A 72,089-nucleotide genomic window follows, 5' to 3' on the forward strand; every position below is an offset into this window, starting at 1 on the left:
CAAACTAGTTTTTGGGAAGAAGCTGTTAACACTACATGCTATACTCAAAAAAAATATCTCATTAACGAGATTTTTGGAAAATCACCCTACTCAATCTTGTCTAAAAGAAAGCCTGCTGTAAAGCATCTTCATGTGTTTGGAAGCAAGTGATATGTATTGAAGGAAAACTATGAATATGTGGAAAAATTTGACTCCAAAGTCTTTGAGGCAATTTTTATAGCGATATTCATTGGAAAGAACTGCATACAAAGTCTATGTGATTGAACAAAGGAAGATCATGGAAAGCACATATGTTACTTTTGATGATGACAAATGTCCAGACTTGGAATGCCTTGATGAAAATGAAGCAGAAGCCCTTAAGTTTGAAAATCTCAACATTGATAGTGATTTTGATGATGAAGCTGAAGTCAACACAAATCACAGAATAGATGAAGATTCAACTGAACAAGTGAATCATAAGAATGGAAGTTCATCTCATGGACCTGAATTTGATAGCACAAACTCAGGGGGAGAAAGAGGAGAAAATTCTGGAAGTCATGTCAATGATGAAAAAGAAGAAGCAGAAAATACAAGTCAACAAACTCATACAAGGAAATGGGATATGAGTCACAATATAGATGTAATTATTGGTGATCCCAATACTGGAGTGGGGACTAGGAGTGCAACTGGTAGTGAATGTCTTCAGGCATATTTTCCGTCACAAGTTTAACCAAAGAAAACTGAAGAAGCCCTTTTTTATCCTGATTGGATATCTGTTATGTAAGAATAGCTAAATTAGTTTGAGAGAAACAAAGTATGGAAATTGGTTCATGCACCAAAGAATAAAAGTATAATTGGAACAAAGAGGGTGTTCAGGAACAAAATTGATGAAAATAGAATAGTCACCAGAAACAAAGCAAGGTTGGTGGCAAAAGGCTACTCATAGGAAGAAGGAATTGATTATGATAAAACTTTTACTCCAGTTGAAAGACTTGAAGCAATAAGGATTTTTCTTGCATTTGCTGCATATTCAAATTTCAAGGTATATCAAATGGATGTGAAGAGTGCATACCATAATGGTGAGTTGGAAGAAGAAATATGTGTGCAACAGCCACCTGGCTTTGAAAATCCAAAGTTTCCAAATTTTGTATATAAGCTACTCAAGGCTCTCTATGGACTTAAACAAGCACCACTAGAGCTTGGTATTATACACTTCCAGAATTTTTGATTAAGCATGGATTCACCAGAGGTACTATTGACAAGACTCTATTCTACAAGAAGCATGGTGATGACACGATCTTAGTTTAAATCTATGTGGATGATATCATCTTTGGTTCTACTAATAAAAAGCTTTGTCAAAGGTTCTCTAAGCTTATGCAGAGTGAATATGAAATGAGTATGATGGGGGAATTAAGTTACTTTCTTGAACTTCAAGTCAGCCAAAGAAGTGATGGAATCTTCATCAGCCAAACTAAGTATATGAAAGATTTATTGAAGAAGTTTGGCATGGTTGATTGTTCACCTGCATCTTCACCTATGTCTACAGGTACAAAGTTAGATGAAGATAAAAAGGGCAAGAGTGCAGACATTTCAAGCTATAGAGGAATGATTAGATCATTGCTTTACTTAACTGCAAGTAGACCAGACATCATATTTGCAACATGTCTGTGTGTAATATTTCAAGCCAATCCAAAAGAATCACATTTAATGGTTGTGAAGAGGATTTTCAGATACTTAAAGGGGACTCCAAACTTGGGATTATGATATCCTAAGGGAAATGGTTTTGAAGCTGTTGGATACACATATGCAGATTTTGCTGGATGCAGGGTTGACAGAAAGAGTACTAGTGGAAGCTGTTAGTTTCTTGGACAAAGACTTGTATCCCAGTATAGCAAGAAACAACAATATGTGTCAACTTCCACAACTGAGGCTAAATACATAGCTGCTGGAAGTTGTTGTGCTCAAGTGCTTTGGATTAGAAATCAACAAAGGGACTATGGCCTAGTGTTACACAAAATTCCAATTGTGTGTTATAATACTAGTGCTATATCTATTGTGGTTAATCCAGTTAATCACTCTAGAACAAAGCACATTGATGTAAGGTACCATTTTATTAGAGAACATGATGCAAATGGTACCATTGAGCTCATTTTTGTTCCAACAGAAAAACAATTAGCTAACATTTTTACTAAACCTTTGGATGAAGCAACTTTCACTAGACTTGTAGGTGAAATTGGAATGTTAAATTCTTCATCCTAAGGCAAGAACTCAGCTAATGTGTTGTAGTAGATTAATTTATAGTAAATCAAAATTAATTTGATTTAATTGGAAATTAACTGGAATATGAATTATAAATATTTCAGAAATATCTGCATATTTATTTTTCAAAAATTAAAATTTAGCTTGGAATTTTTCAATTCTAAGAAAACTGTCAAAATGTTGGTTTACATTTGCAATATGTAAAATAAACACAAGGCAGAATCAAAATGATCAGAATTATATAGAGAACTGAGTTCTCGATAAGTTTAACTATCTTATCGACAGGTCATTCTGAGACTTCTCGAGTGAGTTCTCGATAAGTCAATTTTCTGACTTCTCGAAGGACTTCTCGATAAGCTTCATTATGGCTTATCAATAAGTCATTGTGGAGTTCTCTATAAGTGTTAACTCACAGAGTTTTCTACAAGTATAATTTTAGACTTATAAATAACTCAGAACTGAAATAATTTTATCCAATAAATTATTTTGGTAAAATAATTTTGGCAAAATTATTCAGATTTTATTTGGATTTATTCAAATAGAAATTAGAAATAATTCAGTCCATTTTAGGACAAACTGAGTATTTATTTGACATATCGACAAGTTAATTTTAGTTCTCTAAAAGAGTAAATTAAAATGACTTCTCGATATGTAATTCTATTTTCAAAATGACTTTTCGATAAGCATACTCCAAACGTCTATTTTTGAGTTCTCGATAAGTCATTTGCTTTTACTATAAATATTCAGACATCTCGACATACACATACTTACGCCTTCGAGAATTCTAAGTGACCTTGCTTTTTCAATTTCAAACCGATTTCTCTCTCGTTTCAAATCCTTTCTATCTAATTTCTTTTACCCATTAATTTTCACATACACAACAATGGCATCAAATATTATTGTACCCTTCATCCCAAAGGAGACCAACTTCCTTGCATTCTTAGATGCCAATCATGCTTCTGAAGTTTTCAAAAGCTTTGTCAAGTTCTTATCTAAAACTTACTTTGTTGGAGCTCTTACAGCTAACCCAGTTCACTATCTGGATGTATTAGGGGATTTCTGGAACACGGCTGTAGCTAGGACAGTTGTGCATGAAGACCAATCTTCAACTCTAGTGGTTAACTGTCAAATCAAAGGACAACAGGTTGAGATAACTGAAGCTGACATGAACCTGGCCTTGAACATTCCAGCTGACAAGCTAGTAGAGATTCCAACTCATGAGGAGCTATATGAATTCCTGAATTTTATAAATTACTTTGAGAAAATCAACTTGGCTAGCTTGAACAAGAAAAATCTAAGGAGGGAGTGGTCCTTTCTGTTTGATTTTGTAGTGAGGGCTTTCACATGCAGAAAATCAGGATTTGATAACATTTCCAGTATTGTTCAAAAGCTGGTCTACTCAATGGCTTACAATTAACAGATTAATGTAGGATACTACATTCTGGAGGAATTGTGCACCGGGCTCATCATGCCATTAACTTCAAGAGGTAAAGAAATTTTCTTCCTAGATTCATTATGTCTGCTTTAAATCATAAAGTAATTGACATACATATGCTTGGAGGTGTAGATAGGTCATTAATAGGAAACTGTAAACAAGTGTCCAAAATCTTATTTGGATCACTTATTACTAAGAATAAGGTACAAGTGGGTCTTAGGTTAACACCTTTCATGATTAAAAGATTTAAGACCTATCCTTACCCTATGCCTGACATGAGAATCAATGAAGTTCAACCTAGTGCAACAATGGTTCCTGAGCCTGTGGAAGCACAAACATAGGAAAACCCACAGGGACCTTCCCATGTTGAGCCTACTTCTTTAAAACTAACAGCTGCTAGGAAACCAACCACTTCATTCTCTCAAAAGGGTGATGTTAGTAAAAAGAAGATAAAGGAGGTAACCCTTACTATATCTAATGAGAGTGGTGAGGAACAAACACAACCTGAGTCACCTTTGGTCAAAAGAACAAAGAAGCAAAAGAAAACTGAGTTGACCACTCAAGACACCTCTGCATCCTCTCAAAAGAATGTAGTTGTAAACAAGGGACTTGAACAGACTCTAGGGGAATCCTCTCAACAGGGTGTCTCTATTGAAAATAGCACTCTCCCAAATGCACCTTGTACAGAGTCTGCACCTGCACTTGACAAAGTTCAAGCGTATGAAAGGAGAAACAAGGATGGAACACACCATGATAGCACATTAATTGAAACTACCTCATCTATTCAGGGGGAGCTGCTAACACTCACTACCGAACAACAACTATTAATCTCTCAAATTTCTTCTTCAAACACTGCACTAGAATCCAATCCTCAAGTGAAAACTCACTCAAGTGACATGGTTCAAGAAACCCTGCTCACCACCCAGACACCAAATTTAGATGGTGAGAGGCTACTAGCTAGGGTAGACCTTGATGATACCATCACAAATATAGGGGATTCATCAGATTTTACTGAAGACCCCATTATGGTTGAAAATGCACCTTCATGTGCAAATCAGTCTTCACACACTGTAAGGCTTGAGGGTAGTACTCCTGAGGGGGAGCTATCTAAATCCTCTCCAATTCAATTGGAGGTTCCTGTGTCAAGAACAACTCCCCTCAAAACCCTAACTGATATTGAAAGGCATATGTCATAGCCTACTCGTTTATTCGAGTATTTAACTCAACTCAAATAAGAATGTAATAAGTAAATAGTGGATCAATCATCAGAGAGATCTCACAAAGTAACATCTGTCAAAGATCAAAGAAACATTGTTCATCTGCAGACTTGAAGATTCACTGGAAGAAGTTCAAGAATTTGATCATGCCTCAGTGATGTAAATCAAGATCGTGGATTTAATCAAGTGACAGAGATCTCGTCAAGGTATCAATTTATTACAAGGATTCAATCAGAATATCAAAGTCAAGACATGAAGAAACGTCACGGAAGTTAGTCACTCATGAACCAGACAGTACATCGAGTGTCAGCATTGAAGTGGCGGAATTGATTCATAAGTCTCAGTGACTTTCAGAAGATTGTCAGAAGAATGGATGCTGCTCAGCGTTAGTATTAATTCTCTATTAATTAATTAAGTCATATAATTTAATTAAGAAAATAAATTATATCTGCAAAGATTAATTTATTGATTAATTGAATTAAATTGATTAATTAAGTTAGAATTAATATTAAGGATTTACATAATTTTAATTGATTAAAATCTGTTTTAATTCTAAAAAGACAACTGATTGTACTAGTATGACAATCGGTATGACAATTGATAGTCATACCGAAAGTCATGCTAATTCAGTTGATTGTCTTGATAGAATTATTGTTTAGATTAAAATCACTTATTAATTCAGTAAGACAATTTCATTTGTACTACTATGACAATCGGTATGACAATCAATAGTCATACCGAAAGTCTTGCTAGTTCATTTTAATTGTCTTACTAGCTCTAAAGGATTGTCACACCAGTTCAACATTCTCGGCTGTGGTGATTAAAAACAAGCAGAGACCAATTCATTTACATAACACATACAGAGAGCAATCAAACAGAAGCCAAGAACAAAAAGAGAACAAGCAGCCAAAATATTTCATCTTATCTGCTAATTCAAGTTTACAATTTCTAGCTTGTAAAGTTAAATCCAATCAACTAGAAATCACTCTCTTGTTCTTGTGTATCAATCTAGCGGATTAAAATCCCTAGAACTTAATCTCAAATCGCTTTTAGCATTTGATCTTTTAATTACAAAAATAGAAAAAGTTCATGTCGAATTTATTCTAGATTTGTAATAATTGATTTGAGATTAATCCCTTGTAACCGATACCGTAGTTGTAACACCTTTCAAGTTTAATAAAAGTTTTATTTAACTTGAATTTTGTTTCACAATTTTATTCCGCATTTTATTCGACGAAACGGTATTGTTTGCATTCAACCCCCCCCTTCTACAAACAAATTGGGACCTAACAGATATTGCACTCATAATTGAAGCTAGGATTACAATTGCCAATGATCCTGGTATGGAAGAGGCAAGTATATCACATTCACGTGACAGTGCTTTGCAAGAAGCACAAGGGTTTGAGGCTGGTGTATATGACAGTAACCCAGTCAAATCCCCTCCAATTCAATTGAAGGTCTCCAATACAAGTAAAGGACAACACCCTGTCGTAAACACAGTGCAAGCTGTGAGTCAAACCGTGACTCCTGTCACAAGTGGTTTTGTTACATTGTCACCTTCTCACCCAAAAAATCAACCCTAAACTTCTCAACCTCAACATCCCCTATCTCATCTCCCAGTGGATCCAAGAAACTGCAGATCAACCTTCAACCATTGAAGACATTGTATTTGACCAGCTTGGAGGCCTTACATAAATTTCTCAATAGCTGCTCACATCCAACATGTCAAATCAGGACTATCATGCCATCATGCTTACCTACTAGATAGATTTTGAATCCAATTAATCCAAGATTGTTGATGAAGCTGGTCAGGATGCAAACTGTGATCTTTGGCTAGATAAAGTATTCTCTATTGAAATGGATGTTGTGCTAGCTAAGTTCAGGGAGGAGTATATCACTATTCTGGGAAGCAATACTAGATCTCTAACTCCTCAGGAAGTGTATCATGCCATCAATGATGTATACAAGGCTCAAATCAAGCCTTTCCACAACTTTGGAAAAGCACTTCAAATTACATTGTCTAGAAATCAAGACAAAATAATGAAAATGATGTCAAGGTATGATCTAAGTGGAGTGGAAACAAGTGTCAAGAATCTCAAGACCTCATTTGTGGCCCTGAATGACCAAGTTCAAAAACATATCACTCATTCTAACGATTCAAGACTGAAGCTGGATCAAATATACTCTAGAAGATACACTCCTTCAACCTTGCTCATGGATGAAATTAAGAAGGCTGTGCAGGACACTTTTGGGATCTCTACTTCCTCCACATCTCAATCCTCTTCAACAATGTAAGTACAAGAACTTCAACAACAAGTATATTCTCTCCAATCTTCCCATAACTCACTGAGTGCACAAGTACAAGCTCTTACATCTTTGGTGCAGAGTCAACAGATAGACATTAAAACCCTGATGGACTCTCACAAGCATCTCCAAATGCAGAATTTTGTTGCTTTGGGAGACATCATGGGGAAGCTCAACATACCATTTCCCTCACTACCTGAAGATGTAAGGCCATAATTACCAACTCCCCTACTCATACATGTCACCAAGACTAAGGGGGAGATTGAAGCTAGGATTCAACAATCCAAGGATGCTGGTAAATCTAAATCTAAAGAGTCTATCACATCAGTTCAACTTGGTCAAAGTTCTTCACAAACTCAACAATTTCAATATGTAGGAAAAGAAAGACTCATCAAGGCTGCAGAAGGATCAAATCAAGATCAAAAATTCAGTGAACTTCTTGCAGTCTCGGGGATGTCTCTTCAAAATAACTACATCACATACAAAAGAGCATTGACCAAGACTATCAACTCCATCAGGGCAGTATTTGTGAATGTTGAGAACTACTTACAGAAGAGGATTGTTTTCAACATCAATGATGGTGGTATGGATAGATGCCTTCAAGTATCTCTTTCAAATCTCAGAACTCTAAAGGGCATTTGAGCTAGATGTTTGTTAGGGCTAAACTCGCACTAATAATTCACGCAAGTATACGCGTTCGCAAGTAATATAAAATTCTTTCTAGTTCATTCCCACAGAGACTGGTTTAGGTTAACTTTGTGATTTATGCACTTATGCAACAATGGTGTGGCTATTATTCAATGCTAAGACGAATAACAATTGGGTTTTGATTATACTACGATTAACTATTGAGAATTATACTAAAGAACATTAACTAAGAGATTAAAAAGAGTATGACATAGACATGGGATTCTAACTTCATTAAATTCTTCATTCAATAGCCTTATTGATCTTAACCTTAGTATGTAATGGTGATGACACTAATCAGATAACACGAAACTGATAAACGCCAATGTTTGTTGCATGAATGACATACTACCAGTCATCCACAAAAGAGATAGAAGCTGAATAGTCACCAATTATATTGAGACCCTATATGTCCATAGAATTTAACAACATAACGGTTTAATGCACAAGTTATCTATCATGATTACATAGGGCAAATAAGATGGTTAAATTTACCTACGAATCATGCATAACAATAACACATGAACCTATGCTAGCATGGAAAGTTCTAAATCCTTAAATTCACTATCACTTCATTAAAGATTAACACCCTATCTTATTAGTTCGCAAAACTCATAAGACAAATAAGCACAGCCAATACTAGGTTATCATACAATCACCACACAGCAAGGCATCGAAATAATTTAACTAAAGAATTCCATAAATAAATCCGCTAGAACCCCACGATAACGTTAGCCCATAATCGGACTCATCATCAACGTGGGTTCCGATGAAAGCATGGTATATTAAACGTAGTCTTTATACTGAATAAATAATAAACCAAGTACGAAACAAGAGTATAAGTTCACGAATAAGAAAACTAGCATCCAATTTACAACTTAGAACAAAAAATCACAAGTATAACACTAGATCTTCTTCGCCTTTGTCGGATTGTGCTATACGGTCTTCTTACACCTTCTCCTTGATCTCATGTACGTCTCCTTATGAAAAACGACCTTTATTTATGTATATATAGCATCCCATGCATAGTAGAAGTCCATCCAATCAAAAGTCCACAAGAATCAGGATTTTAATTCTCGTCATGGCACGGCCGCGCGCTTGACCAGCGCGGGCGCGCTGTGTTTCCGCTCCTCGGGCGCGCCGGTCTTCTAAAAAAACTCATTTTATCCTCTTTTCTTACTGCAATGAGTTGGTCTTTCACGAGTCTTTATTCTTAGACACCATCCTAACACCATATTAGCATCAAATCAATGCTAAATCACCTGTATTCCTGATTAATGCCTGAAATGCAAAAACACTATAAAACACATTAAAACATCAACAACTTGAGTATAAAAACACCAATTCAAAGCTTAATGGAGCGTTATAAAGTGTCATAAATGCCACTCAACATACCCCCAAACTTGAATCGATGTTTGTCCTCAAGCATAAACAAACTCAAAGAACAAGAAATAAAAATGCATGAATGCAACTATATATGAATGCAACGATCCCCATAGAATAAATAAACCAAACAACAAGCAACATCTCAACAAATGCAGTTATTTGCATAATGATCAATCAAACACCACAAATCAACCTACAAACCAGAGATGTGCGTGTATGCAAATGCTTACAGATATACCATCACAACTAGATCAATAATCATGACTCACTACTCATCAAAGCAATCGCAAGGTTATAGATAAAATAAAAGCTAGAATCGAAATAACTTATAACACTTCAATTCGTATATTAGAGATTTATATGGATTCATGCTTTTATTCACAACAAAACAATACAAATATACTTATTTGACCATGCAATGAGTGAGGTCTACAAAAGAATTATACAATAGTACCCATGTAGCGAGCGTTAGGTTAGCGGATCCCAGATTATAAAAGCCTTAGGTCATTAGGCACAAAGTCCCCTAAGAACTTAATAACTCGATACTAAAGAGCCCACTCGTGATCAATTATACATAACACTTATTTTTTTTCTTTTTCTCTTTTTTTCTTTTTCTTTTCTCTTTTTTCACAAATTTCTGAACGAGTGCGTTTCGCTCTGTCTCAGTTAACCCTAGACTACTCATATAAATATGAGCCGGCTACTAGCCAATTGACACCTAGCCACAACAACTAGCAATGAAATCCAATTTTCTTCATTTTTTTAAAAATCCATGTTATTTTATTATTAAGAGAATATCCTAAATTTTAAATTTAAACAAGCAATTTAACCTCGATAAACACATAAACCATGACCATGATCTATCACTCAAGCAACCTATAAGACTTAGTGAAATACAGTTATCTCTAGCATGCAAATCAACTCGACAAGGCTTAACATCACTAAATACGACATCACTACACTAGCATCAATATCACAAATCAATCGGAAAAATCATCTACGGGATCATGTTATTATGCAAATGCATGAAACTATATGAAAAAACTATCATAAAACTACAAAAAAAACTACTACATAGAAAACATGGCCAACATGCAACTATATGCGCTAAACTATCATGAATGTGCAACTATATGCGACTCACATAAAACATATTCCTTCAACTACTACCCCCAAACTTAAAATTTTCACTGTCCTTAGTGAAGGTAATAGTAAGGAATCAGGCACACCTAATCCGAATCAGGATCCTCACCCGCAACGGATGGAGTGTCAGGCGTATCTAGAGGTGGATACACGGAGTCTTCACCAAATATTGACCACTGGATGTCAACACCTGTGGCTCTGAATGCAGTCCGTCATACCTGGGTGAGATCTCATGCAAACCGACTATGGTTGTCATGCATCCCATCCATCCTCCTCACTAAATGCCTATACTGCCATGTTCATACCAACTCCAACATCTGCTTCTGCTTCCTCCTGCTGTTGCGATGGCCCAGCCTCTTCACCCAACTGAGATTTCCAAGCTGTTCTGCTCATCTGATTCGCCCCAGCAGCTGGCCGTCCCCCTGAAAGATGGTCAAAAGAGTACCCAAGCCCTTTTAAATCAGTCTTACCTCCATCCCACTCTTACATCGTCAATAAAGTGTCTATCAATCGAACCACTCAGAATCTGGAGTTGCTCGTGTGCTGGCTAATGAACATCAATTACCATACACAACTTCGTCACAATGGATGTATAGGGTATAGAACCCCTAGTATTCCCTCGCAAAAATCTCAGAATCCCTTGGTGAATAACCATACCAAGGTCCACATAGTCCCCCTGCAGAATACCCCATAACAACCGTGCACGCTCTACAGTAACATCATGCACGTGAGAAGATGGCATGATGTTAGCACAAATAAAAGAATTCCATGCACGTGCAAACCTGTTCATGCACGAAGCAGAGAACGTGGAATAATCAGTTATGCCCCTCCTGAACTTCTAGTGAGTCTCAGGCACACACACAGTAGCAACTATCAAATCCAAATCAAACTCCTCCGGAGTCTTCTCGTTCCAAATATCCTGACCGGGTTTCCTCATGGGTTGATCAATCACCCTCCTTATCGCTTATGCACTGTACTCCACTGTCATTCCCCTAACCATAGTGAAACCATTCTTCTCCGCCTTTGCATTAGCATAAAACTCATGAACCACACTCATGGGCACAACAGCGCGTGCCTCACAAAAAGCAACCCAACCCATCTCCAAGATCATCTCCAATAACTTACCATATTTCCATGATGGCAGAAAATCATGCTCCTTGGCTATAGGCTTCGAGAAGCCTCGTATACTCCGCTTCATCCTCGGGTGTTGAAAACCTAGGCCTCACACCACCTGCACTCGAAGAATCAGTGGTGCTACTGCTTACTTGAGTTCGCTGTCTTTTGGGTGCGATTGGGATTGAATAAGAGAGAATAAAAGATAAGTGTTTGAGAGAGAATTATGTTTGAGAATTTGAGAAGTGATGGAGAAGTTTGTGTATAAGTGTGTGTGTATATAGGAGGTTGAAAGAGATTTAGATATGGAATAGAAGTGGGAATTGATTATGGGAATAGTGGGAATAATGGGTTTGATTTGGAGAGGGAAATTTGGGATGTGGAAGAGTAAAAATCGGGTAGAAATTGATTTTATAGTAAAGTCCCCGATTTTCTCTTCTTTTTCTGCTATTTTTATTTTTTTTCAGATTCAGAGGGCAGCGCGGCCGCGCGCTACCTCAGCGCGGCCGTGCCGTGCTTCTGCCTTTTCAGTGTGGCCGCCCCGTCAAGTAGCGCGGGTGCGCTCTGTTTCTGAAAAAGTGGTGTGGCCGCCCCGCTTCCTCAGCGCGGGTGCGCCATGCTACTGTAGTTGGCCCTGAAAATTTTTATTTTTTTGATTTTTTTGTGCTTTTCTCCTTTCTTTCTTCTTTCTCTATCTACTAATGTACAACAAACTTGGTTGCCTCCCAAGAAGCGCTTGCTTTACGTCGTTAACTTGACGTAGAAATACGAGATCAAATAGACAATAAAATGACACTAACCACCTCGCGGTTTGTCGAGTCACCATAGTAATGCTTCAACCTCTAACCATTTACCTTGAATGCTTGGCTTGGATCATTCTCAAAAATATCCATCGCTCCATGTGGAAACACAGTTTTGACAATAAACGACCCTGACCACCTTGACTTCAACTTTCCAGGAAAAAGACGGAGACGAGAGTTAAACAAAAGAATTGTTGCCCTGGCATAAATGATTTGAGCACTAGACCCCTATCATGCCACCTCTTGACTTTCTATTTATACATTTTGTTGTTTTCATATGCTTAAAGTTGAAACTCGTCGAGTTCATTCAATTGAAGCATCCTCTTCTTTCCAGCTGCATCCAAATCGAGGTTCAACTTCTTCAAAGCCCAATACGCTTTATGCTCTAGGTCCACTGGTAAATGACACCCCTTATCATAAACTAACTGATACGGTGACATACCCAATGGAGTCTTGTATCTTGTTCTATATGCCCAGACACCTTCATCAAGCTTCAAAGACCAATCTTTTCTCGATGGACGCATAACTTTCTCTAAAATTTGCTTGATCTCTCTGTTAGATACCTCAGCTTGACCATTCGTCTGAGGATGATAAGTTATAGCAATGCGATGATTCACATTATACCTTTGCATCATAGCAGTGAATTTGCGATTACAAAAATGGGACCCCTCATCACTGATTATGACTTTTGGAGTTCCAAATCTCGTGAATATCTGCTTTTGAAGAAAATTAAGCACTACCTTCGCATCGTTCGTTGGCAATGCCTTGACTTCAACCCATTTCGAGACATAATTAACCGCCAACAAGATATACTGATTGTTACTAGATAAGACAAATGGCCCCATAAAGTCAATTCCCTAAACATCGAAGACTTCAACCTCGAAAAGCACATTAAGAGGCATCTCATCCCTCTTGGACATATTACCCACACGTTGACATCGATCACATTTCAAAACAAACTGATGAGCATCTTTAAACAAAGTCGGCCAAAAAAAACCTGTTTGAAGAATACGAGTTGCTGTCTTTTTTCTACCATAATGTCCTCCATAAGCCGTTGAGTGTCAATCTCGCAAGACCCCCCCCCCCCGGTTTCCCTGTAAGGAATACATCTCCTGATGATTTGGTCAGCTCCTTGTCGAAAAAGAAATGGCTCATCCCATATATACAACTTCACTTCATGCAAAAACTTCTTCCTTTGAGCGTAAGTCAAATCTGGAGGCATAACGTTACTCACAAGGTAGTTCACAATGTCGGCAAACCACGGTTCTTCTGCTTGCACTCCAAATAATTGCTCATCGGAAAAGGATTTATTAATCAAAGACTTATCTTGTGAAGTTGCAATTGGATCCTCTAAACGCGAGAGATGATCGACGACTTGATTTTCAGTCCATTTTCTGTCCTTGATCTAAATTAAACTCCTGAAGTAAAAGAACCCATCGAATCAATCTAGGCTTCGAGTCCTTCTTCGAGACGAGATAGCGAATGGCAGCATGATCAGTGAAAACGGTCACCTTTGTCCCAAGTAGATAAGATCGAAATTTCTCAAAACCATAGACAATAGCCAAAAGTTCCTTCTCAGTAGTGGTGTAGTTCAGTTGAGCATCATTAAGAGTCTTACTAGCATAGTAGACTACATGAAATATGTTGTTCTTTCGTTGCCCAAGAACTGCTCCAACTGCATAGTCACTTGCATCACACATCATTTCAAACGGTTCAGACCAATCAGGTACAGTTATGACAGGTGCCGTAATTAAACTCTTCTTTAGTGTCTCAAAAGCAGCAAGGCACTCGTCATCAAACTTGAAAGGAACATATTTCTTTAGAAAATTGCACTACGGCTTCGAAATCTTAGAGAAGTCCTTGATGAAACGCCTATAGAAACCCGCATGACCAAGAAAACTATGAATTCCCTTAACAGATATTGGTGGAGGAAGATTTTCGATAACCCCCACCTTGGCTTTATCCACTTCAAGTCCCTTACTAGAAACCTTGTGACCAAGAATGATGCCTTGGCGCACCATAAAATGACATTTCTCCCAATTGAGAACTGTTGTGCATATGTTGTGTACTTGATGATTTTATAAACAAAACATCTAAGTAGATTTTACTTAGTGAAATTATGTAGCACTCGACGGATAAGAATTATAGTCCCGACGGATAACTCATTATAGTCTCAACAGATGTTAACTTATTATCCATCGAGTGAGTAACTTATGTAATAATAAGTCTGTAGCACAGTCTTGTATACATCTTTGTATAGATTCTGTAGTAGCCTATAAGTCATGTTGACTTTAACTAGATATGCAGAATAGGTTGATTAATTGTATATAAATGATATCTTGTAATTCTGCATAAGTGAAATGGAGTCAAGCGCCAAAATAGCTACCAACGGATGATTAACAAAGCCATCGACGGATGATCAAATGACTATCAACAGATGTTTAATATAGCAGTCGATGGATGATCAATGAAGCCATCAACGGATGTTCAGAAAGTTGACGGATGATCATATATCCAACGGATGTTCATAGAATCCAACGGATGATCATGTAAAGAATTCAAACAGCAGTTGAACAGTGAAAGTTGAGCACAGCCGTCGAGATGTATACAAATCTACTGTGGAAGCCCATTAACTGGGTAATAGAGGACTGAAAAGTAGCAAAGCTTAAGACTGATAGTTTTTATATTTGTTCAGTCTTTTTGACTTTGTAATCTTGGTGATATATAAACCAAGAATGTAGCAAATAGAAAAAGAGAGCTGAGAAACACAAAAATAGAGAAATCTTTGTAAGCAGAATTATTGGCATTTCCCTGTATTCTCAGTAGTTCAATTTGTAAGCAGCTGTGAGCATTCTTGCACACAGAGTCCTCTCGATATATAATATATATCTCTGGTGGAATTGTTTAAATCCACCAGAAAGTTTTTTAAAGACTCTTATTTTTAATTACTTATGTTTTGATTCAATTAAGTTTCTATTCCGCATTGTGCTAATCAAAACATGTATATCTATATTCCAGTTGAACACTTTTATTTTGTGAAAAAGGTTCAAGAATTCCATTCAACCCCCCTTATGTAATTCTTGCTATATTGTTAAGGGACTAACAATTGGTATCAGAGCAAGCTCTTAATCTAAAAGAGTTTAAAGATCAAAACAATTCAGCAAGATGAACAAGAAAGATGTTGGAGTCAAGATTCCTTTTCTTGATAAAGATAATTACTATCATTGGAAGGTAAAGATGCATCTTCATATGCTCTCTCAAGATGAGGCCTATGTGGACTGCATAGAAAGAGGCCCTCATGTTCCAATGAGAGCTGCAACAGGAAACGAGCCATCAGTTCCCAAGCCGAGGCACGAATGGTCTGATCCTGACATTGAACAAGTCAGGAAGGATAAAAAGGCCATGAACATTCTGTTCAATGGAGTTGATGCAGACATGTTTGACAACATTATCAACTGCAAAACTGCCAAGGAAGTTTGGGATACTATACAGATAATCTGTGATGGAACTGAGCAAGTTAGAGAAAACAAGATGCAGCTCTTGATTCAGCAATATGAGCATTTTCACAATGAGGAAAGTGAGTCACTCACTGACATTTTTAGTAGATTTCAAAAACTACTAAATGATCTTAAGTTGCATGGAAGAGTCTATCAGACTAAAGACTCCAATCTGAAATTTCTCAGATCTCTTCCAAAGGAATGGAAACCAATGACAGTCTCATTGAGAAACTCACAAGATTATAAGGAGTTTACTTTGGAGAGACTGTATGGCATCCTGAAGACCTATGAGCTTGAGATAGAGTAGGATGAAAGGATGGAGAGAGGAAAGAAGAAAGGAGGATCCATTGCACTAGTTGCTGATTTGTAAAAGGAGAAGGAAGTCAAGATGGAAGCTGTTGAATCAACTTTAAAGGTCTGTGAGAATAAGGGCAAGGGGCTTGCAGTAGAAAATGAAGATTCATTGAGCCAAGATGACATGGAGGACATTGATGAGCACCTAGCATTTCTTTCAAGGAGATTTTCCAAGCTCAAGTTCAAGAAGAACTTTGGAGCAGCCAAGCCAAATAGAAACATGGTGGACAAGTCAAAATTCAAATGTTTCAAATGTGGCTTGGCAGAGCATTTTGCAAATGAGTGTAGAAATTCAGATTCCAGTAAGAAAAGGTTTGAGTATGTGGATTATAAGCAAAAATACTTTGATCTACTCAAACAAAAGGAAAGAGCTTTTATTACATAAGAGAATGACTGGGCAGCAGATGGTTTGGATGAAGATGAAGATATCAGCTATGTAAATCTAGCCCTAATGGCCAAGTCTGATGAAACAGAGACAAGTTCCTCAAGCAATCAGGGAAACAGAAAGAATCTTTGGTACTTGGATAGTGGCTGTTCAAGACACATGACTGGTGATTCCACCCTGCTCACAGAGTTTAAGGAAAGAGTTGGCCCAAGTATTACTTTTGGAGATGACAGCAAAGGTTATAATGTGGGATATGGCTTGATTTCAAAGGACAATGTCATCATTGAAGAGGTTGCATTAGTGGATGGTCTCAAACACAATCTGTTGAGTATCAGCCAGCTTTGTGATAAAGGCAACTCAGTAACCTTCAATAAAGAAGCCTGTGTTGTGACTAATAATCAAAACAACATAGTGGTTCTCACTGGTGTGAGAAGAGGAAATGTGTACCTAGCTGACTTCAACTCAACTAAAGCAGAATCTGTAACTTGTCTTCTCAGTAAAGCAAGTTAAGATGAAAGTTGGCTATGGCACAAGAAGCTATCCCATTTAAACTTCAAGACCATAAATGAGCTGGTAAAGAAAGAACTAGTAAGAGGCATTCCTCTAGTGGAGTTTACAAAGGATGGACTATGTGATGCCTGCCAAAAAGGGAAGCAGATCAAAGCATTATTCAGGAAGAAACTTGATTTAGCAATTGAAGAGCCTCTGCAACTGCTTCACATGGATTTGTTTGGACCAGTCAATGTATTGTCAATTTCAAGGAAAAGATTTTGCCTAGTAATTTTAGATGATTTCTCAAAGTTCTCTTGGACATATTTCCTAAAGTCTAAAGATGAGGCTAGTGAAATCATCATCAATCACATAAGGCAAGTTAACAATCATCCTGATTTCAAAGTTAGAAGAATTAGGAGTGACAATGGAACTGAGTTCAAGAACTATGTCATGAGAGCATTTTGTGAGGAAAATGGGATCTTGCACGAGTTTTCAGCAGCAAGGACTCCACAACAGAATGGAGTAGTGGAAAGGAAGAACAGATCACTTATTGAAGCTGCAAGGACAATACTTGAAGAATCAAAATTACCAACATATTTCTGGGCTGAAGCTGTAAATACTGCATGCTACACTCAGAACATTTCTCTGATTAATCAAGCAAGATGCATGACTCCTTATCAATTGTTCAAGAACAAGAAACCAACTCTAAACTTTCTTCATGTCTTTGGCTATAAATGTTATATTCTGAGAAATCAAACTGATCAAAATGGGAAGTTTGATGCTAAAGCTGATGAAGGAATTTTTGTTGGATATGCTGTTGGTAAAGCATATAGAGTCTACAATCTAAGAACCAACATTGTTGTGGAATCTATACATGTTGTGTTTGATGATAAAAAGATTGAAGGACTAAAAGATGGAGATTACCATGAGAGCCTCAAATTTGACAATTTGGAGATGGCTAGTGATGAAAGTGATGATGAAAGTGATCAAGAAACAGTGTCTAAGGATAATGTAGATAAATCCACTACCAATGAAGCACAAAACTCTACATCTGTCGAGTTGCATAATGCTTTCATCCATCGGGAGGCAATCTGTGTTATCCTTCGGAAGACAACCTGCCTCATCCGTCGGTACTCAAAATTCACCATCCGTCGGGTTATCAAACGGAGCAGGAAGTCGAGGTAGATCACCTATAGAAAGTACCCCTTTCTCAAATCAAAGATCCACAAACTCAGGGGGAGTTTCTAGCAATCAAAACTCAGTCACACATCAAGACAATCTTGAGGTATCTTCATCTAGAGCTAATCTACCTCAACAAAGGAAATGGACAAAAGATCACCCCTTTGAACTTATAATTGGTGATGTTTCTTCTAGAGTTCAAACAAGGAGAGCAACTCAGGAAGAATGTCTATACAACAGCTTTCTGTCAAAGGAAGAACCAAAAAAGGTAGAAGAAGGTTTGTTAGATCCTGATTGGATTTTAGCTATGCAGGAGGAGCTAAACCAATTTGAAAGGAATAAAGTATGGAAGCTAGTACCTAAGCCTAAAGGAAAGAATTCAATAGACACCAAGTGGGTATTCAGAAACAAGATGGATGAAAATGGCATAGTAATCAGGAATAAAGCTAGATTGGTTGTTAAGGATTATTGTCAGCAAGAAGGAATAGATTTTGATGAAACTTTTGCTCCTGTTGCAAGACTTGAAGCCATCAGAATCTTCTTAGCCTATGCAGCCCATGCCAATTTCAAGGTCTATCAAATGGATGTCAAAAGTGCCTTTCTGAATGGAGATTTGGAGGAAGAAGTATATGTCAGTTAACCTCCTGGCTTTGAAGATCCAAATTTTTCAGAATATGTCTATTATCTTCTAAAAGCACTTTATGGACTGAAGCAAGCACCTAGAGCCTAGTATGACACTTTATCAAAGTTCCTTTTGGAAAATCACTTCACAAGAGGTACTGTAGATAAAACTTTATTTTTCAGAAATGTTAATGACTCTAGCATACTTGTTTAAATTTATGTAGATGATATTATTTTTGGCTCTACAGATGAGAAACTTTGTAAAAAGTTTGCCAAATTGATGCAAAGTAAGTATGAAATGAGTATGATGGGAGAACTAACTTACTTTCTTGGTTTACAAGTTAAACAAGTTAATGATGGAATATTCATTAGTCAAACTAAATATATTTTTGATCTTTTAAAGAAGTTTGATCTAATGAATTGCACATCTGCAAAAACTCCCATGGCCACTGCAACTAAGCTTGAATTAAACACTACTGAAAAGTCTGTGGATATTTCAAGTTATAGAGGCATGGTTGGCTCACTTCTGTACTTAACAGCTAGTAGGCCAGATATAATGTTTGCTACATATTTATGTGCTAGATTTCAGACTGATCCTAGAGAATCTCACTTGATAGCTATTAAGAGAATTTTCAGATATGTCAAGGGAACACCAAAACTTGGCATTTGGTACCCTAGAGATTCTGGTTTTGATCTAACTGGTTATTCAGATGCAGATTATGCAGGTTGCAAAATTGATAGAAAAAGCACAACAGGAACTTGTCAATTTCTAGGAAACAAGCTTGTGTCCTGGTTCAGTAAAAAGCAAAATTCAGTTTCTACTTCTACAGCTGAAGCTGAATATATTGCTGCTGGCAGTTGCTGTGCACAGATTTTGTGGATGAAAAATAAATTGCTAGACTATGGTTTGCAAGTTGAAAGGATTCCTATTTTATGTGATAACACAAGTGCAATTGCCATCACTGAAAATCTAGTGCAACATTCAAGGACGAAGCACATAGACATCAAGTACCATTTCATAAGGGAACATGTAATGAATGGTACTGTGGAATTACATTTTGTTCCAAGTGAGAAGCAACTTGCAGATATCTTTACCAAGCCACTGGATGAATCCACCTTTTCAAGATTGGTAAGTGAGTTAGGTATGCTTAATTACTCTTAATCTATCTGAGTTATTTTGCAAGTTGAAATGTAGCCAGAAATTTAGTTGATTTTTAAGTCTTGGATGAGATTTTGGCTAAGTCAAAATTTGCATCTCGACGGATGACCCTTATCCATCGAGTTTAGTCATCCGTCGATATACTACTTGTTAATAAAAGTCAATCACTTTTCTGGAATACTTTATGACTCGACGGATATCAGTTTATCCTCATCCATCGAATTGTCTAAATCTCAGCCGTTAATTCCCTGAACATTATCCATCGAGTATACTTACAGTTTGTAAGCATTACACGACGGATAATGGGATGGAATTTTTACAGTTTATTTTTAAACGGCTATTTTGGGCAATTTTTATTGGTTAATTTACTCTTCTTTATTATGTTTATCCGTTGTTTTTGAGATAGTATAAAAGCTTATTTCATTCCAATTATTTTCTTTTATCATTCTCAAATTCAACTAATTTTATTTCATTCTCTCTCAAGCAAATATTCCCTTTCTCTTCAAGCTTTCATTCTCTAACAATGGCACATGTAGTAAAGATTATGTCTCAAACTGGGTTCATTTATGAGATATTCAATTTCACTGCATTGGTCAATAAGGGTATTCAGCAATCAGAGGACTATCACAAGATGATGGACTTTGTGAAGAACTACAAGCTAAATTACGCCATGCTGGAATCACCCACAATCTTCTGTGAAGTTGTTGAAGAGGTATGGACCACTGCAATCTACAACTCTACTGACAAAACCATCACTCTAACCATCAAAGGTAATGAATTCTGTATCAATAGTGATGTGATAAAAGCATGTTTCAAAATTCCTGATAATAATGTGACTTCACCACACAATGACACTGATATTATCAATATGCTTAATTCCATGCATTATGCACTTCCTACTACTAAACTAAGTGATATTAGGAGATTGGGTCTTAGGAAGGAGTGGAGTTTCTTGTGTGATGTTGTGACTAAAGTTTTCTCTGGAAAGATTAGTAATTTTGATTATGTGAACATTTCCATGCTATACATGCTAGTTACAGATAAATTTTATAACTTCAGTGACCTTGTCTTGATTGAGTTAGGCTTTAAACTAGGTGAGTTAGCTAAAAGAGGAAAGAATGTGTATTATGCTAGATTTCTCATGCTATTGGCTATGTAATATCTGGGATATATCGTGTAATTATTTTTTCTATTATACAATTATTATGTGTATACAGTATCTATTCTGTGAGTTAATTGTTAAATGTTATCTGTACTTGGATATTCAAAAATAATATTAATTGAGTATTTTAATTTTTATATGTCCAAAATAAAATATAGATAATTGTCATATCTTCCTAATTATTTTTATGTTGGGTTATGGATTTATAAGAATCATCTGAAATTTCTAAAATCTTTTTCCGAGTATTTAAAATCTATTTTATAAAAACGGGAACCAACCGACGTCATCCGTTGTTACGTTTTTAGAACCCGAAACTTTTCCGAGAACTCCTTCCTAACCTAATTGTAATATTCCGAACATATTCCATGTTTCGACTTTTTCGATCCGGCGTACGGTTTGTCCTGCGCGGGTCCCGGTGCAACATTTTCGATACAATATTCGTTTCGGTAAATCAATAAAACTCGTATTTTCGAGAAACGGGAGCTTTTTATTAAACTATCACAATTATCACCTCGTAATACGTGTAACCAGGCGCTGAGACCAAGACCGCAGTACAAATTGTACTGATTTGGATAATTATCTCGAAAACCGATACCGTTTGGATCAGTTTTTACAAATAAACGTACCATTTTATATCCGGAATGATCCAACGGGATACTAATTTTCCGTAATTATAAATAGCCTTTTACCGTATTTTATTTCGTATCAAAATCATTTCAGATAGTTAATTCTATAATTTTCAGAGAAAAACCCTAATTACATAAACTGTTCTAAGAATCAAACAGCAAAACGAAGGCGTTACCGATCTCTGTTTTCAAAGCTTGAGTAACCAAAATGAAGGATTTGAAGTGTTCTATCAGATTCTGAGCTTTGTTTCACTGCAGAACCAAAGAGTAAGCAAGGCGTAAGAAAGAGAAGCAGGTGATCAGAAAATAGAATTGACATGTAGAAAATACTGCAAGTGATCAGAGGATAGAAGCGAGGCATAAGAGAAACAGACTGAGTGATTGTTGAATGGGGTCATTAGACAAGTACAAGTGAAGTTGAAATCGATTATGATAAGGCAAGTATTTCTAAACCTTTCTCAAAATACAATGCAAATATTTCTAAATTCTCTTGTGACATATTGTTAATACCCAAAATAGTTCTGTTTTATACTGTACATATTTTGAATCCTCCAGCCTTGAACCTGAGCCACAACATTTGATCTTTGAGCCGTAAGCCTTATTCTTTGTAAACCATTTCTTGTTGATTTACCAGATACTAAACCACACAAATAAGATACTACTCCACAAATATATATCCATCATATATACCAAACACTGGAACAGAATTGTTTACACATACAGAAACTTTTATACTCAACCATACCTTGCGATATCAAAGTACTAAAACCTTGTAAAAAAACACTATTCATCTAATATCCGATTATCCTACCGGCTGGAGGCCACTTCTTTTATGTATTTTGACATACCCTTTTTGGTAACTATGAATTTTTACCATGCTCTTTTACAAATGTTTTATGGTTATTGATTATGATCTGGTTTTATTGAACTCAATTGTTTATCATATTAAAATGCTTTAGAATTGGATAGTTTTCTTTGTGTGGGCCAGATTCGTGGTCAGACCATATCGATGGTCAAGTTAGGTCAATGTGTGCCTTGGATCCAGTAGTTAGAGCAGTGCTGTGTGCTTTGCTCGGGGTTAGTGCGTGACTGATCAGCAGCCTAACCTTGGTTTTAAAAACTTAAAATGAATATCCAATTCTATTGACTGTTTAACAGGAAACTTGATTCTTTTGAATCACCTCGTTTATTATTGTTTAACCTCAGTTATTGATAATATGACTTGCTGAGCTAGTTAGCTCACTCTTGCGAATCTTTTTATGTATTCTACAGTTAAGAAGGATACGGTTGATAGTGAGGTTTCCCAGTTCAATGTTCGAGCTAGGATTCCAGATTATGATTGATCGAGCTAGCAGGAGCTTATTGCAGTAGTGAGGTAGTAAGGTTGTAAGGATAATTTCATATCAGTTGTAAATTAAATTAGTTGGGATTTGGTACGTTGTAATAAAAGTTAAGGTTGTGGCTTGTTTTCATACTTTAACCTGTTGCGATCCGTGGTTATGTAAATCAGGGTCATTACAAATAATATTTTATATACATGTTTATATATTGAATATGTGTTGTGGACCCCAAACTTCTGACCCGGGTTTGGAGGGCGCCACAGGTTGGTATCAGAGCTACAGGTTATAAGTCACTGAAACAAGCCTAGATTGTCGGGATTGGGTAGAGGGTTAAGATTAGTAATAAGAAATAGAAAGATAGGTCATTGTGAGGTTGAGTGCGACTGTATAGTAGGTCTCTGGCACGGTTCGTGTTGCGATTCGGGATTCTTGACTAGCGACGTGATATCCAGGCAACGGCAATGGCAGATCCTGATTTCCCTGCATTAACTGATCTTTTGGAACCTTCCGTTTAAGGATCGTCATCTTCTCTCAGATTCGATTTGCGCCTTGATCTTCCATCAGTATTAGCGGTATTACCTTCTGTTATGATAGTTGCGCCTCTCCAAGTTATTCAACGCTATTCTATCATCTCTCGATATGAGACTGCCTATTCAAGAACCTTCATTTGCTTATTCTTGTTCTTTTGAACATTCAACTATGAATGTATCTTTTCTGTCTATTATACACCATATTCTACATCCTTAGTTTAAAAACCTTTCCAACGAAACAACAGTATTTGTGAGAAGGGACGCGATAGCGGCAGTAAACGGTGAGTATTGAGATATAAATTAAGGTGAGAAGGAGTTTAGAAAGAAGATTCAAGTGTTCTGGAGGATGGCTGTATCCGGTTAAAAGAAGCTATTAGTAATTAGGCCACTCATGACTAGCTTGTGAAATGAAGTAGAAAAGTGTTGAAAAGAGAGAGTTAGAGGAGATTAGGGATCTGAAGATTTCTTGAGATTAGAAAATGCTGTTGTAATGATGTGATAAACATTTTAACAAGATGATGTGACATTAGCTGACTTGTTGACTATTGGATAATCTGTTCCACTCAATGATTGTAAAGTGGTTAACGGGAGTACTACCAGTATGAGAGCCTTAATGTGAAGCTACGAATAAGATAACGTGCAACGACAGCGGAAGTTTTCATTGATTACGGAAAGTAATAGACCTAATGAAGGAAAGGAGATAAATGAAAGTGAATGGATCTTTGGGTAATCATTTCTTTAACTTGGTATCTGGTCATAAGAAGGAAAACAACCAACTCATACAGTAAGGACAACCGGAGGTGTGAATTTCAAAATTTTCAAATTTTTTTTTAAAAGTTTTCGAAAAAGATTTTTCCTCACAAAATTTCTAAAAGCCTTTTTGAATAAAATAAGTTTTAAACCTTGGTTGTCAAGTTACTACTTGAGTTTCTTATTTGTTAAAAGACCCGGATTATCTGGAAGGATGTTGTTTCAGACTCATTATTGTTAATTCGGAGAACGAGGTGACCTGCGATTATGAAGAAGTGAGTGCAAGTATTGTCTGATAGGATTAATAACAGAACCAGCGTACGGAATAACTATTCATCCAAATACCTGGGATTATCAGAGTTCGAAGAATTCATTGATTAAACGGAAGCCTGAGCATGACCGAAGAAGATTGGGAAAATTTCCAGACTTTTCTAAAGAAAGAATATTATTAATAAAATGATCGTTATGTTGAATGATTTACGGTTATTCCAAATTAAAAAGAGGAAACTCAAGGTTATCTGATAAGAACGCCATTATGATCAAATTGTTAAAGTATTATACGTGTAGGTGCGACGTTATAGATGTGAGACTTAACGAGTAAGAATCTACCATAATGCTTAGTTGCGAAGGCATTTTAGCATACTTCTAAAGTTGTTATGTGATACAATTGGGAAATGATTGAGCAAGCTCGAAAGATGATTACAAGTGAATTGTGGATGGTGACCAATGGTACCATCCTCGTCCTCAACATTACAGCGTATATTCCTTTTTAATTCCTAAAATGTCTGAACTCCTTTTCTTAATAAATTCTTTCTAATAATATCTAAAAGAAGGATTTTGCATTCCTTTCAAATTTAATTGTTCCCCTCGGGTTTTGTTTTCTGATCGGGACAAACAGTGTTATGATGAGACACTTTGTCGGAATGACGAAGAGTCGGGTGGGACGCCACCTAATCATGTGATGTATGCCATACGGTATGAAAGACTGGCCATCTTAAGTACCAATGTGGTTGTCTCATTCATATTCAAATCATTACTTCTTCTTTCTTTTCAACTCTAAGTTTATTAAAATTGTGAATCCTTCTAGTTATTTCGTTGTACCGTTGTTCTTTGCGAGAGTTTTTTTTTTTAAACAAAAGTCAACATATTATACACCCAGCAGGCAAAGTCTCATCTACCTCTCATGCATGAAAAGGAAACAAGGGCATATGGTGAGAATTGCAAATCACTGGCCCTAGCCAGGGATGCATTACGAGTCAAAGGAAACTACTTCAATAAGGGATACATCTCCAAGAACGAGAATTTGCGATATGTTATTTAGAATATGGATGTGATGACGTGGAAGATTATTGCGGATACCTTATGTGTTAAAGTATTGAAAGATGTGGGAGTAATTGGATCGTATATCTCTCAAGGTTTTATTGATAAGATGAATTATCCTGTCGAATCAATAAGTTTATGACTAAAGGAATAGCAAGTTAAGAACGTGCAGTTATTAAATAAGTAAGTACCAATGGCGGAATCGATATTTCTGGCAATAAGCTGTGAAGAATTGATATCATTTGAAATAAGAGGATTTGACATTATTCTAAGAAGTGGATTAACTATTCAAGTGTGATGCCCAGGTAGACCGTCGTGATGGAAGATAGTTCTGAAGACGCCAAATGAGAACATGAAGAAGTTTAAAGGACAAAGGAAAGTAAAGAACTTGTTAAGAATGATTTAAGATTACAGCGACCAGAATATAAGTGCTATGGCGATTATAAATAAGAGTCAGGAGCAAAACGAACTTGAAGATTTTACAGTCTCAAGATATGTTTCCAGATGAGTTACCAATATTTTCTTTAGATAAAGAAAATGCATTTATGATTGATGTGGCACCTGAAATGAAGCCAGTGTCCAAAGCCCCGCACAGAATGGCACCAGATAAAATAAAGAAGTTACTAGAGGAAACGTAGGAGATAAATAGAAGAAAAAGCAACTGGACCTAGTGTACCCCTTAAAGTGCCCTAACACGATGTGTTAATAAGAAAGATGAAAGTGTGAGATTATATGTTAGCGAAAGCTCAACAAGGTTACTCTCAAGAGCAGATATCTGTTATCTCGAACCAATGATTTGTTTAATTAAATGAACGAAGCAAGGTATTTTTATAAGATTGATTTAAGATTGGGTATATTACCAAGTGAAAATTTAACTTATGGACGTATCAAAGATAATTTTCAGAACTCAGTACTGTTGTTATAAAATTCTAGAAATGTTAGTGGGATGAACTGATATACCAATGATATTTAAATTTGATGAGTTGAATTTTGAAGGAAGAATTTGGATAAGATATACTTGTGTTAATTAAGAAGAACCATGCAACCTATACAATGATAGTTGAGGAGTCAAAGAAGAAAGAAGCGGTATAAAAAGAGTTTACCAGGCGAAAACTTTAATGGCAGGAGGTATAATTCTTAGTATAGATAGTCAGTAAGGAGGAGAAAAAAAAGGGGATTCAGCAGAAAATTTAAAGATAGTATGAATAAAGAAAGACCAGAAGCACCAACAAAAGTAAGAAGTTTTATCATGGGCCGGTTATTATTGGAAATTTGTGCAAGATTTCTTAAAAGTTGTAATATTCGAGATGAAGTTAACCAGGAAAAGCAAGAAGGTTATATGAAATGGAGAAGGGTGAAGAAAGTTTTGCGGAGTTAAATGAAAGAATGGTTACAACACCTATTTTATCACTTTGAAAGCATCAGGGAGATTTGGTAGTTTATAGTGATACTTCTCATAAGGGAATAGGATGTGTGTTGACGCAAAACAATAAAGTTATTGCATATGTATTTAGACAACCGAAACCTTATGATCAAAAGTACCCTACTCATAACTGGGGATTAAAAGCAACAATAATATTCGTTTTGAAAGATTGGGAAATATTATAAGTATAGAGAAAGATGTGAGATATATACGGACCACAAGAGTTGAAGTATGAACTCTCGAGGAAAAGCAAATGTAGTGGCAAGAGATGAGCAAGAAGGAGAGAGAATGAACATAGAGACTGTACAAGAAGAATTATCTATGGAATTCTAGAAGTTGGAATTGGAAGTCAGAGTGCATAATCCAAAAAGGAGTAAGAATGTATAAGTATAACTTTTCAATCAGAATTGTTAGAAAAGATAAAGAAGTGTCAGGAAGAGGTAATGAATCAGGATATAAATCATTTAGTATGGGAAGAATAGTGCACGCAAAAAGGACGATCAAGGTATTCTTAGGTTTTCATCTAGAACTTGGATTCCACCAGTGATGGAATTGAAGGATGAAATTTTACAGGCAGCTCATAATTCGAGGTATTCAATCCATTCAGGGAGTACCAAGATGTATAGAGATTTAAAGGAAATTATAGGTGGTTAGATATGAAGCGGGGAATTGCAGAATGAATTAGCAGATGTTATATATGTCAACAGAGTTAAAGTAGAGCATCAGAGATCAAGTGGATTGTTACAGTCATTGGAAGTTCCAGAGTGGAAGTGGGAGCATATCACCATGGATTTCATAGTTGGGGTTACCAAGCACAAAAACTAATCATGATGCCATTTGGCTTATAGTGGATAGATTTACCAAGCCAGCTCATTTTCTGCTTATAAACGAAAGATTTTCGCTCGATAAGTTGATCCATAGGTGCCTGAAGGAAATTGTAGTTCGTCATGAAATTCTTGTATCTATCGTATCTAATCAAGATCCAAGATTTAATTCGAGATTTTGGAAGAGTTTTCAAGAATGTTTAGGAACAAGATTGAATATGAGTACAGATTATCACCCAGAGACGGATGGCCAAAGTGAAAGAATAATCCAGACAATAGAAGACTTATTACGTATTTGTGCTATTGATTTCAAAGGAAATTAGGGCGAGCATTTACCTCTGATAGAATTTGCTTGCAACAACAGTTATCACGCTAGTATCGGGATGTCACCCTAAGAAGCCCTTTATGGACGCAAATACAGATCTCTAGTGTATTAAGACGGAGCAGTAGAGCGTAAAATACTTGGACCTGAATTAGTACAGCAGACAAAGGAAGTTATTGAAGTTATCTAGAAGAGATTGATAGCCGTACCAGACCTTCAAAGGAAATAAACAGATCAATCAAGGAAAGACATGAAATTCGAAGAAGGAAGCTTAGTACTACTGAAAGTAGCGCCGTGGAAGCGATTAACGAGGTTTGGAAAGAAAGAAAAACCGAGCTTAAGATATGTCGGACCTTTTGAAATCTTAAAGCACGTTGGCAAAATAGCTTTCGAGTTAACGTTACCTCCGTACATGGAGCACATTCATAATATTTTTCACATATCAATGCTTAAGAAATATAATCCAGACTCCAGGCATGTAACAGAATATGAGCCAATAGAGCTTCAGGCAGATTTGTCATATGTAGAGAATCCGGTAGAGATTCTAGAGAATAGAGAGAAAATATTGAGGAATAAAGTGGTAAAGTTAGTAAGAGTATTGTGGAGAAACCCAAAGGTTGAAGAGTCAACCTGGGAGTTAGAAAGTGATATGAGAGAAAAGTACCCTCATTTGTTTTCTTAGGAGATTCTGAGGACAGAATCCTTTTAAGGGGGAAGGATGTAATATCCGGGATATATCGTGTAATTATTTTTACTATTATACAATTATTATGTGTGTACAATATTTATTCTGTGAGTTAATTGTTAAATGTTATCTGTACTTGGATATTCAAAAATAATATTAATTGAGTATTTTAATTTTTATATGTCCAAAATAAAATATAGATAATTGTCATATCTTCCTAATTATTTTTATGTTGGGTTATGGATTTATAAGAATCATCTGAAATTTCTAAAATCTTTTTCCGAGTATTTAAAATCTATTTTATAAAAACGGGAACCAACCGACGTCATCCGTTGTTACGTTTTTAGAACCCGAAACTTTTCCGAGAACTCCTTCTTAACCCAATTGTAATATTCCGAGCATATTCTATGTTTTGACTTTTTTGATCCGGCGTACGGTTTGTCCTGCGCGGGTCCCGACGCAACATTTTCGATACAATATTCGTTTCGGTAAATCAATAAAACTCGTATTTTCGAGAAACGGGAGCTTTTTATTAAACTATCACAATTATCACCTCGTAATACGTGTAACCAGGTGCTGAAACCAAGACCGCAGTACAAATTGTATTGATTTGGATAATTATCTCGAAAACCGATACCGTTTGGATCAGTTTTTACAAATAAACGTACCATTTTATATCCGGAATGATCCAACGGGATACTAATTTTCCGTAATTATAAATAGCCTTTTACCGTATTTTATTTCGTATCAAAATCATTTGCAGATAGTTAATTCTATAATTTTCAGAGAAAAACCCTAATTACATAAACTGTTCTAAGAATCAAACAGCAAAACGAAGGCGTTACCGATCTCTATTTTCAAAGCTTGAGTAACCAAAACGAAGGATTTGAAGTGTTCTATCAGATTCTGAGCTTTGTTTCACTGCAGAACCAAAGAGTAAGCAAGGCGTAAGAAAGAGAAGCAGGTGATCAGAAAATAGAATTGACATGTAGAAAATACTGCAAGTGATCAGAGAATAGAAGCGAGGCATAAGAGAAACAGACGAGTGATTGTTGAATGGGGTCATTAGACAAGTACAAGTGAAGTTGAAATCGATTATGATAAGGCAAGTATTTCTAAACCTTTCTCAAAATACAATGCAAATATTTCTAAATTCTCTTGTGACATATTGTTAATACCCAAAATAGTTCTGTTTTATACTGTACACATTTTGAATCCTTCAGCCTTGAACCTGAGCCACAACATTTGATCTTTGAGCCGTAAGCCTTATTCTTTGTAAACCATTTCTTGTTGATTTACCAGATACTAAACCACACAAATAAGATACTACTCCACAAATATATATCCATCATATATACCAAACACTGGAACAGAATTGTTTACACATACAGAAACTCTTATACTCAACCATACCTTGCGATATCAAAGTACTAAAACCTTGTAAAAAACACTATTCATCTAATATCCGATTATCCTACCGGCTGGAGGCCACTTCTTTTCTGTATTTTGACATACCCTTTTTGGTAACTATGAATTTTTACCATGCTCTTTTACAAATGTTTTATGGTTATTGATTATGATCTGGTTTTATTGAACTCAATTGTTTATCATATTGAAATGCTTTAGAATTGGATAGTTTTCTTTGTGTGGACCAGATTCGTGGTCAGACCATATCGATGGTCAAGTTAGGCCAATGTGTGCCTTGGATCCAGTAGTTAGAGCAGTGCTGTGTGCTTTGCTCGGGGTTAGTGCGTGACTGATCAGCAGCCTAACCTTGGTTTTAAAAACTTAAAATGAATATCCAATTCTATTGACTGTTTAACAGGAAACTTAATTCTTTTGAATCACCTCGTTTATTATTGTTTAACCTCAGTTATTGATAATATGACTTGCTGAGCTAGTTAGCTCACTCTTGCGAATCTTTTTATGTATTCTACAGTTAAGAAGGATACGGTTGATAGTGAGGTTTCCCAGTTCAATGTTCGAGCTAGGATTCCAGATTATGATTGATCGAGCTAGCAGGAGCTTATTGCAGTAGTGAGGTAGTAAGGTTGTAAGGATAATTTCATATCAGTTGTAAATTAAATTAGTTGGGATTTGGTACGTTGTAATAAAATTTAAGGTTGTGGCTTGTTTTCATACTTTAACCTGTTGCGATCCGTGGTTATGTAAAGCAGGGTCATTACAAATAATATTTTATATACATGTTTATATATTGAATATGTGTTGTGGACCCCAAACTTCTGACCCGGGTTTGGAGGGCGCCACAGGCTAACCATCTTTGTCAAGAGATTGTGCTTGAGAACCCAAACAACAAATTGGATTGTTGGGTTCAAGAGAGAAGACTCATTGCAGATTTGAACAGAGCCAACCATCATAGGGATGCGCCAATGTTCTATTTTCCTGTAATGCAGACACCTCAGGTAAGTGAGGTAAGTTCATCCATTCCTACTACTATTCCAACCTCCTCAATTTCTTTGAGTTCAGGAGTAGCTATGAGAACTGTGACAATGACCAAACAGTTTCCTACCAAAGCTGCCAAAACTACTGTTATTTCTAAATCCAAATCAAAGAAAACCCACTCTGGTATCTCTCAAAAGGTACCAGTTACAAAATCCACCAAAACCAAAGAGGGGAGTGTGAAGGAGGGCCAGTTAGGTGAGGGAAAAGGTGAACATCAAAGAAACCCCAAGGATAAGGTTGGAGAGTTGAGTGAATCCCAGCCTAGCCACACTGCAGTTTCCCAACAAACTGCAGTGCTTAAAAAGGACAAAAGCTCACTTCTAGCTGCATCCTCCCAAAAGGATGTAGTTATTGAACAAAGCTCTCAGCCAAGAGCACAGGCCAAAAGGGTTAGGGACACAAGCTCACCCCAAACTTACATAAGAAAGAAGAAATCCAAAACCACTGGGGATGCACAGGGCACACACACAGTACAAACTGGTGCTAAAGACACAGTCCCTGCACTTTCTCAAATTCAGTTTGATGTGGCTCTAATAAATGTGGAGTCACAGCCAAAATCTCTAATAATAGAAGCATCTGAAAGACCATACTCACCAACAAACTCTCTGGAAGTAGATATGATAAACACTTCAATTCCTGATTCCCCTTCTTTAATTCTGTTGGGGAAGCCAAAATCTAGTGCAAGTGAGCATCATCTTTTAGATGATTTATTGGCTCGCTTGCCAATTCTTTCAGATTCTATTGTGACATCTGTGCCCCAAATATCTTCAATCAACATAGAGTCAACAATAGTTTCTCTTCCCACCTCATTCATTTCTACTCTCTCGATGGATATTGCTCATCCGTCGAGTAGTGATTGTATCCTGACGGATAAGCCTAACAGCAGTTATCCGTCAGATAGCATTACCACTCACTCGATGAATGTCACTTATCCGTCGAGTATCTCTACACAACTTCAAACCTCAATTATTTCAAGTGCAGAAGATTTAGTGGTTGTACAGTCACTCTTAGGACTGAGAGAGGAGAGTGTATTGAGTGAGAGGCTGGGTTGCTCCCAGGCAAAAGGAGAGGAAAAGAGTGAAACTCAGCAATCCATTTATTTAGGATTGGCAAAAGTGAGTGAGAGGAGTCCCACCTTAGTAGGTGAAGGTGAGGGTGTGAGGGTGGGGAGCCAGGGTGAGACCCTGATGCAACAAAACAGAGATTATGAGAGAAAGGCAGGTACAGGAGAAATAAGGGTGGATCCAGCCATTGCTAGTGAGTCAATGATTGTGGATGATGCTGAAAAGGAAAGACAATTTCAGCAACATTACAAAGCTATAATTGATAACATTTCCTTGGATGCTGACACTTTTACTCATCCTGTGTCAGCCTATCAATTGTTGGCTGCTCAGGGCAATGTGGAGGTAGAACAGACTTTGAACTTAGTACACACCTCAGAATCTCTTTAAAGATATAAAGCTGCTATCAATAGGATGCCTTCACAAGCTGGTGAGCCATCTGAAGAATTTAGAGTAAATTCTAATGATGATGACTCTGTTTCTTTGGATGGAAGTATGAACTTAGGGGGAGATGAAGGCCCAAGTTCTGTTTCAAATTTACCTGAATGGGCATGGACAAAGGAAATTACACCAGGACAATTTGGTGTATCTTTGGTCAAGCAAGTGATGGCTATTCAAAAGGCCCTTCAGGAAACTTCAGATGCCGGTACCAAGGCTATTCTTCAAGCTCACCTAGACTCTCTACATCTCATGAAGATCCAGCAATTAAGACAGAATCTGAGTGTGGATGAACTAAAAAGAGATATAGCTGACTTGAAGACCTACAATTCTGAGAAGCTGGATTCAGTAATGCCATATGGTACCATGCAAGATCTATTACTAAAACTGAGGAGAGAATCAGATTCTGAAAAGAAGCTGGCCAAGCTGGAAGACAAAGTTCAAGTTATTGAGAATTCAGTGGCTATCCTTCTTCAAAATCAACAGACTCAGACAAATCTTCTCATGCAACTGGCTAAAGCACAAGGCCTAACTCCTCAACTTGATGATAATAAAAAGGGGGAGAGAGAATCAAGTAAGGGAGAGAAACTTCAAGTACAAATCAGCAAAGTAATTGTACCTTCAATTACTGTCTCCAAGCCAACAGTTGTAGATGGTATAGATCTAATTAAAGCAGCAGCAGCAGCAAATTTGAAAGTTGCTGAAAAAGGAAATTTGAGTTTGATCAACTGGAATAAGATTGATGAGGAGATACAGAAAAAGTTTGAACTAGTCAAGGAGCCAGTTAAGTCAGCCATCCATCACTCTCAAGTCAAGCAAATAAGTGTGAATGAGATGAGCATGAATTATCTGGAAAGAGGACAATCTTCCTGCATCAAGTCTCCAAAGGCTGAAATAATTCTCAAACCAAGGGCAAATTATCCAAAATTATCTTTGAAGAACCCTTTGGATACTGTGTATGAGACACCCAAGCCTGATAAAAAGAAGCTTCCGTCAAGATTTATTGTCTTCTATAAAGATCCAGCTGATTCAGCTTCAAAAAGGAGAATTGCTAAGATATTGAGAAATGGAAAGGAGATTTGTGTGGTAGCTGGACATCCATAATTTTCTCAAGCAAAGAAAGAAGAAAAAGCCAGATTAAAGCAGGAAAAGAGACAAGCTGCTCTAGATGCAAAGAAGTCTAAACAAAAGAAAGAGCATATTGCTATCTTGGCCAAGCTACAGGCTGTGAATTCATCTCAACAAATTTCCTCTCAACCATCTGAAGCTGCTGAATCAAAGAAGAAAATTGAAGAACAGAAGAAATCCCCAAGGAAGAAAGAATTGGCTAGAAGAACAAAAAGGAAACTGGATATTGTTGACAAGGAATTGGAAGATCAATTTCCTAAGGAATCCACACCAGCTACAACTCAAGTATCAAAGCCCTCTGTGGTATTTGAAGACATAAGGGTGGTGGATCCCTACAGGAATATTCATGGTGAACCTATTATGCCAAAGGATGAGCCAATAGAGTGGGATAATATACCAATTCCTGACTTCAGCTTACCAATCCTTAGCAAGCCAAAAAGGACAAAGTCAAGGGCAGTCAAGAAAGTGAAGCTGTCACCTCTCAAATCCAAATCAGTAGTTAAAGCTCAACCCAAAGTCAACAGGGGAGACTACTTGTACTTGTGTGACATCAAAGAATTTTCAGATCTAAATATTTATCTGGATGAACTGGATGAAGTGAGGGGAATTGATGCATACAGGAACCTACCTGAAAGGTTAGTGTTCAAGTACAAAGGAGGAAGGGAGATTCAATGGCCACTTCACAGGATTCTTCAAGAGAGCCAAGCTGTGCTGATTAAAGTTTATTCATCCTTCAAGAAAAACTTTGGGTTTAATGTAACTGCAAGAAGACTAGTATTGAAGAAGATTGAAGAACTAAGGAGTGTTAGAGCTAAAGATGTACTCCCAAAGACTCTAATCATCCCATACACAGGGAGAAGAGTGCATCTAAGGCCTTACTGGCTGATGGAGTTCATGGATGACAAAGGTGTGAGAAGATTCTTCATATTAGAAGACCAATTGAGTATCTCTAGCAATGAGACTCTCTTAGAAATGCAAGAAAAGCTAGATCTCTCAGAATCTGATGAACTAGAATTCCACAGGCAGCTCCAAAATCAGATTGAGGAAAATAACAGAAAGCTTGGAAGAAGATCCAAACCTTCAAGGAACTAGAAAAATCTGCTCAGGCTAGAGGAGCATCTTGAATTGACTGTGAGCCAAACCTTGTACATTTTGATTATTTGAAGAACTTTCAGTTTTATCTAATTATCTTTAAAGATGTATGTTTAGGATGTTTTGTTATCATCAAGTATCTCTTAATTTATGGCTACAATTCCAGTAGACATAAATTGGGGGAGATTGTTGTGCATATGTTGTGTACTTGATGATTTCATAAACAAAACATCTAAGTAGATTTTACTTAGTGAAATTATGTAGCACTCGACGGATAAGAATTATAGTCCCGACGGATAACTCATCATAGTCCCGACGGATGTTAACTTATTATCCATCGAGTGAGTAGTTTATGTAATAATAAGTCTGTAGCACAGTCCTGTATACATCTTTGTATAGATTCTGTAGTAGCCTATAAGTCATGTTGACTTTAACTAGATATGCAGAATAGGTTGATTAATTGTATATAAATGATGTCTTGTAATTCTGCATAAGTGAAATGGAGTCAAGTGCCAAATTAGCTACCAACGGATGATTAACAAAGCCATCAACGGATGTTCAGAAAGTCGACATATGATCATATATCCAACGGATGTTCATAGAATCCAACGGATGATCATGTAAAGAATTCAAATAGCAGTTGACCAGTGAAAGCTGAGCACATCCGTCGAGATGTATACAAATCTACTGTGGAAGCCCATTAACTGGGTAATAGAGGACCAAAAGCAGCAAAGCTTAAGACTGATAGTTTTTATATTTGTTCAGTCTTTTTGACTTTGTAATCTTGGTGATATATAAACCAAGAATGTAGTAAATAGAAAAAGAGAGCTGAGAAACACAAAAACAGATAAATCTTTGTAAGCAGAATTATTAGCATTTCCCTGTATTCTCAGTAGTTCAATTTGTAAGCAGCTGTGAGCATTCTTGCACACAGAGTCCTCTCAATATATAATATATATCTCAGATGGAATTGTTTAAATCCACCAGAAAGTTTTTAAAGACTCTTGTTTTTAATTACTTATGTTTTGATTCAATTAAGTTTCTATTCCGTATTGTGCTAATCAAAACACGTATATCTATATTCGAGTTGAATACTTTTATTTTGTGAAAAAGGTTCAAGAATTCCATTCAACCCCCCTTCTGTAATTATTGCTATATTGTTAAGGGACTAACAAGAACCAAATTGGTCTCAACGTACCTTTTCAACACTAACCCAAGATTATGCAAGCATTTATCAAATGAAGTTCCAAAGACCGAGAAATCTTCCATGAACACTTCTACATTATTACCAATCATATCAGAGAAGATAGCCATCATGCATCTCTGAAAAGTGGTTGGTGCACCACATAGCCCAGAAGAAACTCTCCGGAATGCAAAAGTACCAAAAGGACCTGGAGCAATACAAATCTGATTATATCCCGAATAGCCATCCAGAAGATAGTAGTAATCATGCCCAGCCAATCTATCAAGCATCTGATCAATGAAAGGAAGAGGGAAGTGATCTTTCCTTATAGATTAGTTCAACTTTCTATAATCCATGCAAACTCTCCATCCCATGACTGTTCGTGTAGGAATAATCTCATTCTTCTCATTAGCAACAACGATGATACCTCCTTTTTTGGCACACACTGAACTGGGCTCACCCATGAACTGTCAAAAATATGATAGATGATCCCTGCATCTAGCCACTTTAGGATTTCCTTCTTCACAACCTCTTTCATAATCGGATTTAGCCTTCTCCATTGCTCAACAGTAGGCTTGCTTCCTTCCTCTAACAGAATTTTGTGCATGCAATAAGGAGGGCTGATTCCCTTAATATCTGCTATAGTCCAACCAATTGCCGATTTGAATTCTCTAAGAATTCTCAAAAGCTTTTCCCCATCGCTACCTGAAAGGTCAGATGCAATAATAACAGACAAAGTAGATGCATCACCTAAAAACGCATACCTCAAATGTTCAGGTAAAGGCTTAAGCTCAAGAGTAGGAGCTTCCTCAATAGATTGCTTGAGATGCTTTGGAGTACTTTTCAGCTCCTCCAACCCAAGAGATTCAAAAGGCATATCCATCTTTCGCTTCCAGGGAGAAGTATTCAAATATTGTAATTGCTCCTCAGCTTCATCATCTTCACTATCGGAATTCCCCAACAAGGCCTTTTCTAAGGAATCGGACCTTAGCAATTGATCAAGTTTTGAAGTAACCATAGAATTAACCAACTCCATCTTTAAGCACTCCTCATTTCCGTAGGGAATTTCATCGCATGGAACATATTAAAAGTTACATCCTGATCCAGCACTCGCATGGTGAGCTCACCCTTCTGTACATCTATCAAGGTTCGGCCAGTAGCCAAGAAAGGTCTTCCCAAGATTATGGGAATCTTCTTATCCTCTTCAAAATCAAGAATTACAAAATTAGCAGGAAAGATGAGTTTATCCACCTTGACCAAAACATCCTTCACAATACCTCGTAGATATGTAATAGAACGATTGGTCAACTGTAAAGTTATATAAGTAGGTTTAGGATCAGGTAAGTCCAACTTCTTGAAGATTGACAAAGGCATAAGATTGATGCTAGCTCCCAAGTCACATAAGCATTTGTCAAATGATACTTTTCCAATGGTGCAAGGAATAGTGAAGCTTCCAGGATCTTTAAGCTTCGGAGGCAACTTCTGTTGCAGCACATCACTGCATTCCTCTGTGAGAGCGACTATCTCTAAGTCATCAAGTTTCACCTTCTGTGAGAGTATACCTTTCATAAACTTTGCATAACTAGGCATTTGTTCAAGAGCTTCAGCGAAAGGTATGTTGATGTGAAGTTTCTTAAACACCTCCAGAAACTTTTGAAACTGCTTATCCAGCTTTTTCTTCTACAGCCTCTTAGGAAAGGGAGGTGGAGGATAGATCTGTTTCTCCCTTGTATTACCCTCAGGAGGAGTGTGTCCAATAGTAGTCTTCCTTGGTTCCACTTCAGCTTCCTTTGACACTTATTCCTCAGCCACAACTTCTTCATCCAAAACTTGAGAGTGTTCGGGATTTGCAACCTTCCCAGACCTTAATGTAATTGCCTTTACTTGCTCCTCAGCTTCCTTCTTATCTGGTACTTCAGTGTCACTAGGAAGTGTACCAGGTTGACGATTCAGCAAGGCATTGACAATTTGTCCAATTTGATTTTCCAAGGTCTTAATAGAAACCGCCTGGCTCTTACACATGAGCCTCAACTCCTCCAATTCAGATTTTTCATTAGACTGTTGCATCTGGAGTTGTTGCCTTGGTGCATATTACGGTTGTTGAAAAGCAGGGGGTTGTACAGTTTTGCTGGATACTGCTGATAAGGTTGCTGAACCACATTCTGAGTGTTACTCCAGCTAAAGTTAGGATGATTACGGTTGTTAGGATGATAGGTGGCTGGTACAGGTTGCTGCGACCTCTGAAAGTTGCCCACGAACTGAGCTGATTCATTAGAAATGGCATACTGATCAGTCTCATGGACACCAGCATAAAGCTCACAGACACTAGTGATCTGATTAACTCCATAATTAGACAGAGAATCCACCTTCAACATCAACGCCTTATGTTTAGCAGCTATAGCAGTATCTGAATCCAACTCCAGAATTCCTGCTACCTTACCCTGAGATAGTCGCTGAGTAGGATTCTGGTATTCATTAGCAGCCATCAGTTCGATCAATTCATACGCTTCTTCATAGCTTTTAGCCCATAAGGCTCCTCCTGATGCTGCATCAAGCATGGGTCTAGAAGTAGCACCCAAACCATTATAGAAACAATTAATGATCATCCAGTCAGGCATCCAATGATGAGGACACTTCCTCAGCATATCCTTATATCGATCCCAAGCTTCGCATAAAGGTTCTCCAGATTGTTGAGCAAATTGAGTAAGTGTGTTTCTGATTGCAGCGGTCTTCGCCATAAAAAAGAATTTAGTTAAGAACATTTGAGCAAGATCCTCCCATTTGGTGATAGACCCTGGTCGTAGAGAATGTAATCAGCACTTAGCTTTATCCCGCAGAGAGAATGGGAAAAGCCTCAACTTAATAACATCTTCAAAAACTCCATTGAACTTGAAAGTGTCACAGATCTCGATGAAATCTCTGATATGCATGTTGGGATCTTCAGTCGGAGAACCCCCAAACTGAACTGAGTTCTGTATCATCTGAATCGTGCTCGACTTGATCTCAAAGGTATTAGCCGCGATGGCTGGTCGAACAATGCTAGACTGAATATCATTGATCTTCAGTTGAGAATAGTCCATCAAAGCCTTTGGATTCGCTTCTGGTTCTCTCATTGCAACAAAAGCTTCTTCTTCTTTCTCAACAAAGATTTCTTCGTCGACTTTCTCCTCGACTACAACTTCTTTCTCAGCTAGATCCAGTGTTCTCTTATGAGACTGAGAACGCGTATGCATACACGCTTGCTAGAGTACCTGAAATATGACAAGGAATTACTTAAGTAACAATGTCCGAGTCACTGAACTTTAACGACTAATGATGGCAAACACATAAACTAAAAATTAACACTGCAGTCTCTGGCAGCGGCGACAAAAACTTATTAGGGCTAAACTCGCACTAATAATTCACGCAAGTATACGCGTTCGGAAGTAATATAGAATTCTTTCTAGTTCGTTCCCATATAGACTGGTTTAGGTTAACTTTATGATTTATGAACTTATGCAACAATGGTGTGGCTATAATTCAATGCTAAGATGAATAACAATTAGGTTTTGATTATACTATGATTAACTATTGAGAATTATACTAAAGAACATTAACTAAGAGATTAAAAAGAGTTGAATAATATATGATACAAACATGGGATTCTAACTTCATTAAATACTTCATTCAATAGCCTTATTGATATTAACCTTACATGTAATGGTGATGACACTAATCAGATAACACGAAACTGATAAACACCAACGTTCGTTATACGAATAACATACTATAAGACATCCACAAAAGAGATAGAAGCTGAATAAACACCAATTATACTGAGACCCTATATGTCTATAGAATTTGACAACATAACGGTTTAATGGACAAGTTATCTATCATGATTACATAGGGCAAGTAAGATGGTTAAAATTACCTACGAATCATACATAACAATAACACATGAACCTATGCTAGCATGGCAAGTTCTAAATCTTTAAATTCATTGTCGCTTCATTAAAGATTAACATGCTATCTTATGAGTTTTCAACGCTCATAAGACGAATAAGCACAACCAATACTAGGTTATCATACAATCACCACACACTAAGGCATTGACATAATTTAACTAAAGAAATCCATAAATAAATCCGCTAGAACCCCTGTGACGGCCTCAACCCCGGGGTCAGGAGTTGACGTCACCAACAACAATACTAACAATCATAATTCAGTCCAACTCATTAATAATACATAACTACGACCCCTTTTACCAAGACCTTTTCCAGGTTTAAGTATGACTTAGGTTACTCAACTAACAAAACCCAAATTACCTTACACAATCCTGACCACTAATTTAATGCAGCAACTCAACAGACCTCATCTGGTCTGAACACAACTACCTCAGAGGAGCCTGACACGAACGGAGCTGGAACTTTGCCCTGACTACCGCGTAGGAATCTCCTACGCATCTGCAATACATATAAAATATTCTGCAAGGGTGAGCAATTGTTTGCTCAGCAGCACCACTATATGAATAACAAGTAAAACAGTTTAAAGTAAAGCAGTTATAGGAACAGAATTCATATCTTTCCAGAAACGTGTAAAACAAGTATAAACTGGATGTCAAAACTAGCATGCTCTGTAAAACAACAACATTTGTAGTGTGTTGTGCATAAATACCAGAGAATAGTTCTAGCATGCCATTTTCATTTCCAAATCCGCTATATCAACTACTCATGCCCTTACAGGAATCACACAAAACCAAATCAGATATGTAGCGGATATGTGAAGACAGCTGATCAGGCTATCAACACCAGACGGCTCTAACTGCCATCCCATTTACCTATTCCGGAACTCAGAGACTAGCTAGGTCTCTGACCTGCTGGACTAATCAGTGTTATAGTGCGCGCAACCGAATTAGCCTCTTACGCCACCTCAATAGGCCTACTTTGGCCCCAATGTATCCCATATCTGACCGTTTTATCCAGTTTTCAAAACACTTGTACCCATCTCATTTTCAAAATCATTTATTTAACCAGGACACATATAAAATCCATTTCACAAATCATTCCATTCGAGATAGGTACCTTTCGAAGTTACTTCTCCCCAAAACAGACTGAAAACAGTGATTTATAACTACAGGGGATACGTAACTTAAAACATTTCTATTCCATTACGAGAATAAAACAATTAGCTATTCATATGCACTGAACCATAAAAGAATGGTCAGGGGTACTTGCCTTGCAGAGCTTTACGACTATCTCTGATTTACCTTGAACTAACTTGGACAATCGGTTTTATCGCCTTACTATCAGACTATCCTGGATCCGACTTCAACGCCCAGGTCCTTCGCTTAGGAACCTCGCTGCGCTTGTCGACTGATCACTAGATTATCTTTAGTTCGATATCACTTCTTGAGTCCTTTGATTAATACCTACAGAGCCGAAATACCCTAGTTAGACGTCTAGGTATGCTTGACATATCCTCGATACCAATTCTACCCAACGATAACGATTCCCGACTCGTAATTATATATATTATAATAACACACACCACAATTAGGGTTTACATTCTCAAAAATCGGTTCGGTGCTCATTTTTCAGAAAATACGTATATTCGTCGTTTATGAAATTAGGGTTCTTGGTTTTGGCAAAATATTTCATCACAACATACAATCAGATTTTGTATAAAGCATATATATATGTTTATATATACTCATTCGACAGCCGATAATTACTGGATACGCTCCCATATTTCCCTAGTTTGATTCTTCGGAAATCGGGCAGCACCTCCTTTAATTATCGGACTAACCCGTCGAACAATTCGACGTCAAACCAATTCTCAACAACTATAACGACAACCTAATCACAATCCAATTGCACAAATCCCAATCACCAATTCATACCAGTAATATCATTCGAAATTCATAAATTCTATATTTACAAATTATTATTCGTATTTTTATATTTTTAATTTGTAGGACTCAGAACAACGTCATCACTGTCCACCGTCCGCTCGTACAAAGTCATCGTGGATGGCGACAAAATTTCGCGGGTACCCGATTAATTCTCGGGTTTCCAACGCGAAATTCCGTCAATTATTCGAAATATTTTCCGCACAAAATTTTTATATTTTATCTCACATAACCCAATCAAGTAAATTCCTACAGAAAATCAGTAAGATAATTAAAATGAAATCATCAACACGCGCGTATGCACGCGCCCAAAACACAGGGCCGTAATTCATGGCCGGAAAACACAGAAACAAAAATCATATACACAAGAATCCATCATCCAGAGTCACGGAATCAATTCGCACAACACAAAACATATAACAGGAACGCAATTGAACACACGCACAGTGTAATAACCCCAATTTTTGGGAAATTTTTGAAACCCTTATGAATAGTGTTTTTGCTGAATGAGAAAACTTTTCATGCCACACTATGTAGGGGTTCTGATATGGATATTCTGAGATTTTATTAGTACTTTATATGGGATATAAGTGTATGTAAAGATCGTCAGAATCCAAATCCGAACACTTTGATTTTTCCCGGAAATACACTAGATACGGAAAGATTTGAGAAAAAGGTAACAGGATAAAAAGGATTTAAATAAAAGGATTATAGGAGAGGATCATAAAAGGAATATAATATATTGAGAAAGGTTAAGGGAACCTAAGTAATAAGATCCCGGGTATGATCCCTCAAACGATAAACGAAAACGAAAGTTAAGCGAACCGTATAACAGATCAGCGGTCATTAGGCAAACGATTAGGAAGTTAATCAAAGGGATTAGTGGGAATGATGTCATCCAACCAATAGAAAGAGGACAAGGAAGGGAGGATGACATCATGAGGATGACATAGGCATGACAAGAAAGGAAGGAGATGTGGTGACTTTTTAACCACACAAAACCAAGGGCAACTAGGTAATTCACTAAAGCAAACAACAAAAATCAACCAACCAAAAGCAAATCAAGCCAAAACACAAAAATCTCTCTTCTTCTTCTTCATGCTCTCGGGTTTTTTCTTAAGAAATGGGAAGTCCAAGCTCCTCCACTTACTATTTAGCAAGGTAATTATCTAAGCTTCCCCATGGATAGTTACATACTTCCTATAAGTTTAAGCTTCTAATTCCAAGCCAATCTTTTTCTATAAATCATGAAACAAGATGGTGAATAGTGTTTTCAAGAACTAAAATTGTGTTCTTGAAGTTTTGTTTAGATTAAGCTTGGATAAGGGCTTTAAAGGTGATTCCAAGCCATTCTCTTGATTTCCCACTCTCCAAGGAAGGTATAAACTTCAAACCCTAGCTTTAGTTTTGAGTAATTAGGATTGAATGTGTTTGATATAGCATATGTGAAGCATGATGCTTGATTGGTTGAAGTTTGGTTGAGTTTGTAGAGATTAGTTGGTTTTGTTGCATTGTTGGAGTTGTAAATCTTCGTAATTAGTTAAAGAACCTAAGTAAAGCTTTTAGTTCATGTGAGGAATAAGTATAAATGGTTAATGTGGATTTGTTGGGGCTGTTATGATGTGGTTTGGAGGGATATTGGTTGTATGATTGATTTGGGGTTGATTTGTGGTTGGTATTGAATGGTTTAAAGTTTGGGAAATCGCGTAAACATAGCCGTCGTAACGTCCGATTTCCTGTAGACTGTTTTTGTGCATAACATTAGGACCCGAGAACCCCCTGCTAGATTATGACCACTGCCATGTTTAGATAGCTCATGTTACGAGCTTTGTTTTGATATGTAGTTCGTTCGATTCCGATGCACGGTTTAGGAGAAACGACCGTTTCAAGTAACGGCGTTTCGCGAACGAAACTTTTCCCCTCGCCTTACTTTGAAACATAGGTTAAAGACCAAAAAGGGTTAATTAATGTATGAAACATTTATGGTAAGTGTTTTAGGCAGTTGGTAAGACACTCGCGAAGGAATCGCTTTAAAACTCGTAAAGGTTAAATTATTAAAAATGGTGGAGCCGAGGATACCCGAGTGACTTAAGCAAATCAGTGAGCGCAAAACAAGCGTTAGAGTCTAAGTTAGTTAAAGTATAGATTTACAAGTGATTTTGGTTTAATTCCAACTTACTTGTTGTTTATAGGTTACCAGACTCGTCCCGAGCCTTTTATCACCCCAAGTCGCTCAGGCAAGTATTCTATCCGTTATACTGTTGTTGTGATGTATACATTTGTATATGCATGATCTTGCGATAAATGCATATTGGTTAATTAGCAAATGTTGCGATATATTGAAGCATGCTGATATGGTATATATATATGCATGCCTGTCTCATATTCTTGAGTTATATATCTGTTGGTTCAGTTGATAATACCTATGCTAGAGGATAGCGGTAACTTGCATATACCCTTAGTATAGGGACCCAAAGGTGAAAATATTTTCTAAAACCGGGAGTCGAGGATCCCGAGTAGATTTTGTATATATGGATATGGATATATATATATATATATATTTATATATATATATATGGTTATAGTTTTCCAAACTATTAATCGAATAAGGTTTATTCGATAACTTTAACTTTATTTAATTATTGAATATTATTTCGAATATTATTCGAAGGCGTATGACTCCTTTTATTTATTTATCTGAATATTATTTGAATATTCATTCGAGGGCTTATGACTCAGTTTATATTATTTAATAAATATTATTTGAATATTCATTTGAGGATCTATGACTCCGATTATTTGCTGAGGTATATTCTTTATTTTATTAAAGAATAAGGTGTCAATAATCAAACTTATTTTCGATTATTCAAATAAAGATAGTACTTTCATATAAGTATATCTTTGGTTATTTAATACTCGTTTCAAGTATAAGTTTTAATACTTCTACTTCAATTATTTTTATAAAAATTATTCTTTATGGGAATATTATTTAAATATTAATATTCAGTCATTTTCTAAATATTCTGGGGACTGATTTACTTCATTAAATCAGTTTTACTCCAAACACTCTTTAAAGTGTTTTCGAGTCTTTAAAATGATTTTCAAAAGTTAGAGCGGATCCCAAAACTATTTTTATATTTAAGATCTTCCTTTTAAAAAGGGGATTTAAATACTCGCTCAAAACATGGGGGATCCGGCTCGGTGGTGTGTTTTATATTCGCAACAAGGTTGCTGTCTTGGTAAAAGAGTTTTTGATTACTTACCCAATATTCGGGAAGTAAAATTCTTGGAACAAGTTAATCCATTAATAGGCATCGCCTGGGAAATATCGGTGAGTTTTCCTTTCCAACTAGATACGACTTCTTGGTGGAGCCGTATCAACAAGTTTCTACTTGGGGAAAGGGGGAAACGAGCTTTACGTTTCAGAGTCATGGATTTCATCTGAACTAGGAGTGGCGTAAGTGGTCGAGTAGCGCCGGCCCAGCCTTATTATATTGGCCCAAATGGCCTGGAAGTTCCGCTAAGGCGGTCAATTCCCTAGGAGTTCAGTGTTTGGTTGACAAGTAAATCCGACAGGTTCTCCTCTACATGTAGAAAATGGTGGGGTTGTACTACTACGACTGATCATCGTAAGTGGTCTTCCTGGCGCGGTAAACTCCCGTAATGAGTTCATCATCCATTTGGATAATTCTGCAACACTACCCGTAGCATTTCGATTGAAAGGCTACTAATGGGTGGTTGTCGAAGCATTGACAGGGTCAAACATTTTTACTGGTGTATCCATTGAATGAAGTATCTCGTAACTTCATCTCTTTTCAAAATATTTCAAAGATCAAATATTTTCAAGTTTTATTTGTGGTCTCATCTATGGGATGACCTCATGAATCTTATTATACTTTGAACAGTGGTAGTTCAAGTAGCTTTATAAATGATATAAGTATAGTGAAGTATTTGGTAACTTCATCCCTTGTTTCTACTTATATCTAGTAAGTAATTATCTTACTCGTGATAAAAGATTCTAGTAAGTATCCATTTAGATACTTATATTATTGTTATCACTACATATTATCTTGCGAGCTGTAAGGCTCACTCTTGCTTTATTTCTTCATCACACAACAACAGTTAGGAAAGATGGCCAGACTCCAGCAGACCCAGCGCAAGCGCGTGGGAAGCATCCCGCGTCTTCCCGATGATGTTGTGGCTGCTATAGCTGCAGAGGTAGATCTATTGGTAGATCAGGCATTCTATTTTTGAGAATCAAATTATGTATAATTATAACTTGTGGCAGATAATGGCAATTAACTGTAAATTTATCAAGTAATCATTTTGGGTTGTAATAACTTTTAAATTGTGGATTCAAAGACTTGTACTTATTTAAATTTCATCTCTGAGACTATAACGGGTTGTGGTGTGTGTTAGTGTGGGGTCACAGCATAAGGTTATTATTATTAATTAAGTGAAGTGATATTGTGGAAAGAAAGACCGTGACGACCCGGATCCCCGACCCCGGATCTGGGGGTGTTACAGAAATGGTATCAGAGCTAACCGTTATAAACCTCAGAGATGATGGGACGTTAAGATAATAAGTTCACTAAGATAATAAGAACTCTTGCCAAGTTCATAGTCGGACTACCTAACGTAGTACTGACAGTTAAAACCCTTATGGGAACCCTTATAAATTTCGTAATAGGAGCGTAGTTCGTTATCGTATATGGTAGCGGGACTCCGAACCCTGAGGTTGAGGAGCAACAGCGCGATGATGTTTTATTAATAATTGGAGATCGGATTGTGGATCCGATAGAGTGTCCTAATGCAGGACCGGATGATGTTGATATTGAGGATGTAGCGGTTGAGGATGTTGTCCTAGAAGGGATAGTTGTTGAGAAGGATCCCATGGAGGATCCTGACAAGAATGAATAAAGGACCACTGATGAATTGATGACCATGGTTAGGTCGACTACCAGAGGTAGGATTGGTCGGTCACTACCAGAGGTTCGTTCAAGTTTGTAAAGACAGTAGCCCCGTTAACGCGGCTTACTCATAAGACTGAGAAGTTCGAATAGGCAGAGAAATGCGAGAACAACTTTTAAGAACTGAAGCAAAGGTTGGTGACGGCCCCTATGTTGGCGTTGCCGGGGGGAAAAAGGAGATTTTGTGATTTGTAAGTGACGCTTCGCATAAGGAATTAGGGTGCTTCTTATATAGCACAGCAAGATAATCGCGTCTGCGTCAAGACAATTAAGGGAATTTAAAATTCGATATCCCCACCCATGAGCTTGGGCTCGTGGCAATAGTTTTGTCCTAAAGATTTGAGGCACTACTTGTATGGAGAGAAGTGTGAGATTCACAAACCATAGGAGCTCTAGTACATTCTTACGTAGAAAGAGCTCAACATACGCCAGAGGAGGCGGTTAGAGCTAATCAAGAATTATGATTGGGAGATTCTTTATCCTTCGGGGAAAGCCAATATGGTGGCTGATGCCCTTAGTAAAAAGGAGAGACTCAAGATGATAATGTCTTTTGGAGAGTTTATAAGAGATTTTGAGAAAATGGAAATAGTAGTGAAGGTAACCGGAGCCGGTACCGAAAAGCGGTTTGAGATAGCAATACAACCCGAATTATTGGAAAAGAACATATTGTGCCAGTAAAAGTGATGAATGAAGGCAGAGAGCCAACAAATAGATATGAGATTAATACCGAGAGAGATGATAAGGGAATAATGAGGTATTCCTATAGAATTTGGGTTCCAAATGTTTAAGAGCGTAAGGATGAGAACTTAGATGAGAGCCATAGTTTGAGGAATAAGATTTAGAGCAAACCCTGAACGTGATAGTCAGGGAGGTCGCCATCAAGATAGAAGGAACCCATGACATGATGGAGTGGAAAATGAGGATTTTAAATTAAAAGATGACCCCAATTATGGGGAGTAGGATGAAACATTTCATACTAAGGAAACAGAAAGTCGAGTAAGGAAAGGAGACCCGAGACGGTACTCATATACGGCAATTCATGGACCTGTCTAGACAGAACTTAGACTATTATCCCCAACCACCACCTTGAGGAAACAATGCGATAGGAAATTCTTTCAGGACATTTAAGTCTCTAAGCTCTCAGAGTTCCAAGGAACAAGCTGACCCAGTCGAGGCAGGAGCCTGGCTAAAGGAAATATAGGAATCATTTGAGATTCTAAATGATTGACGAATCACAAAAGACTGTTTTTATCACTTACCCTCCTAAGAGAGAGACCACCCGCCGGTAAAAGGCCAAGGAAGGCACGGAGCAAGAGATTATAATAAACTGATTTAAGTTCAGTCAATTGTTTTCGGGAAAGTAATTCCCAAAGATAAGGAGATAGTGTAAAAGCTTTAGAGCCAGAACAAAGGCAGACGAGTATGATAAATTATGAATCTAAGTTGTAAAAGTTATCAAGATTCGTTCTGAGGACACGAATCCAGAATGACGGGATGTTTGAAATCAATGCTTATGTTGTGTTGGTTCATGAAATAACGATAAGAGAAAGGAATATAAAGGCAAGAGAGTTTGAGGAATGATAAGGGAGTTGGGTATGAGGAAACCCTAAAGACTCGTAGCAATAGAAATAGAAAAGTATGCATTCGTCAGGATGAGGGTGATTCACCATAAGTTAAAATTGATGGTTGAGGGCATAAGAGATACATATAGTTTATCCCCTGTAAGTTGGGAGGATTCGAGGAAACCTTGAGATAATTCGAAGGATAAATAATGAGACGCGGATAGACTAAGGGGATAAGGAAGTAAGAAATTAGGAAAAATTGGATGAAGGAAGTGACCTTCAAGAAGGAAATGTAAGACCGGTGGCTTGATACCCAGAAAGGGAGACGCCAGGTATGAAAGATATCCCAACATTGAGGTGACTGTTGAGATAAACAACAGAAGTAAATAAGGAATTATTAAGAAGAAGTTCACGTTGAACACGACCAATATCTTCCAGAACATCCTTGTTATCATTACCAAATTAGGCAAGACAAGCGGATAACCGTTGTTATCTTTTGGAGGCCATATGGATTGACCTCAATTTGAATAAGGATGCTATTATGAAGTTAGGTATAGACTATCGAGGTGGGAATGATGAATATGATAATCTATCAAGGAAATATGACTTGATTTATTCGTGGAAGGATGCAGGTACCTTTTAAAGGTGGAATTAAGGATAGAACATTGGTAACTTAAAATGAATCCTAGGGGACTGCATAAAGGTTGGCATGTCACCCTTAATAGGGACAGTATGAGTTTTGACAGTATGATTGGGAAAGGGTTAAGGTAACAACAACCTTTAAGAATCAGTGGAGAAATTTTGCAGAAGTATATAGACAATGGTTCTACTATTAGTAAATGGTATTGTGATATGCCCTGTATCTAGGGAATACAGGAGGAACGATTGAAGGATAACCTTAGAGGTTTTATAAGGAAAAAGGTAATATTCAAAATTCTCAAGAATAGAAATATGGATAAAAGAAATATGACGTAATTATAATGATGCCAAGTGGGGCACGTGTTAAACCACGAGAAAGTATGGATCGAACCAGTAATGGTCGAAATTGTTCAGGGCAATTAGGACTTAAGATAAAAAAAAATGTTCTAAGTATGATTGAGAGTCAGTCTTGACAGTGATTAACCTCTAAAGAATGAGGCAATAACTTATGGAAAAATGGTGATATTTTTTTTTCCATCTGATTTTAAGGAAAACATCTTCACTCAAGCAGTGATCGGAAATAAGGTAGAAAATTTATTTGGAGGTGGTTAAAATGACATTGACTATAAGGAAATTTTAATATCAGGAAAGGCCAAAGAGGTGGCCGACACTTTAAAGGTAAGAGGATAATTATAGGCGCTTGTGCCAGAGGAATACAGTGATGATGGTTAAAACTGTGAAGGTTGTATTATGGTTTGGAAGATTGACATTCCTTCTGATGACTGTGCAATACCCAACCGTAATAGTAGTTGGTAAAGGTTTAATTCGTGTAATCGCCATGAACGGGCTATCTATCTTAGAAGGTCCTATCTTGAGAATAATCCAGGACCATGTTTCAAAAAGGACTAGATGAACCCTTGAGTTAATTCTTCTATTTAGGGCGTATGATTAAGAATGGTATTAACCTGCTATCGTTGCTTTGATTGAAACTCTTCTGCACTTTTATCTGCTTCATGTCATGAAAGTACATCAGAGTTTGGAGTGTTCTTCATGAATTGTGATTGGTGATTATGTTACCTCCTTAGAAGAATTCGATACGATATGTATGGACTCCGTATGGTTAGCTATTAAGACTTCAAGGAAAATGAATGACTACAGTAGGTCAGTGGTGGACCATAGTAAGGCAGCAATGATTCTGCGAGTATTGAGCTGATTACAACCGTGAGAGTTGTATTGGAATGGGTGTTGAGATTGAGTACCCTTAATCGGGTCGTGGTAGTGTATAAGTTATCATTGATAGACTAATTAAGTAGAGTATCTACCTAGTGAATAATTATTCTTTCTTATCAATAGAGAGTCGTATTATTATACGAGGAAGGTTGCGGTGCAAGCATAGAATTCTAGTAACGATGATGTATAGAATGAGATCCCAGATTCGATTTTCGATGTCGAGGGAGTTTCAAAGGTGATTGTGTATAAGCTCGAGAAAGAGCATGGGTCCATAGAATGATGGACGGAATGGCAAAAATATTTAGGCATGTGAAATGCGATGCTATAATACTTGATGTTGATATAAATACATATATGTTTTGTTCTCCTATGACAAACCTCTATAGTTCAGAGGTAGGTTCCAAGCCAGATATTTTATGGCAGTATATTTTTTTTTCAAATATATACAATTCTCTTCAATTCGTTCTTTTCTCTTCTTTTCATTTTATGTAAGCTGAGAAGAACAACCCTTCCAGAAAGGGGAGGTATTGCCGAATGACTATCTATCTGTGTGATAGAAGCCTAGTAGGATACCAGCTATTGTTTAATTGCTTGTCAAGTACTAAAGGCTTGCCACCTTCTGTACTAACTATGCGATATAACAAGTGTTCATGATCTTAGTGATCTCTCAACAAATTCCTTTACTTCTATTTGATTGATCAAATTTTGGAAAATAGAAACAATTGAAAAAGGAGTAATAAAGTGGTGGTAGTATGCGGAATGGGAACACATTCGTGATACTAAGGTTGACGTGGTTATTAAAAGGTTATAGAACGCTAACGAGCAAAAGTATAACCAGTATAATATTAGGAACGGAAGATAGTAGCGACTACGAACTGGGAAAAAGGATGGGTAGTGAGAAGCAGAAGCTATAATGATTAGAAGCTATGATGAGAGTCTGTGTAATAGACTTGAAAGAATTTGGAATGATCACTTAATTCGGATTGAGTTATCTTACGACAATAGATCATATGTCATTATCGAGATGTCGCCTTATGAGATCCTTGAGGGAAGACAATGTCGATCTCCCTTATGTTAGGATGAAGTTGTAGAGCGCAAGATGCTCGGACCCGCAGTAGTCCAAAGGACCAAGGATATGATAGATCTAATCAGAGGACGGCTGGTAGTAGCCCAAGATGGACATGATAAGTATGTTGATTTGACACGAAAGGATAAAGAGTATGAAATAGGGGACCTAGTAATGTTATAGGTATCCCTTGGAAATGATTGATGAGGTTCGGAAAGAAAGGAAAGCTAAGTCTACAATTGGTTGGACCCTTGGATATATTAAGACGTTTGGGAAGTTAGCATATGAGCTAGCCCTAACCCCGAACATGTAGCAGGTCGTAACGTGTTTCACGTATCAATGTTAAGGAAGTGTAATTCAGATGCCAGATAAATAGAGGCATATGAGCGCATAGATATGCAACCCGACGTAACCGATATGGAGCAACCAGGAAGGGTTATAGAGTGAAAAAGGAACAAGTGCTTAGGGGAAGGATTATCAAACTAGGCAGAGTTTGGTGGCAGGACCACAATGTGGGAAAATTAACTTGAGAGTTAGAAAGTGCAATATTAAGAAGGTATCCCTATTCATTTCTATCTGATTCCGGGACGGAATCCTTTTAAGGAGGGGAGACTGTAATAACCCCAATTTTTGGGAAATTTTTGAAACCCTTATGAATAGTGTTTTTGCTGAATGAGAAAACTTTTCATGCCACACTATGTAGGGGTTCTGATATGGATATTCTGAGATTTTATTAGTACTTTATATGGGATATAAGTGTATGTAAAGATCGTCAGAATCCAAATCCGAACACTTTGATTTTTCCCGGAAATACACTAGATACGGAAAGATTTGAGAAAAAGGTAACAGGATAAAAAGGATTTAAATAAAAGGATTATAGGAGAGGATCATAAAAGGAATATAATATATTGAGAAAGGTTAAGGGAACCTAAGTAATAAGATCCCGGGTATGATCCCTTAAACGATAAACGAAAACGAAAGTTAAGCGAACCGTATAACAGATCAGCGGTCATTAGGCAAACGATTAGGAAGTTAATCAAAGGGATTAGTGGGAATGATGTCATCCAACCAATAGAAAGAGGACAAGGAAGGGAGGATGACATCATGAGGATGACATAGGCATGACAAGAAAGGAAGGAGATGTGGTGACTTTTTAACCACACAAAACCAAGGGCAACTAGGTAATTCACTAAAGCAAACAACAAAAATCAACCAACCAAAAGCAAATCAAGCCAAAACACAAAAATCTCTCTTCTTCTTCTTCATGCTCTCGGGTTTTTTCTTAAGAAATGGGAAGTCCAAGCTCCTCCACTTACTATTTAGCAAGGTAATTATCTAAGCTTCCCCATGGATAGTTACATACTTCCTATAAGTTTAAGCTTCTAATTCCAAGCCAATCTTTTTCTATAAATCATGAAAGAAGATGGTGAATAGTGTTTTCAAGAACTAAAATTGTGTTCTTGAAGTTTTGTTTAGATTAAGCTTGGATAAGGGCTTTAAAGGTGATTCCAAGCCATTCTCTTGATTCCCCACTCTCCAAGGAAGGTATAAACTTCAAACCCTAGCTTTAGTTTTGAGTAATTAGGATTGAATGTGTTTGATATAGCATATGTGAAGCATGATGCTTGATTGGTTGAAGTTTGGTTGAGTTTGTAGAGATTAGTTGGTTTTGTTGCATTGTTGGAGTTGTAAATCTTGGTAATTAGTTAAAGAACCTAAGTAAAGCTTTTAGTTCATGTGAGGAATAAGTATAAATGGTTAATGTGGATTTGTTGGGGCTGTTATGATGTGGTTTGGAGGGATATTGGTTGTATGATTGATTTGGGGTTGATTTGTGGTTGGTATTGAATGGTTTAAAGTTTGGGAAATCGCGTAAACATAGCCGTCGTAACGTCCGATTTCCTGTAGACTGTTTTTGTGCATAACATTAGGACCCGAGAACCCCCTGCTAGATTATGACCACTGCCATGTTTAGATAGCTCATGTTACGAGCTTTGTTTTGATATGTAGTTCGTTCGATTCCGATGCACGGTTTAGGAGAAACGACCGTTTCAAGTAACGGCGTTTCGCGAACGAAACTTTTCCCCTCGCCTTACTTTGAAACATAGGTTAAAGACCAAAAAGGGTTAATTAATGTATGAAACATTTATGGTAAGTGTTTTAGGCAGTTGGTAAGACACTCGCGAAGGAATCGCTTTAAAACTCGTAAAGGTTAAATTATTAAAAATGGTGGAGCCGAGGATACCCGAGTGACTTAAGCAAATCAGTGAGCGCAAAACAAGCGTTAGAGTCTAAGTTAGTTAAAGTATAGATTTACAAGTGATTTTGGTTTAATTCCAACTTACTTGTTGTTTATAGGTTACCAGACTCGTCCCGAGCCTTTTATCACCCCAAGTCGCTCAGGCAAGTATTCTATCCGTTATACTGTTGTTGTGATGTATACATTTGTATATGCATGATCTTGCGATAAATGCATATTGGTTAATTAGCAAATGTTGCGATATATTGAAGCATGCTGATATGGTATATATATATGCATGCCTGTCTCATATTCTTGAGTTATATATCTGTTGGTTCAGTTGATAATACCTATGCTAGAGGATAGCGGTAACTTGCATATACCCTTAGTATAGGGACCCAAAGGTGAAAATATTTTCTAAAACCGGGAGTCGAGGATCCCGAGTAGATTTTGTATATATGGATATGGATATATATATATATATATATATTTATATATATATATATGGTTATAGTTTTCCAAACTATTAATCGAATAAGGTTTATTCGATAACTTTAACTTTATTTAATTATTGAATATTATTTCGAATATTATTCGAAGGCGTATGACTCCTTTTATTTATTTATCTGAATATTATTTGAATATTCATTCGAGGGCTTATGACTCAGTTTATATTATTTATTGAATATTATTTGAATATTCATTTGAGGATCTATGACTCCGATTATTTGCTGAGGTATATTCTTTATTTTATTAAAGAATAAGGTGTCAATAATCAAACTTATTTTTGATTATTCAAATAAAGATAGTACTTTCATATAAGTATATCTTTGGTTATTTAATACTCGTTTCAAGTATAAGTTTTAATACTTCTACTTCAATTATTTTTATAAAAATTATTCTTTATGGGAATATTATTTAAATATTAATATTCAGTCATTTTCTAAATATTCTGGGGACTGATTTACTTCATTAAATCAGTTTTACTCCAAACACTCTTTAAAGTGTTTTCGAGTCTTTAAAATGATTTTCAAAAGTTAGAGCGGATCCCAAAACTATTTTTATATTTAAGATCTTCCTTTTAAAAAGGGGATTTAAATACTCGCTCAAAACATGGGGGATCCGGCTCGGTGGTGTGTTTTATATTCGCAACAAAGTTGCTGTCTTGGTAAAAGAGTTTTTGATTACTTACCCAATATTCGGGAAGTAAAATTGTTGGAACAAGTTAATCCATTAACAGGCATCGCCTGGGAAATATCGGTGAGTTTTCCTTTCCAACTAGATACGACTTCTTGGTGGAGCCGTATCAACAAGTTTCTACTTGGGGAAAGGGGGAAACGAGCTTTACGTTTCAGAGTCATGGATTTCATCTGAACTAGGAGTGGCGTAAGTGGTCGAGTAGCGCCGGCCCAGCCTTATTATATTGGCCCAAATGGCCTGGAAGTTCCGCTAAGGCGGTCCATTCCCTAGGAGTTCAGTGTTTGGTTGACAAGTAAATCCGACAGGTTCTCCTCTACATGTAGAAAATGGTGGGGTTGTACTACTACGACTGATCATCGTAAGTGGTCTTCCTGGCGCGGTAAACTCCCGTAATGAGTTCATCATCCATTTGGATAATTCTGCAACACTACCCGTAGCATTTCGATTGAAAGGCTACTAATGGGTGGTTGCCGAAGCATTGACAGGGTCAAACATTTTTACTGGTGTATCCATTGAATGAAGTATCTCGTAACTTCATCTCTTTTCAAAATATTTCAAAGATCAAATATTTTCAAGTTTTATTTGTGGTCTCATCTATGGGATGACCTCTTGAATCTTATTATACTTTGAACAGTGGTAGTTCAAGTAGCTTTATAAATGATATAAGTATAGTGAAGTATTTGGTAACTTCATCCCTTGTTTCTACTTATATCTAGTAAGTAATTATCTTACTCGTGATAAAAGATTCTAGTAAGTATCCATTTAGATACTTATATTATTGTTATCACTACATATTATCTTGCGAGCTGTAAGGCTCACTCTTGCTTTATTTCTTCATCACACAACAACAGTTAGGAAAGATGGCCAGACTCCAGCAGACCCAGCGCAAGCGCGTGGGAAGCATCCCGCGTCTTCCCGATGATGTTGTGGCTGCTATAGCTGCAGAGGTAGATCTATTGGTAGATCAGGCATTCTATTTTTGAGAATCAAATTATGTATAATTATAACTTGTGGCAGATAATGGCAATTAACTGTAAATTTATCAAGTAATCATTTTGGGTTGTAATAACTTTTAAATTGTGGATTCAAAGACTTGTACTTATTTAAATTTCATCTCTGAGACTATAACGGGTTGTGGTGTGTGTTAGTGTGGGGTCACAGCATAAGGTTATTATTATTAATTAAGTGAAGTGATATTGTGGAAAGAAAGACCGTGACGACCCGGATCCCCGACCCCGGATCTGGGGGTGTTACACACAGGCAGCACGCGTGTGCCGGCCACCTCACCGGAAAACACACGGCGGCGGCCGGGGATAAAAAGGACAGGGGCACAAACACACACTCCTGCTACACACACAGCATATATATACGTATGTATATATACATCATAAAACAAAACGGAAGTTGAAACCATCAACAACCTGAAATTCAGGCGGTGGCTTACCAAAATAGGGGAGAAACAGCCGCGATGAACCCATAGCTGGAGCAAGGGAATCAGAAAAAAATGAAAAAATTAACGCAAGAGAGAGAGAAGAGAACTGGGAGAGAAAGAGAGGGGAGAGAGAACCGAGAGACTGAGAGGATAAGGCGAGAGAGAGATACAGAAGTGATGTTAATCAGCCAACCCCATTTTGCCCTGCCGCGTGTCCAATAAAAAGGGACACGTGGCTGTTTTCCGGACTACAAGCCAAAAATATAATACCAAATCGTAATAATACGATATATCTCATACGCGGAAACTATCGAAATAATCTCAAAATAAATCTTAAAATGTTAAAAGTAACTCAGAGTAAATAAAAACATAAGCTTCGTAATTCTTAAATAAGTTTTAAAACACAATTTATACATGGATTTATCAATATAACGAAACAACACGCACTAAAAACTAATTCCCAAAATTCCCAAAATAATTTTAAAATTCCCGGAATATTCCCAACTTAAATAAGGGTAAGTTTCATAATTTATAAAGAATTCAGGGATTAAATACAGATTTTACAAATAAATGCAATCATAAAATCATACAGGGTTAAATAATTGATGAAATATTGATTTATGAATTTTATAAAATCCCAAAAATAATTATTGAGATTATAAAGTCATAAAAATAATTTTAGAGACAATCCACATATTTACATAAATAAACTTGTATTAAATCCACTTTTAAAAGTAAGAACAAGTCAATACAAGTCCATAATTAATTATACGAACCTCCCTGGACACCATAATTCACACACATAGATAAAAGTAAAATAACACATAGCTGACAGAAGCTATACACATATATTATTCATTTAATAATTCCATAATTACACTTTAATTAAATATAAAAATATAAGAGTCGTTATATTCTTCCCCCCTTAAAAAGATTCTGTCCTCAGAATCTGATTTAACTAAACAAGTGAGGATATTTGTCAAGCATATCTGACTCTAACTTCCAGGTAGACTTTTCTACTCGGGGATTTATTCATCGCATACTCGCTATAGACATAAATTCATTACTGAGGACTCACTCTCAACGATCTAGGGTTTGGATCGATCATTCTACGCAGAATAATTTTGGATAAGAGCACATTGGCTCCTAATCAATAATTTGATCCGAATCAGATATATATCACCTTAATATTGATACGCAAGACATATTATATATATATACATATACTGCATCTGCAGCAGCCACGTCAACTCATGGCAACTATACCTATATTTGCCAATACCGTGAATGATTCACTATATTGAGGACTCAACTTGTCCCTTCTGTTCAACTTAACCAATCTCTTTCAGGGTAAAACTTTTGTCTATACCATAATCCTCATTCTATATATTCATATTCTTTTGATGCAAATCTGCTTTCTATCTTTTTCTATCCTGGGTTGTTACAACTCTTTTCCAAGTCAACACCACTACACTCTTGATGTACTAAATTAAATCAGGACTTAACAATGTCTCTACTTTCACTTTCTCTCACTAGGGTGAGGACCCACACTTATGTCCATACAACACTTCGCAAAATAACATTCTCGTACTAACATGATAACTATTATCATAGAAACTCAATCCATGGTAGGTGATTATCGCAGTTCACTTTTTAAACCCATCATATATATACTCTCCACATATCTTATATTGTCTGAATCATCTTCTTACTTTTACCCTCTGTCTAAGGGTGATAGATAATACTGATTTTCAATTTAACTTCCAACATCCGATCACTTCTTACTCATTACCATCAGTTAAGGTTGGGATATAATCTTATATACTAACTTCTCACCACCTTTAGATACTCAACTTCAATTCCCACAGTTTCCAATTCTTGATTCATAACTTCTTCTTAACATTTCTTGATTCCTTCCATTCCTTCTGACTAAAAAGTGATCTCATACAACTACTCTCCACTATCTCCAGGTACTTGAATCTTCAATTTCTCACTTCTTCCATTCTTCTGTCAACTCTTCAATGATCTTAATAATATTCAATTTTCTTTTCTACTCAAGACATCTATCCCTGAATGGACCCTTCCTGGTAGGTAGTCACTTAAACAACCATGGCTCATAATCAATTTTAATCAAGTTCTCATACTTTTGAGGCTTAGTATACAATTCCTACTTCTCAACCTTTCATAGACACTTCTTTAGGCTTTCAACTTGACCTTCCTTAGCCCTTAGATGGGAGAGGATGTTATTAATAAATACGATTATACCATCCAAGTACTCCTGACATGCCATATTCCTTAATTTCCTATAGACAAATGACACACTTATTACTCTCCATAATATCACCAGAACTTGCAATGCTCATAACTTATCGCAGTCCCTGATATGTCATCAGGTTGAATTTTACCTCAATTTTGAGAAATAACACATTCCTTGAATTAGGCTGCATAAGTAATCAATTCTTAATAGAGGTTACTTATCTTTATGCGGCATCTTGTTAAACTTCTGATAATCAATACACAATCTCATAATTTCATTCCTATTTCCCAGTAACATCAGTGGTGCATTTCAGGGGTCTCTATCTATTACACTCACTTCCCTTTCAATCACTTTCACAATTATCTCACTAATTATTTCATTCCACTGACTTCCAGAGATTCCAGGACATTTATTTATTACCCAAAATTCCTCCAGCTTAAATATTCTCTTCTTCGTATCCTTACAGATGGTGGATTTACCTTATGTCCTTAGCTTATCACTTCTTTTCTCGCATGATTGGAAGAATTCCCTATATTACTTCTGCATCCAGAAACTTACCTTACTATTGGCTTTTGTACACTTTATACTTCACTTCTTCTAAAAACTGCTCCTAACTTTACTACAGGACAACCAACCTGGTCCTAAAATCATATTGAACTCTTCTAGCTCGAAGGGTGACAAATCAGGTGCAACTACGTCCAAGTTCTAAATGCTCGATCTCTTGGTCCTTTTAGAAGTTCTGCCTCTAGCTGTGTTGGATGTTGGCCCTTGGGATATAGTATCTTGAGTAACCGTTCTACAACTCCTTGCAATATGCCCAACTTTTCCACAATTATAACACGTACCTCCTGGATTTTCTGGATTATATTCTGAGGCATAATGACCCTTATGTCCACACTTAAAACATTGCACATTCTTTTTGCACGAACCACTGTGTCTCCTGTCACAGGACTCACAATCCACTGTTGACTTGACTGACTGAGCTGGAGTGGAAGAAATTGAAATAGCACTAGTCCTAGCCTGAAATAAACTCTGTCTCCGGAATCCTTTACTCCTGTTTTGACCAAACCGATTCTCAAATTCCTGACTAGATTCTCCTTGGTCTACCTTGTCCTTAGCACCTTCTGACTTCCTTTTCTTATCACTTTCTTCCTTAACAGCCAACTTCTGGTCACTTTCCATTACCAGGGTGGCCTGAACCATAGTGGAGTATGTCTTGAGTTGCAGTGCCACAACTCCTCTACGAATCTCAGGCTTCAATCCTTGCTGAAACCTCCTTGCCTTCTGAATCTCCGTACTTACATACTCAGGAACTAATCGAGCCAATTCTGTAAACTTGGCCTCATACTCTAGCACACTTCTCTCACCTTGTTCAGCTCTAGAAACTCGACTTCCAACTGACTCCTTAAACCATCGGGAAAATACTTTTTCAAGAATAATTCTGTAAATCTTGCCCAAGAAACAGGACCTTCTCCTTCCAACACTCGAGTGGATTCCCACCAATAATTTGCTTCATTCTTAAGAAAGTAACTTGCATAATCAGTCTTAAGATCATCATTTACTTGCGTGAGGGTAAATGCCTTGTCCATTTCCTTCAGCCAATTTATGGCAACAACAGGATCCACTTCGCCTTTGAAATCTGTGGGCTTAACAGACTGAAAGGATTTAAAACTAGTAATTTGGTTTAGCTTTCCTTGTTGATGTTGTTGTTGCTGAATCTGTTGGATTAGCTGCAACTGTTGTTGTTGCTGCTGGAGCAACAAGTCTAGAATTTCATTTATAACTGGAACCTCTGCCAAACTACTACTATTTCCTTTAGAATGGATAGCTTTCTTGGGTGGCATTTTCCTGAAATATAACAGGGAATTTATTCAAAACATAATGGGAATGTATAACAAAATATCACCGTTCAAATGGTGCACCTCTGTCAGGAAAATGCTGCCCAATTAAAGCACCCATGTCCCCATTCTCAGGTTCCATTTATAAAATATATCTAGATCAGCAACACTAGCAATAATAACAATGATAATAGTAGCAGAATCAACAACAGCGCAGAAAACTGGAATATAAAGGTACTAAACGTTATGGTATGCTTTCTCAATACAACAACAACCGAGCAACCTTTTAGTATCAATAAAATACAACATTAATAAATTTCATATATCGCAAAGCTAAACGGCTATCCTAGGCACCACCTGAAAAAAGTAAACTGATAAGTCAAATTAATCTTAAGAATCATAGACTTGGCTAACGTACTAGCCTGAGGTTCAATCAACCACTCTTCCCAAGGCAACTTCTTATCTCTTACAATTGACCCATCTTCCACGGTTTAACTTTTCTAAAACCGCAACCTTCAATATCAAATCATAAATCCTCTCTACTATTATCTTTTCTGAGATAGCTAGCAATTCAAGGTACATCTTATATTTCTTCCAGACAGTCAACTCTCAACTACTTTCGATGACCAAGACTGTCTAATCACAAAGGCTACCGACAATCCACTACCTCGGGACTTCAAATAAAATTTCAAAATCAAAGAATCAATGATACGGGGAGGACAAAAGAAGAAAACATAGGTATGACTGAGAGCAACCATACAAGTACATAAGATGGCCAGTCTTAGTACCATACGGTCACAACACAAAATTCGGTGGCGTCCCACCAGACCCTTTTGTCACATAGATAAATGGCCAATTCATATGCATTGTTTGCCCCAATCACCCGAAAAAGTCACCAAGGAAAGAAAAAATGTTCCGATAAGAAATTCACAAGTAGAAAAGAAAGAATCTGATTTGTAATGAGATCAACAGAACCCTAAGTAGCTTACTTCGGGTTCACAACTTCCTCACCGGAAAGATAAGCGACTTATAGAATAAGAAACAGTTACTCTGGAAACAAAATACATTTCAAGGAAGAAATAGAAGGGCTCAAAAATACCACCTCCCGATCTGATCCACATTCACTATGAAACTTGGACGTTATAGCAGCCAATGACTATTATCATACTATCCGAACTCACCAAGGTCACACAATCGGGCCAATAACATCCTTTGACATAGAAAAGGTAATATTTAGAAATAACGTTGGCGTCTTCTCAACTGACACAACAAGGGCCCGCTTAATGCTGAATTCTCGTAATCTGACTCATTTTCTCGAGAGGAAAACTAGAAATCTCTATTGGACATTACTAATAGTACATATACGAAGGAAACGTACTCTAGGTTAGGGCAGTTCCAGCCAATCCTCAACAAACGTCAGGGTTACGTTTCCAAACCCCTTGACTAAACCCATAGACTTGCTCCTCTGGTTGAGTTGCTGACTCATATCTATCTACAAACTTTTCTTCACCCTTTTGAATCTACCCATAACCTAAATCAGGGACTCAAACCTGTAGCTCTGATACCAACTGTGACGGCCTCAACCCCAGGGTCAGGAGTTGACGTCACCAACAATAATACTAACAATCATAATTCAATCCAACTCATTAATAATACATAACTACGACCCCTTTTACCAAGACCTTTTCCAGGTTTTAGTATGACTTAGGTTACTCATCTAACACAACCCAAATTACCTTACACAATCCTGACCACTAATTTAATGCAGCAACTCAACAGACCTCATATGGTCTGAACACAACTACCTCAGAGGAGCCTGACACGAAAGGAGCCGGAACTTTTCCCTGACTACCGCGCAAGAATCTCCTAGGCATCTACAATACATATAAAATATTCTACAAGGGTGAGCAATTGCTTGCTCAGCAGCACCACTATATGAATAACAAGTAAAACAGTTTAAAGTAAAGCAGTTATAGGAACAGAATTCATATCTTGCCAGAAACGTGTAAAACAAGTATAAACTGGATATCAAAACTAGCATGCTCTGTAAAACAACAACATCCGTAGTGTGTTGTGCATAAATACCAGAGAATAGTTCTAGCATGCCATTTTCATTTCCAAATCCGCTATATCAACTACTCATGCCCTTACAGGAATCACACAAAACCAAATCAGATACGTAGCGGATATATGAAGACAGCTGATCAGGCTATCAACACCAGACAGCTCTAACTGCTATCCCATTTACCTATTCCGGAACTCAGAGACTAGCTAGGTCTCTGACCTGCTGGACTAATCGGCTTTATAGTGCGCACAACCGAATTAGCCTCTTACGCCACCTCAATAGGCCTACTCCGGCCTCAATGTATCCCATATCTGACTGTTTTATCCAGTTTTCAAAACACTTGTACCCATCTCATTTTCAAAACCATTTATTTAACCAACACAAATATAAAATCCATTTCGCAAATCATTCCATTCGAGATAGGTACCTTTCGAAGTTACTTCTCCCCAAAATAGATTGAAAAATGATTTATAACTACAGGGGATACGTAACTTAAAATGTTTCTATTCCATTATGAGAATAAAACAATTAGCTATTCATATGCACTGAACCATAAAAGAATGGTCAGGGGTACTTGCCTTGCAGAGCTTTACGACTATCTTTGATTGACCTTGAACTAACTTGGACACTCGGTTTTATCGCCTTACTATCAGACTATCCTGGATCCGACTTCAACGCCCAGGTCCTTCGCTTAGGAACCTCGCTGCGCTTGTCGACTGATCACTAGATTATCTTTAGTTTGATATCACTTCTTGAGTCCTTTGACTAATACCTACAGAGCCAAAATACCCTAAGTTAGACGTCTAGGTATGCTTGACATATCCTCGATACCAATTCTACCCAATGATAACGATTCCCGACTCCTAATTATATATATTATAATAACACACACCACAATTAGGGTTCACGTTCTCGAAAATCGGTTCGGTGCTTGTTTTTCAGAAAATACGTATATTCCTCGTTTATGAAATTAGGGTTATTGGTTTTGGCAAAATATTTCATCACAACATACAATCAGATTTTGTATAAAGCATATATATATGTTTATTTATACTCATTCGACAGCGGATAATTACTGGATACGCTCCCGTATTTCCCTAGTTCGATTCTTCAGAAATCGGGCAGCACCTCCTTTAATTATCGGACTAACCCGTCGAATAATTCGACGTCAAACTAATTCTCAACAACTATAACGAAAACCTAATCACAATCCAATTGCACAAATCCCAATCACCAATTCATACCAGTAATATCATTCGAAATTCATAAATTCTATATTTACTAATTATTATTCGTATTTTTATATTTTTAATTTGTAGGACTCAGAACAACGTCATCACTGTCCACCGTCCGCTCGTAAAAAGTCATCGCGGATGGCGACAAAATTTCGCGGGTACCCGATTAATTCTCGGGTTTCCAAATTATTCGAAATATTTTCCGCACAAAATTTTTTATATTTTATCTCACATAACCCAATCAAGCAAATTACTGCAGAAAATCAGTAAGATAATTAAAACGAAACCATCAACACGCGCGTATGCACGCGCCCAAAACACAGGGCCGTAATTCATGGCCGGAAAACACAGAAACAAAAATCATATACACAAGAATTCATCATCCAGAGTCACGGAATCAATTCGCACAACGCAGAACATATAACAGGAACGCAACTGAACACACGCACAGGCAGCACGCGTGTGCCGGCCACCTCTCCGGAAAATACACGGCGGCGGCCGAGGATAAAAGGACAGGGGCACAAAGCAATACAACACACACTCCTGCTACACACACAGCATATATATACGTATGTATATATACATCATAAAACAAAACGGAAATTGAAACCACCAACAACCTGAAATTCAGGCGGCGGCTTACCAAAATAGGGGAGAAACAGCCGCGATGAACCCATAGCCGGAGCAAGGGAATCAGGAAAAAAAATAAAGAAATTAACGCAAGAGAGAGAGAGAGAGAAGAGAACTGGGAGAGAAAGAGAGGGGAGAGAGAACCGAGAGACTGAGAGGATGAGGCGAGAGAGAGATACAGAAGTGATGTCAATCAGCCAACCCCGTTCTGCCCTGCCGCGTGTCAAATAAAAAGGGACACATGGCTGTTTTCCGGACTACAAGCCAAAAATATAATACCAAATCGTAATAATATGATATATCTCATACGCGGAAACTATCGAAATAATCTCAAAATAAATCTTAAAATGTTAAAAGTAAGTCAGAGTAAATAAAAACATAAGCTTCGTAATTCTTAAATAATTTTTAAAACACAATTTATACATGGATTTATCAATATAACGAAACAACACGCACTAAAAACTAATTCCGAAAATTCCCAAAATAATTTTAAAATTCCCGGAATATTCCCAACTTAAATAAGTGTAAGTTTCATAATCTTTAAAGAATTCAGGGATTAAATACAGATTTTACAAATAAATGTAATCATAAAATCATACAGGGTTAAATAATTGATGAAATATTGATTTATGAATTTTATAAAATCCCAAAAATAATTATTGAGATTATAAAGTCATAAAAATAATTTTAGAGACAATCCACATATTTACACAAATAAACTTGTATTAAATCCACTTTTAAAAGTAAGAACAAGTCAATACAAGTCCATAATTAATTATACGAACCTCCCTGGACACCATAATTCACACACATAGATAAAAGTAAAACAACACATAGCTGACAAAAGCTATACACATATATTATTCATTTAATAATTCCATAATTATACTTTAATTAAATATAAAAATATACGAGTCGTTATAACCCCACGATAATGATTAGCCCAAAATCTAACTCATCATCAACGTGGGTTTCGATGAAAGCATGGTATAATAAACATAGTCTTTATACTGGATAAATAATAAATCAAGTACGAAACAAGAGTAAAGGTTCATGAATAAGAAAACCCTCATCCAATTTACAACTCAGAACAAAGAATCACAAGTATAACACTAGATCTTCTTCGCCTTTATCGGATTGTACTATACGGTCTTCTTACACCTTCTCCTTGAGCTCTAGTACGTCTCCTTATGAAAAATGATCTTTATTTATATATATAGCAGCCCATGTGTTAGGAATATGTTATGATTTTGATGATAAGTTAACAAAACACCTTAGTAGATTTAACTTAGTGAATTTTGTAGCACTCGATGGATAATCAATTATAGTCCCGACAGATGAACCTTATAGTCCCTACGGATGACAAACTGACATCCATCGATTGAGTAGCTTATGTAATAATAAGAACTGTAGCACATTTATGCAAATAACATGTATTAGTCAAGTAGGTTGCTTAGGGTTCTGAAAGTCATGTTGACTACTAGATTGATATGCAGAATAGGCTGATTAATTATAAATATGAGATGTCTTATAATTCTGTATAAGTGAAATGGAGTCAAGTGACAAATAGACACCCGACGGATAATCTACAAGACTCCGGACGGATGATCAACAAAGCTTCCCGCCGGATGACAAGCATAGACCCGACGAATGATCAAATTCAAATAGCTATTGACAAGGACAACATAGTTACATGCGTCGGGTGTTTGCAAAAGGAATGTGGCAGCCTATTAAGCAGGAATTTGAGAACAATGAAGCATTACCATTTCCTTGCAATTGTGAAGATATTCAAAGATGCTGGAATAGAGTAGTGAAGTAGCATGAAGTTAGACTAGATATGTTTTGTTTTATTATCTTGTCTTATTGTTATGTAAACTTGGTGATATATATAAACCAAGTGTAGCAAGTAGAATAATTAACTAAGCAGAAATATTTTCAGAGAAATATATCAAGTTATATCCTGTAAGCATTTCTCTGAAGCTTTAGTTGTTAAAACTTGTATGCAGTTGTGAGCTATTCAAGCTTCACAGGGTTCTCATTTGATATATATATATATATATATATCTGGTGGATACTTTTAAATCCACCAGAAAGTTTTAAAAGCTTTAGTTTTTTTATTACTTAGTGTTTTGATTTCTATCATTTTTTTATTCCGCACAACTGCTAATCAAACACTGTTATATTTATCAAATTAAAATTGTTTTTTTAAACCACAAAAAGGAGCCAGAATTACATTCAACCCCCTTTTGTAATTCTTGTTGTATTGTTAGGGAATAACAATTGGTATCATAGCAAGCTCTTGAAGTACAAAGAGTGTAAAGATCACAACAAACAGGAAGATGAACAAGAAGGATGTTGGAGTCAAAATTCCATTTCTAGATAAAGATAATTATCACTACTGGAAGGTGAAGATGCACCTAAATCTTCTTTCTCAAGATGAGGCTTATGTGGATTGTATAGAGAGAGGTCCTCATATACCAATAAGAGCTGCAACTGGCAATGAACCATATGTTCCCAAACCTAGGCATGATTGGTCAGACCCTGATATTGAGCAAGTCAGGAAAGATAAGAAGACCATGAACATATTGTTCAATGGAGTTGATAATTATATGTTTGATAACATCATTAACTGTAAAACAGCCAAAGAGGTTTGGGACACAATCCAGATTATTTGTGATGGTACTGAGCAAGTAAGGGAGAACAAGATGCAGCTACTGATTCAGCAATATGAGCATTTCCACAGTGAAGAAAGTGAGTCTCTCACTTATATTTTTAGTAGATTTCAAAAGCTACTAAATGCTCTGAGGTTGCATGGAAGAGTCTATCAAACAAAAGATTCTAACCTCAAGTTCCTTAGATCTCTTCCAAAAGAGTGGAAGCCAATGACAGTCTCATTGAGAAATTCACAGGTTTACAAGGAGTTCACCTTGGAGAGACTGTATGGCATCCTAAAAACTTATGAGCTTGAAATAGAGTAAGATAAGAGGATGGAGAAAGGAAGGAAGAAAGGAGGGTCCATAGCACTGGTTGCTGAGTTAAAGAAGGAGAAAGAAATGAAGGTAGAAGCTGTTGAGTCTATATCAAAGGTCTGTGAAAGCAAGGGTAAAGGGCTGGTAGCTGAAAATGAAGATCACTTGAGCCAAGATGACATGGATGATATTGATGAACATCTAGCATTCCTATCCAGAAGATTTTCCAAGCTCAAATTTAAAAAGAATTTTGGAGCAGCCAAGCCAAATAGAAACATGGTGGATAAATCTAAATTCAAATGTTTCAAATGTGGCTTGTAGGGCATTTTGCCAGTGAGTGTAGAAAGTCTGATTCTAGCAAAAAGAAGTTTGAGCCTGTTGATTATAAAAAGAAATACTTTGAGTTGCTCAAACAAAAGGAAAGGGCTTTCATCACACGGGAGAATAATTGGACTGCAGATGGATTGGATGAAGATGAAAAAATAAGCTATGTCAATCTAGCCCTAATGGCCAAATCTGATGATACAGAAACAAGTTCTTCAAGTAATCAGGTAATCACCACTAACCTAGCACATTTATCTAAAGCTGAGTGTAATGATGCAATAAATGACATGTCTATAGAATTATATCACCTGCGTGTTACACTTAAGTCCCTCACTTAAACAAAATGTTAAAATTTAAAGAAAATAACTTGTTTTAAGTGAGAGGAATAATGTACTAGAATCTCAGTTTATTCAATTTGAGAAATTGAGAATTGAGTGTAAGATTGCTAAGGATGAATTAACTCAGTCCTTGAAGAAAGAAGAGATTTAAAGAAGCAGCTTGAACGATAACAGGAAGTGATTAAGGCATGGAAATCATCCAGAGATGTCCATGCTCAAATCACTAAAGTTCAAGGTATTGAGTCATTTTGTGATGCAACCTGAAAGAAGAGTAAAGAGAAGCTTGAGTCCAATTTGGTTGAAGGATTGCTTACAGATGTGGACTCGACGGATGATGAAAATCATCCGTCGGATAATCAAAATGATTATCTGTCGAGTGACAAGGAGCCACATCTGTCGCCTGTGAGTAAACCAGTTAGCAAACCTAGCTAAGTTAAATGAGAAATATGGATCAGTTTCTAAGAACTTTATTCCAGAAGAATCAAGTCAAGTCAGGAAGGAAAAGAAAGTTAATGTTGGTCATCTGTCCATCAAGCAATTGAATGACAGATTAGAAAAGATTATTGAGGTTAAAACAAAAGTTGTGAATACTTCCTGCTACACTCAGAATATCTCTTTGGTTAATCAAGCAAAGTGCATGACTCCCTACCAATTGTTCAAGAACAAGAAGCCAACTCTAAATTTTCTTCATGTCTTTGGCTGCAAATGTTACATCTTAAGGAATCAAACTGATCAACATGGAAAGTTTGATGCTAAAGCAGATGAAGGAATCTTTGTTGGATATGATGTGGGAAAAGTATATAGAGTCTATAATCTAAGAACCAACATTGTTATGGAATCAGTACATGTTGTGTTTGATGATAAAAAGATTGAAGGACTGCAAGATGGAGATTTCCATGAAAGCCTCAAGTTTGATAATGTGGAGATGGTTAGTGATGACAATGATGATGAAAGTGATCAAGAAACAGTGAATAAGGATAATGCAGAAAAATCTACAACAAATGAAGCATATAATTCAACATCTGTCGAGTTACAAAATGCTTCATCCGTCGGGAGACAATCTGCCTTACCCGTCGGGAGACAATCAGTTTCATCCGTCGAGACACAAAGTGCATAATCCGTCAGAACATTAAGAGAAGCTGAAAGTCAGAATAAATCACCTACAGAAAGTTCCCCTTTCTCAAATCATAGATTCACAAATTCAGGGGGAGTTTCTCATAATCAAAACTTAGTCATATATCAAGATAACAATGAGGCCTCTTCATCTAGGGTTAATCTACCTCAACAAAAGAAATGGACTAAAGATCACCCTTTTGAGCTCATCATTGGTGATTCATCTTCTAGAGTTCAAACAAGGAGAGCAACTCAAGAAGAATGTCTATATAGAAGCTTCCTATCTAAGGAAGAACCAAAGAAGGTAGAAGAAGCTTTGTTAGATCCTGATTGGATTTTAGCTATGCAAGAGGAGCTAAACCAATTTGAAAGGAACAAGGTATGGAAGCTGGTACCCAAACCTAAAGGAAAGAATCCAATTAACACCAAGTGGGTATTCAGAAACAAGATGGATGAAAATGGCATAGTGGTCAGGAACAAAGCTATATTGGTTGCTAAGGGCTACTGTCAACAAGAAGGAATAGATTTTGATAAAACTTTTGCTCCTGTTGCAAGACTTGAAGCCATCAGAATTTTCTTAGCCTATGCAGCTCATGCCAATTTCAAGGTCTACCAAATGGATATTAAAACTGCCTTTCTAAATGGAGATTTGGAGGAGGAAGTCTATGTCAGTCAACCTCCTGGTTTTGAAGATCCAAATTTTCCAGAATATGTCTACTATCTTTTGAAAGTACTTTATGGACTGAAGCAAGCACCTAGAGCCTGGTATGACACTTTATCAAAGTTTCTTTTGAAAAATCACTTCACAAGAGGTACTATTGATAAAACTTTATTCTTTAGAAATGTTAATGGCTCTAGTATACTTGTTCAAATCTATGTAGATGATATTATATTTGGCTCTACAGATGAAAAACTTTGCAAAAAGTTTGCCAAATTGATGCAAAGTAAGTATGAAATGAGCATGATGGGAGAACTAACTTACTTTCTTAGTTTACAAGTTAAGAAAGTTAGTGATGGAATATTCATTAGTCAAACTAAATATATTCATGATCTTTTGAAGAAGTTTGATCTAATAGATTGCACAACTGCAAAAACTCCCATGGTCACTGCAACTAAGCTTGAATTAAACACTACTGAAAAGTCTGTGGATATTTCAAGCTATAGGGGCATGGTTGGCTCACTTCTGTACTTAACAACTAGTAGGAAAGATATAATGTTTTCTACTTGTCTTTGTGCTAGATTTCAGGCTGATCCTAGAGAATCTCACTTAGTATCTATAAAGAGAATTTTCAGATATCTCAAGGGAACACCAAAACTTGGCATTTGGTACCCTAGAGATTCTGGTTTTGATCTAACTGGTTATTCAGATGCAGATTATGCAGGTTGCAAAATAGACAGAAAAAGTACAACATGAACCTGTCAATTTCTAGGGAATAATCTTGTGTCCTGGTTCAGTAAAAAGCAAAATTCAGTTTCCACCTCTACAGCTGAAGCTGAATATATTGTTGCTGGTAGATACTGTGAACATATTTTGTGGATGAAAAATCAATTGCTGGACTATGGTCTACAAGTGGATAGAATTCCCATTTTCTGTGATAACACAAGTACAATTGCCATCACTGAAAATCCAGTACAACATTCAAGAACAAAGCACATAGACATCAAGTACCACTTCATTAGGGAACATGTGATGAATGGTATTGTGGAACTTCACTTTGTTCCAAGTGAAAAGCAGCTTGCAGATATCTTTACCAAGCCACTTGATGAATCTACCTTTTCAAGATTGGTAAGTGAGTTAGGTATGCTTAATTATTCTTGAATCATTTCAGATATTTTTGCAAGTTTTAATGCAGCCAGAAACTTAATTGATTTCTCTGTTTTGGATAAAATTTTGGCTAAGTCAAAATTTACATCCCGACGGATTATCATTATCCATCGAGTTTGATCATCCTTCAGAATATTATTTGTTTATAAAAATCAATTATTTTTCTGGATTATTTTATAACCAGACGGATAATTGTTTATTCTCATCCGTCGAATTATCTCAATCTTAGCCGTTAAAACTATGAACGTTATCCATCGGGTATACTTATAGTTTGTAAGTATAACACGACGGATAAGTGACAGAATTTTTACAGTTTATTTATTTTTAAACGGCTATTTTGGGCTATTTTGATTGGTTACTTTATTTCACTTTATTATTTTTGACAGTTTATTTATGAGATAGTATAAAAGCAGAATTCATTTTTATTCTATTCTTTTATTATTCTCAAATTAATTGCTCTAACTTCCTTTCTTCTCCAAAGCAAATATTCTCTTTGCAAATATCTCATTCTCTAATAATGGCACCAGTAGTCAAAATCATGTCTCAATCTGGATTTATCTATGAAAAGAACAACTTTGTAGCTCTTGTGAACAAGGAGATTCCACAATCTGAAGAATTTCACAAGATGATGGACTTTGTGAAGAGTTGTAAACTCAGTTATACTATGCTGGAATCACCCACAATCTACTGTGAAGTTGTGGAGGAGATATGGACAACTGCCGTGTACAACTCTACTGACAAGACCATAACTTTCACTCTTAAAGGTAAGCAGTTTTGCATTAATAGTGACATTATCAAAGCATGATTTAGAATTCCAAATAACACTACTACTGCTCCACACACAGATACCGATATAGTTAATATGTTAAATTATATGGGCTATGCACTTTCAACTTCTAAGTTAAGTGAA

At 36.8% G+C, this 72,089-nt stretch overlaps 1 non-coding gene across 1 annotated transcript; it reads left to right on the forward strand.

The window, feature by feature from the left end:
- The first annotated feature begins 38,973 nt into the window (after nt 1-38,973).
- LOC141715468 (small nucleolar RNA R71) lies at nt 38,974-39,078 on the forward strand. The gene has a single exon (XR_012572230.1). It is a non-coding gene; the product is annotated as a small nucleolar RNA R71 (small nucleolar RNA).
- Nucleotides 39,079-72,089: the final 33,011 nt, after the last annotated feature.

This window comes from Apium graveolens, chromosome 3 (genome assembly GCF_009905375.1).
Source record: "Apium graveolens cultivar Ventura chromosome 3, ASM990537v1, whole genome shotgun sequence".
In the NCBI taxonomy this organism is placed as follows: Eukaryota; Viridiplantae; Streptophyta; class Magnoliopsida; order Apiales; family Apiaceae; genus Apium; species Apium graveolens.